Raw genomic sequence first — 72,089 nt, 5'->3', positions numbered from 1 at the left:
GCTGTTAGGTCCTTTCATTTCCCTGAGCCCCAGTCTTCTCTTGCATGGAATGCAAATAATCTAGCACAACTATGAGGAGAAAGTCCATGCATGATGCCCAGCCATATAAATGAATGAATGGATGAATGGATGAATATTATTTAACAAAACACTTAAAAGCAGTAGATTACTTTTTGTCACTTGAAAACTATACCAATCCCTGTGATAAAACAGCTAACCACAATGATAGTATGGCAAAACTTTCTTCAAGAGGAAACTGTGATTCACCAAGCTGAAGCAGTGAACATTGCCCTCGATTTCAAGGCAAGCTTTTGTTTTTATTATTATCTTAGTGTAGTTTTAGTTTTCAGAATACTCTTTCCTATATCAAAATTAAAACTACTTTTGTTGACAGCCCTACATTGTTTCAGAGTATGTGGCAAGCTACGGAAGTGGGGTAGCTTATTTTTGAGGATTTGTTTTGATGGGCTTGTTAAATTTAGTTTGTCCACCATCACTGTCCCTGGAGATAAAAGATCAAACCTTCACGGAGCCCCCAAACCCACCAGGAAGGCTCAGAGTCACCAAATGAGGACTATTTAACTCCCATCATATGAATTTAGCAACTGGAATTTATCAAAAGTTAAATAGGGCTTCCCTGGTGGCGCAGTGGTTGAAAATCCACCTGCCGATGCAGGGGACACGGGTTCGAGCCCCGGTCCGGGAAGATCCCACATGCCGCGGAGCGGCTGGGCCCGTGAGCCATGGCTGCTGAGCCTGCGCGTCCGGAGCCTGTGCTCCACAACGGAAGAGGCCACAACAGTGAGAGGCCCGCGTATCACCAAAAAAAAAAAAAAAAAAAAAAGTTAAATAACATGCTGTTATCACATAGCAGATACATGACTAAGAATTTATTCCCAGTTCTGAATCCGAAGCTTGTGTTTTTTAGTAGGTACTGAATGAAAATTTGGTTGAGTACATGACTACTCCACACTCAATCCTAAGCCCCACCACCCCCTTCTCCACTTACTATTCCTTCTAGAACACACTGCTTCACAAAAATTGCCAACCAAGGTCACCATACATCTTTTTTTTTTTTTTTTTTTTTGTGGTACGCGGGCCTCTCACTGCTGTGGCCAATCCCGTTGCGGAGCACAGGCTCTGGACGCGCAAGCTCAGCTGCCATGGCTCACGGACCCAGCCGCTCCGCGGCATGTGGAATCTTCCCGGACCGGGGCACAAACCCGTGTCTCCTGCATTGGCAGGCGGACTCTCAACCACTGCGCCACCAGGGAAGCCCCACCATACATCTTAAAGAGCCACTTTTTTAGGAAGAAGTTTCATCTCTGTCACTAATAACACTTTTATATCTAGGGCACTGAGGTCATCCCTGACCTCTGTGCTTTGGGATCAAACATAGCAGGAAAAACCAGACACATTTAACCCTGAGCATTTCATTTCCTTAACTCTACCGGGAAGCTTATCAAGAAGGAAGCTTTCATGCCCTTTTCAGCAGGTTAAGTCATCTTACTTGAGAAAGGTGATTTGAAAAATCTGGAGAGATTCGGCTTTGTCTTAGGCCAGTGCTAAGGTTTTATATCTTTCCATGTGGCACTAAACTTCATAAATATTGAAGACTCCTCCCCCGGCTTTCAGTTGGCTGTAGGACATTGAGTATTGGAAGGACATTTTCTTACGGAATCCTTGAAGATTCCTTGTGGGTGAGGCTAGGGCAGAGCCTCAGGAATTTGAAGAGAAACTCAAGCAGGGCAATGATGGGCAAACCCACTTCATTCCAACCAGAGAAGCTTTGTTTTAATTGTGTAAATACCAGCGTTTCTCTTAGGATTTCTTGAAGAAAGCAAAGTGGGGAAACGAAAAGAGCTTTACATTAAATTTGAAATCCATGAACTAAATGAACTTACTCTATAATTGTCTGGATTTCTAAGAACCTGAAATGAGCTCTCCATTTCCAGAGAAGAGTCTTAGCAAAACTTCACCATAAGCAGTTTGTCATCTTTGCACTTGTACAAACAATGGCTTAGCATCACTCCAGATTCCCATTCAGTGATGGGTAAACAGCAGCCACCCAAAAAATAGACTTTCTTTACCTACTGATAACTAATGGATGCAGAGAGATACAAAGCACAATCCATTCTCCTAGTTTTTACACACATACACACGTAGGCACAGGATAACATAGAAGAAAATGTTGCACATATTCATGACTCCTGCTTTAAAATGAAAAACATAATATCACATCTGGAACAAGAGGTAAAGTAAATGAAAAGTAACATACATGTATTCGCAGTGTTTCGAGCTCAATTTCTCTCAACACTTCCTTGCATTATAGTTTGGGAGGAAAAAAAAGCCACAGAAACATAAACAATGATCTCTGGAGGATACGCCAGCTACATCTAACTCCCAACCTTCATTTTACAAGTGAAGAGATACATACTGCTTTCCAGAGCCCTTTATCAGCTCTTGGACTTACTACTGTTCATCTTTAAAGACATTATGTTCTCTATGACACTCTGAATAATAATGACGTTGACTTTTGTTCTTGAGCTCTGACTGACACTGTGTTCAGGGCCTCCATGGTTTCTCATGCACCTGGACCTGGAGCTTCTTTGGACGACAAGGCAGCAGCAGATAGATTTTTGCAGGGTGGCCCCATCCTTAAAGGATTTTGCCCAGCTTACCTCAGGAATTCTAAACATCTCTAGATATATATATATTTTTTTTTTTCTACTTTAGGAAATCTAGGAGTAGTAATACTATTTTTTTATCATACACAAACAGAAATATTACTAAAATATAATCCCAAGTGTCACAATAAGAAAAACTATTATAAAATCAATTTTATGCCTGAACTGTGAGAGCTAAATCTCTCCAAACCCTCATGTTTCTCTAGCTGTGTTTGAAGGCACTCTTTTCCCCAGTTCTATCCTTATCAGTTATTACTGCATTAAGGTAGAGATTTTACTTTCTCTTATATAGGGATGAACAGAAACAGCTTTGATTCGAAATCAGGAAATCTGAGTTTGAATGCCAACCCTTTCAGTCCCCCGTTTTTATGACTTTATGACTACATGTTGGCAGTGGCATACTTAGTGAATGTGACACCAGTAGCAGATAATTTTTAACACCAATATGAGAAAATAATATTCAATAATAATCATAAACTAAAACAATAACTTTGATCCTTCTGTGAGTCTGATATAATAACTATGTATGTAAACTACTGTCAAGTAACTAATAAACTTTAATAAAACTGAAATGTCTGCAAAAGAAACAGAACTACTAAATTATACAATTCATGGGATATTTTATTTTCTTGATTCATTCTTTAGTTTTAAAATGATGAATAAATAATAAATTTCATGTTAATTATCCAAATCCAATAAAACCATTCATGTGTGAACCAAATTTGCACTTATTGAACAAAAAAAATTACATTTCGCTGTTTCCCTATTTAAAATTTTATACATGTCACATATAATGTCAGAACTGAAGTAACTCTAGTTCTTTTTCTAAATCACTACAACCACTGGGTTACAGTTTATATTGAATCTACTCTTTTTTTTTAAAGTTTTTTTTTTTAAATTAATTTGGTTGCACTGGGTCTTAGTTGCGGCAGGCGGGCTCCTTAGTTGTGGCATGCAAACTCTTAGTTGCTGCATGTAAACTCTTAGTTGCACCATGCGTGTGGGATCTAGTTCCCTGACCAGGGATTGAACCCAGGCCCCCTGCATTGGGAGCATGGAGTCTTAACCACTGTGCCACACCAAGGAAGTCCCTGAATCTACTCTTAAAATGCAGGAATATATAGGGGTTGGAGACACAAAGTGCATTCCAAGTGAGTAAGAAAGATTCTGAACTCTTAGGAATTTACTCTCTAAATGAATGCATGTAACTGATTCTGTGTGTGTGTGTGTGTGTGTGTGTGTGTGTGTGTGTGTGTGTGTGTGTGTGTGAAAGAGAGAGAGAGAGAGAGAGAGAGATTGACTTGGGGGGCAACACTGAAAGTTCTTTAAATTATCTTCCACATAGAAAAAAAATAATAAAAGAAAATGAAAATGTGCTCATTGGAGGCTTACCTCTGTATTATTAAAGTTCAAACAGTAATCACAGGAATTTTTTAGAATTTAGATCAACAATAGATTTCTTTTCAGAGACAAATATTTTATTACTAAGTCCATGGTGATGATAAAAAGCAGACAGGCGTTTAGTCCAGCATTATCATTTTTTAAAAATCTCTGAAGACGTTGTACTGCTTATTTTTCACTCTTGGGGCAAACCCTGCCCGTTGCCTAAATATAACACTGCCACTGCATATAGATCACAGAACCTCCTTTCTTCTACTCCTGTATTTTGATTTAATATTATTTCACTAGTAAGTTTGCAGATTTTCCCATCCAGTTATGTTGGGATGGAAAGACTGTAAACCCTGAACCTATAACCTCAGAAATCTGGGTCAATATTGAGGCTGGCTTGGGAAGTCCATAGGCTTGCACAGGGTTTCTCTCTGAAACATGGACATCAGTGGTCAGAGAATGCTTACACAAGGTGACTGTGTTCACAAGCCCTCCCCTTCAAGTTCTTTTGATTTGGTAAAAATTACCTGGTGCCCCGTATTACCTCCCTGTCCCTCTCCCAAGTAAGTTGAATTCCGGTTATTCAGTTGTACTCGCTTTTCCATGGACCTAGCAGGCTTTCAAAATAAGCTCAAAGTCACAAGAGTTTTTAGAAGTAAGACATGGGCCTAAGGATGATCCAACAGGCACACAAATCAGCTTTAACACTCATGGTTCCAAGCCTGGGGCAGGTTGTCCAACAAACCAGCCTTAAGATTAGGCTTGTGCACTAACCAACCTCAGTGATCACTGGGTAATACCTAGGTGAACCCTTACTTTTCTCTCAGTAAGGTAGCACTAGTCCATTACATAGCATTTTGGGTGCCCACAGTCAGGGCTGAACTATGTCAAAGCATATTTCACCCCATGAAGAAACTACTTGCAGTGCTGCATTCTGGATGTCTTTAAAGAAATAATTATAATGTGATTTTCTCCGAAAAAAGAATTCTGTGACTGGACCTTCCAGAATTCTGTGACTGGGTCTTCTAGTTTCTAACAGAAAAACAGTCATAGTAAAAACCAATGGTTTGGGTTTGATATGGTTACTTGTGTTGTATGCTTTTTGCTCTTAAAAACAAACAAACAAACAAAAACTAAAGCTGGTTAGGATAAAAATTAAAATAGACAATAATAACAATAGTAACAATAATAATAATTTTGAGTATTTATTGTATACCAGGCACTGTTCTAAGTAGTTTAAACTTACTCCTAGAAAAAATTCCTGAGGCTGATACTATTTACCAGGTTGTAGAACTTGAATCTACCACCTCTGGAGCAACTAGCCTGGGAGGTCAAACCACAGCCTCTGCTGCAATCAGCCCAGAAAGAACAGGATTTACTTGGTTAGTGGCTGCCAGCTTCCCTATTTTTCTTTTTTTCCTCTCTCTTTTTTTTTTTTTTTTTTTTTTGCACCCTTCCAACTCAGGATCTACCAGAGAGCCCTAAACCATTATATAAGAAGCCCCTCTTGATAGCCCACCTGTAGCTTTCCCATGCTAGTAGCTTCCAATCAGAGCATACATGAAACCCCTCCTTTCTTCACTGTTGTCAAACAAAAATTGTACTAGACCGAGTTAAAGAGGCAAGTTAGACTTTATTCAAGTCTATTGCAATAGGGGAGAGAGAATGAACTCAACTCCTTTGAAACAAAAGGTGGGACAGCTTTTAAGCACAGAGGTGAGCTAGTGGAGAAGTACTAGGGGACCTTAGAGGGGAGGTTGGTCAAAGCCATTAAGCCATCTGTGGTTGCTAACTAAGGCTTATGAAGTTGGGCTCTGTCCCCCCTTGCAGAGACTGGGAGTCAGGGGCCCCCATCTTTCTAGATTACATTTCAAAGGGATGGCTTCCAGATCCTTGAGAAAGAAGGTCCTGTTCCTGGGTTGTAAAACTGGCAAGACATTGGGAGATTTATATCTCAAAGGGGCAGAGAAAGAAATTTACAATTGCAAGTTTTCTCAAGTAACTCTCTAAGGAGCTCAGGAGCTATAGTCAGGAAGAAACCTAAGGTTCAGTTGAGCTGAGAATAAAGTTAAGATCACCATGGTCACTGTGAAACTTTCCCACTGCCCCGCCTGCCTTTGCTCCCTGGCCCAGTGCAAGTGATGCTGGTTGACTCCCTTTCTATAACCAAGCTCTGAATAAACAGCCTCTGTTTGTCCTCTTTTTGTGAAGCCTGCAGTCTCCTAAAAGTAGTCATTCTATCTTATACTTAGAAATCTGAGTTTGAATATAAATTTATTCCTTGCTTTAAAGCTAACCAAGTCTATGTTCTGTTAACTATTAGCTACATTGTGCCTAATAAATGATTATAATTCCTTATTCTTTCCAAAGTAAATTAGACTGTTTCTTATCTTCATCTACAGAAGAAAAGTTACAAAGATTTGCCCTCCCTAATGAAAGAGCAAAGTACTGACCAGAGTTATAAGGATGTCAGGGTGTTCAAGAGTCACAGCCTGCTTTCTTATCTGAATCAGTTGATTCAAATTCAGGCTCTACCTTTCTCCCCACCCCCTTGGCAATTCCTTACAAGTGGCTGCGGAGTCTTGACTCAGCCTCCAAGTGTTGTAATCTGGCTTTCTTTAATGACTTCCTGCCCTCTTCCCTTAAGGGGATTTTAAAGTAAGTATTGTTTCACATTCTTAGACAATAAAAGAACCACATTTCTGAAATAGTTTGAACTCCAATAACCAATCAATCTTTCATTAGGAAAACTCTAGAATAATAAGTCTCTTTAAAAAAACACTGCAAAGCTTTTTAGAGATCTCTTTGCCAATTCACAAATCAATCCATGTTTCACTCTTTTGTGATCTCTAAATGTTTTCATAATTCTACAAAGTGTTATTACCATGGCATTGTTTTCCATATAGAAAAAGAAAAACTTTTAAGTTTTTGTAAGTGACAAAATAGGATACAGAACTAAATGTAGCATATGTGTCAATGCTTCTCAAACTTTAATGTGAATCACCCAGGGATCTGGTCAAAATGTGAATTCCGATTCAACAGATTTAGAGTGGGGCTTGGAATTCTGCATTTCTTAAAAAACCATTCTTGGAGATGCCTAAGCTTCTGGTTCACAGACCCCACCTTGAATAGCATCAGTATACATTAGTTTACATAATGACAATACTCAGATTTTATATACAGTTTATGATCAGAAAAGAGTATGTATATACACATTAAAAATCAAATAAATAAAACCAGACTGGAAACATACCAATTACTAAAAGAGATTTGGGGTCACGGGTGAGTTTTTGTTTTCTTTTACTCCATTTTTCTTTTTCCTCATAAAATAACATTTCCTCAAACTTTTTTGCAATGAATATAACTTTTTCTGTTAACAGAAAGCCTTTTCTCTTTCTCCTTTTTTCATTCTTTCTTTTTTGTTTTTAAGCAGAAAGGCACATCAAGTGCTGGTGATGACCAACAAGAATAAGATCAGCGAGTCAAATGTAATGACTCTCAAAGGTGATGGAAGCTGTGGACAAAGGTTAAGAGAGGTTGACACTTGCTTGGTCCATGGCAGTTATGTGACTATAATATGTGTCTATGGTCACTTGGGTGGTCAGCTGGCTTCCAAAGTCCTTGCTATGATTCATCCACATAAAACAATTGAAGATGATCACACTTTTGCTGAGGTGAAGGTAAGACCAAAGAGCCAAGACCCAGTCATTTCTCAGAGACTTCTTGGTATTGAGAATGCCCAGGCTTCCCTTCAGATTCACTCCCAGGACACTGTTTGGTTTCTTTTTTCTTTTTTTAAATAATTAATTAATTAATTAATTAATTAATTTAGGCTGCATTGGGTCTTCGTTGCTGTGCGTGGGCTTTCTCTAGTTGCGGTGAGCGGGGGCTACTCTTCGGTGCAGTGTGTGGGCTTCTCATTGTGGTGGCTTCTCTTGTTGAGGAGCGCGGGCTCTAGGCTCGCAGGCTTCAGTAGTTGTGGCACACGGGCTCAGTAGTTGTGGCTCGTGGGCTCTACAGCACAGGCTCAGTAGCTGCGGCGCATGGGCTTAGTTGCTCCGCAGCATGTGGGATCTTGCCGGACCAGGGCTCGAACCCGTGTCCCCTACATTGGCAGGTGGATTCTTAACCACAGCACCACCAGGGAAGCCCCCAGGACACTGTTAATTGGGAAAAGATTCCTCAGCTTCCTCCCACGGCAGGGTTCTGCTTGGATTGGGAAAATCTGTGAAGCAAATTCAGTAGACTTCAACTTTTATTTTTTGCATCGGGGAGACATCTGTTTATAGAAGAGGTATAAGCACATTATCGGCAGTTAGCAGGGGGGTTAAGTGCTTTAAAAATAATTTTTACTTAAAGGAAAGAAAATTAACCCAAACGTATTTGGATTAAAGGAGTCCAGCTGACTTGAATACTTTTTTGACAGAAAGGAGATGAAATGAAAATTAATTGTGCCTATTCTGCTTTTCTGAGATGACAAGGGCAGCAGATTTAAAATCCCAGAGGGCAAACAAACTAACCTGACAGGTCCTAAAGAAAGTACTCCAAGCTCCTACCTGCCAAGGGGAACTAAGCAGTCTGAGAGACCTCTTCAAAGACTGTCAAACACTGTGTACCTTATGCCTCTTAAACTTAGGATGAATCTTATCACAAGCTGTGTGTGTGTGGGGGGGTGTCATTACTAAGGAATCTAAGGAATTTAAATTTACTGATCCATTAAATGTTGGGAAAAGCTAGAAATAAGACTTTCAGGAATGCAGAAAAAAGTCCATAAAAACCACTGGTTTGGGTTCTATAATATTTCGTGTGTTGTATGCCTTCTCCTGCTTTTTATTAAATAAAGCCCTAAAGCCTGGTTAGGATGAAAGTACACTAAACAATAACGATAATACTACTAATAATATTCACTCACTTTGAGCATTTATTATATGCCAAGCACTGATCTAAATATCTTTCATCTAACTTAATCCTAGGAAAAACCCTATAAGATTGATACTATTTATTATCCCTATTTAACAAATAAGGACCCAGAGGCACAGAGAGGTGAAACACTTGCCCAGCGTCACACAGTCAGTAAGAGGTAGAGTGGCCGTGAACCCAAGTAGCTCAAGTCCTGAGTTTGCTCCATAGGGAAGGCAACAGAATGCCGCTCCTGTTTTTGGTCAACTTTAAAGAGGCTTTTCTTGTCTCTATTCAAAGCTCTATCACATGGGGCATATGCTGACTCACAACAACCGAACTTATTGAGTCAGGTCTGAAATTCGTCTGCCAAGAAGTTTAACCTCACACTGGAGCCAGGCAGGGTTCTTGGATGAAAAGATCATTCATTTCATGGAGTCTGTATTACCTTTTCTACCTACCAAGCAGTTTTGAGCACAGATGAGCTCAGGTGCTGAATTCCTCTCTCAACTGAGGATTCACACTGGCCTGAGAACTGCTAGTGATATATCTCAAGCCCACAGGCCTGGCCAGACTCAGGGACATCAAGGTGATCTTAGTACTCATAACTGACTGAGTCAGAAAACCTAGGCTGCCCTCACTCATCTTTTGACTCCCTAGAAGTAAGTCCTAAAGGCATCCCCAAACTTTTAGGAGGAAGATGATCATATTCTTATCTACTTAGTAAGCATATGCAGTAACTAGCTTCGTGACCTACATAAGCCACATGGCTTCTAGGCCTAGGTTGGCTCAACTGTAAAATAGGGACATATCTTACCTATCTTGTCTGCCAAGAGGCAAGAGGTGGATCAGATGATATTTGAGGGACTGTCAAGCTCTAAACTGAAAATAAGGGGCAAAGGAGGAAGAGTAAGGGAGGGGGCCCTGTTCAGTAGTTTACTCCTCAAAAGCCAGAGTCCCATTTGTTTTGTTAATTCCTGCAGTAACCAGATAACTCCTTCAGTTCATCTCTAGAGGGGGTGCTTTGCTCCTATCACACCTCCAAACCAGGCCTCACTACTAGAGTTTATAAAGATGGAGTTTAATAAAAAATAAACAAAATAAAAATGAGTTGTTTCAATAGCATCAGAAGAAACTTTTTTTTCAACAGTATCAGGAGATTTTTTTTTCAATCCAGTCTCGACTACAAATCTTATTAGTAAGAAACTTTGAATAAGATAGACAGTCATTTTATAGCAAACTATATATTTCTATCTACCTTTGGAGCAGAAGGTTTACCTGCAGTGTTTCAAACATTAAGATAACTAAAAATTTCATATTAATAGCATTTTTACTAAACTAAATTAGATACTTGGGGTAAAGCCCTTTGAAATAGCATTTCACCTTCAAAATTCAGTCTTCTGTTTCCTCCCCTTCTTTTCCTAGCTCCTCTCTTTTCTTCCTAACACTTAAAGGTAATAAAAAAATTTTAAAAAAAAGAAAGAAAAAGATGTGCACACCAGAAGAGAGTAACAAAAAAAGATTCTGTTTACTGGCTGTTTTGTTTTACATTTTATTTTCCCACTTTTTACTTTCTTTTTCAGTTTCAAAACAAGCCTCTCTCCCCATATATTCCCACCCCCACCCTTTTGCAGAGAGCAGACTTCAAACTTCACTTCTGCTTTCAGGTCTTAAAGAGAAGGGGAGGGCGGGGAGGCAGAAAAGTGACCAACTGAGAGTTATCTCAAAATAAAAATTAACAACAGATTTTCTTATTTCAAAATTCCCACGTTCTGCCAATTTGAAAATACCTTTCCTCCCTTCTTCTGAAGTCCCCAGACCGTCAGAGTATTTAAGCCACAGTATAAAGGAGGTATCGTGCTGCTTACAGTTCTACAGTCTTCACTGGGTGCCGTGTGCCTCCCTGAAGCCTCTTAAAAGGTTTTTGCTGTCGGTTAATTTCAGGCTGGAGTTTCCGGAAGAGCATTTTCTTTTCTTAAGGATGAGCGCTCCTTCACCAACTCCTGAACGTTCCTCGGGCTCCTCTTCCCCACTGAATCTCCTCGGGGAGTCAGATCCTGAGGGACCGTGAAACTCTCCCTCCGCGGCGTGAACACGGAGGTCTCTCTCTTTGTGCCGAGGGCTCGGGGTTCTCCAGTGGTCCCGGCGCCCCGCAACCGGTCTCACTCCGTGTTGGCGGCGAAAGTGACCGCGGTCATGGAGCGCTCCTCGGTCAGCGTGGTCATGCAGCCCTTCGCCCACGCGACCTGCAGGACTTCTTGTGTCACCTCATAATCCACGACCCGCACAAGGAGAGGTTTGGGTGGGTCCCCCGGAGCTCGGGAGGGAGCGTCTACACGGCTGCCAGAAATTCGCTTTTCCCGTGGAAAGAGAGGCGAAGGGCACTCGGGTTCCCGGTTCGGTCCTCCCGCTTTGAAAAGGTCCTCCTCATCGGCCACTTCTTCCCGTACGGAGTCCCCTTGAGTCCCCAACCACCTCTCCGGGTGCAGAAGAAAGAGCACTTTCTCTCGGACCCAGGAGTCACAGTCCACATTCTCTCCGGCCTCGCGGTGCTCGTGGGCGCCGCCCCGGCTGCTGCTGGCCCCCGTCGCCGAGGGGTTCGGCGTGCCCAGGGCCAGGGGAGCCCCGCGCCCCGACTCGCGCACAAACGGCCGGGCGCGCCGCACGCCGTGGGAAGAGGCCGTGAGATTCGGAGCCCCGCGGGGACCCGGGGCCCCCATCCCGGGAGGAGGGCCATTCATCCGGTGGATCTTCCGCCGGTTCTCGCAGCAAACGCCAACGGAGCTCTGGAAAGCGCAGGACGGCCGGTCGGCCGTAGGCGTGGCCTCAGCGCGCCCCGCCTCCCGGGCCTGGGACTGTCCCCGCCCCCTCCCGTCCTCACCTCCCTCCCTCTCTCGCAGCTTTCGGGACTTTTAAAGGCGAAAAGCCTCACACTTCCCCTGCAACCCCACGATCGCCCCTCCTCTTCTTACCTGTGATCCTAGACCTGCGGCCGTGGTCTCATTTCTGAGTCTCTCCCCTCTCTCTTCTCAGTTCTATCCTAGTTTCCAGCCCACCACCGTTTGTCTCTAAACAACAGGAGACACCCTTGCACTGCACATACACCCGCACTCCACCACGAAATGCCCAACACAGTGTATGTCTTCTTTCCAAGGACTCTCCTTGGAGTGAAGGAACAAGTTAAACAAACAAAAAAAAGTCTGACTTAATCAAGTTCTTCTGATAAAAGTTTCCGTGTCCACTCCGAATCCACCCTCACCATCCTACCAAGATTATCGAATGTAGATCAAAAGCATCTGATTGGGAAAGTTGAGCCCTTTGAGAAAACGTCTTTGTATTGTTTGTTGTTCTTCGTTGGAATGCGGGAATCAGTAAGACAATGGTCACACCGGTCTTCATTTTGGTTTGGGTCATGCTTGTCCAAAGGAGCATTAGTGTCTTTGATCAAACGGAAATAAACAAAACCAAACCGCTATAAGAACTTAAGGATTTAAAATTTTGTGTTCGTTTTTAAAATTTCCCCTTTCACTATTCCCGTACCTCCCTCACCCCCTCACCCACCCCCACCCCTACACACACACACACACACACACACACACACACACACACACACACACACACATCTTTAACCCCAGAAGTTAAAAAAATATATATATGGATCTCTGGGTAGGCTTTCAGAATCTCTCGTTGCCAGGCCCTCCGACACACTTAACTTTACCTGAGGGTAATGTGGAAAGCTAGCTAACAGAATAAAGGGAGCTTAGCTTGTGATTTCCAGTTTGTCCTTGGTTACAGGTCCTTGCTTTATTAGAAAGTGTTCACTTTTCCTGTCTGCTTTAGAAAAAAAATGACTGCAATGGTGGAAATTTCTGCCCATACTTTGAAGGACCAAGTAGTATGGTGAAAGATATTTTGGAAAGAGAGGACCTTCTGATGTCTGACAAGTCATTAAAAAAAAAAAAAAAAAAGTGTACAAGGGGTGAGAAAACCTGGGTCATACCTGGCTGACTGGATGCCTGACCTTGGGCCAGTTACTGCCAAATTACAATTAACTAAATTTTTCGAGTGTATTAGGCAAGAATTGCTCTAAGTATTCTATATATTTAAACTCATTTATTCTTTTCTTTAAAATAAATTTCTTTATTTATTTTTGGCTGCGTTGGGCCCTCATTGCTGCGCGCAAGCTTTCTTTAGCTGCGGTGAGTGGGGACTACTCTTGCGGTGCGCGGGCTTCTCACTGCAGTGGCTTCTCTTGCTGCGGAGCACGGGCTCTAGGCGCGTGGGCTTCAGTAGTTGTGGCTCTTGGGCTCTAGAGCGCAGGCTCAATAGTTGTGGTGCACGAGCTTAGTTGCTCCGAGGCATGTGGGATCTTCCCCGACCAGGGCTTGAACCTGTGTCCCCTACATTGGCAGGCGGATTCTTAACCCCCACGCCACCAGGGAAGCCCAAACTCAATTATTCTTCACAGCAAACTAAGGAAGTAGCTCTACAGTCTCCTTGAGAACTCTGAAGAACAGGGAGGTTAAGATCAAATACCAATAAACAGCGGAGCCAGGATTCTCACAAGTTTAAATGTTTGGTCCTATTTTAAATGACCTTCCTATTTTTAAACCTATGACTTCATGTTCTTTTCTGTTCATTTACTTAACCAGGAATCACTGAGCGTGTGCTAAATGTCAGCTACTGTTCTAGGTGATGGAGGAAAGAAGCCGAATTGCTTGTCCTGTTGGAATTTTCATTCTTTACATCAGTTACATACATCAAATCCTCTGTTCAAACGTAGGAGATAATAAGTTAACTTTAACGCACATGAAAATCAACTGCAGGCTAGTGCCCTACCCTACTCTCAAGGATTCTGCTCTTATAGGTTTCGGGGAGGGCTTAGAATGTGGATTTTTAGCAAGACCCTCAGCAATTCTGATGCTAGTGATTCATGGACAACGTTATAAGAAACATTACCAAAGATAATACTCTAGACCACAGATTAAACTCTAGGCCTTTTTTTGCTGCTTTCATGTGGCAATAAGAACACTGTGTTTTCCTTCCTTGCAGGAATATTGGGAGAATTCCAATGAAGGTGCCTGTATTCTGAGGGAAGTGTAATGTAAACCACAAGAGTTATTGCTTTCAAATTTTCATGCCAATGGGGATTGGGTGAGGGATTAGAGTGAGCATATGGGGAATGGGGAAAACCTATTTGCTGAGGAGGGAGCCTGATTCATCCACCAAAGCACCTAATTTCTAGATGTCAAGAAGTTGTGTATTAATGCATAAAATAATATTAAGAGGAAATGCCAAATAAATTAAACCTCAAAGAGATAAAGTCTAAAAAGAACATAAAACAAAGAAATAGGCAGCTTGCTTTCAGGATAGTGGTGTCTGCTATGCTTTAATATCTCACAGTGTATAAAAGCCTGATAAAGGGTGCTGATAAAGTGAACCCATTTACTTCCCCTCTGAATTGCCTACTACCAACACTAATTTAAGGAAAAGAGGCTTTGTCATAAGGATATTAGGAGCTGACAGATTTGTTGGGAAAGTGGGAATACCAGACTTTAAAACAGGTAGAAATCAAAGCTGTTGCCGAGGGAATAAGGAGTTGGTACAACAGGAACAGATTTCTCCGCTGGATGGAATGCACTCCAACTCTCTCACCTGTCCCTGTAGCACTTACTCAGGAGTCAAATTCCACTCAGAAGTATCTATCCACCTGGCTCAGTTTATGCAACATACGTGCTCACCCCTTCACAATACAGGACAGTAAAAGAAAAGGTACAGTCAAAGAAGCCTTTGGGGGATCCCCTTTGCTTCTGTAATGGAAAAGCAAACAGCTGGACTTACCACCTAATAAAACTGTATGATAGGGAAAGGTAACATTCCAAAAAAGAAGTCAGGGTGTTGTTAAGAATTTTTTAAAAATTGCACTAGGGCTTCCCTGGTGGCGCAGTGGTTGAGAATCCGCCTGCCGATGCAGGGGACACGGGTTCGTGCCCCGGTCTGGGAAGATCCCACATGCCGCGGAGCGGCTGGGCCCGTGAGCGATGGCCGCTGAGCCTGCGCGTCCGGAGCCTGTGCTCCGCAATGGGAGAGCCCACAACAGTGAGAGGCCCGCGTACCGGAAAAAAAAAAAAAAAAAAAAAAAAAAAAATTGCACTAATGTCTATCACACTAACTATTATAAACAGAGTGTGTATATGGGAGTGACAGATAGGGTATTCTGGATAAGGCAACATTATGAGCAATGGTGCAATGGTGAATATGGAGGCACATGTAGAGAATAGTTTTGTCTTTGACATTTCTCTTCTCTCCTATCTAAAACACTCTCCGGGCTTCCCTGGTGGCACAGTGGTTGAGAATCCGCCTGCCGATGCAGGAGACACGGGTTCGTGCCCTGGTCCGGGAAGATCCCACATGCCGTGGAGCAACTAAGCCCGTGAGCCATGGCCGCTAGGCCTGCGCGTCCGGAGCCTGTGCTCCGCAATGGGAGAGGCCACAACAGTGAGAGGCCCGGATACCACAATAAATAAATAAATAAATAAAACACTCTCCATGATTTTATCCATCCCATGGCTTCAACTGCAACCTGTACTCTGATTCTCCAATTTATATCTCTATTATAGACCATGATGCTTATTTCCAGACTTGTGGTAGATTGTATTATTGTCTCAAATTATTTATTTCCTCATCCTGAAAGAAGATCGACTTCCTGGCTTGTATACCACATGACTTGCAATGCTCCTTATTCCCATACACGTCTCTTTCCCACTGATGTTGACTTTGGCCATGTGACTTGCTTCAGCTTAAACAGGTGTGACGTTGGATGCATCTGAGCCAAAAGGAAGAGTCATTGCAAGGGTGGCCCTGGGCAGGCCCCAATCAGAGCTGCCATCTTTGCTGTGATCTGGGAATGAAGACTGTACATGGGACAGAGCTGACTGGAATCCAACAAAGTTACAGCAGCTGATACATGTTCTAAGCAAGAAACAAACTTCTGTTATAGTAAAACAATGAAATTTGAGGGTTGCTTCCTACCACAGTCTAACCTAGTGAAAAATGTTTCTGTTCAATTTTCTATTGGACACTTTTTTTTTTTTTTTTTGTGGTACGCGGGCCTCTCACTGCTGTGGCCTCTCCCGTTGCGGAGCACAGGCTCGGGATGTGCAAGCTCAGTGGCCATGGCTCATGGGCCCAGCCGCTCCGCGGCATGTGGGATCTTCCCACACCGGGGCACGAACCTGTGTCCCCTGCATCGGCAGGCGGACTCTCAACCACTGCGCCTCCAGGGAAGCCCTGGACACCTCTTTTGAATGTCACTTGAGAACTAAAATGTTGCCTGCCATATCAGTAAACAAAGGATGTTGCAGCCATCAAGCCATTACATGACAGCTGCCCAGACTGTGGGCCCTGAGGGAACTCAGGATGGAGGCAAAGGGGCTGCCCACTCCAAGCCCATCTAGCCGTCAGCCCTGGCAGTCACGCCCGACGGTGCACTTAAGGAAACTCAGGATGAGAAAGCATAGGATAACTGCCCCAGATGGCTAACTGGCCCCAGATAGCTGGGGTGCATAGCACAGGGATGATTTCAGTGAGCCCAGACTCCTGCATCTTCCCAAACATAGAGAAGCGCTAAACTTAACTTGAGATACCCGATTTTCTTTTATTAACAATAATCTTTTGATATTTCAACTACCCGGTTTTGTTGCAAAAACTCCTATATATCCTGGCTTCCCCCCTCCCACCCCCCGCCCTCTTCGGAGCAGTCTCTCAGTGTTATTTGAGATGCTGTCTCCCAGGCTTGAAGTCCTAAGAATGTCCGCCGAATAAAACATAACTCAACTTTTATGTTGTGCTTTTTTATTCAGTCAACACACTCTAAACCTAAAATACCTAAAACTGAACTCATTATTTATTCTCTTGTCAGTCCCCTCTTTCAAGTGTTCCTTATCCCAAGGATTAGCTTGACTAGCAATTCTATTGTCTTCCCTTTCCCTCAGCCGCTAGACCCACCCCACATATCTAATATTTAACCGAGTGTTGATGTGTGTGTATGTGTGTATTTCCCCTCTGCCCCTACCTCTCCAATCCCCACAGCTACAAAAATAAAGTCAGACTCTTAGGCATGACATAAAATATCTTCATAATCCTACCCCAGCCTATCACTGTTTATAGTTTAATGAATAAATGAAAAAAGAAACAAACAAGCCACCGAAATGAAAACGAAGTGCAAGTTTGAGACTAGGGTGAGGTTATTGTGTATAAATAAAATCCAGCCTGATTATGGATAGACCTTGAAAACTACAAGCCTTTTAGAAGAGATTCTAATCATATTTCCTTTGACAACTAAGGTTCTCAGTACCTGAAGAACTCAGACTGTGCAAAGAAAATCTACACTGGACTGAGAGTCAGGTGACTTTGATGGGTTGTGTTATCTTGGGCAAGTCTCCCAATGCCTCCAAATCTATGTTCTCATCTGCAAGGTATAAATATACCTGTCCTGTATGCTTCCCAGGGTTTTTGTGGAGGTCAAATGAAACAATTCTTCTGGTAACACTTTGAAACTATGAAACTTGCAAAATATTTTAATTTTTTTTTTTTTTTTTTAAGTTCATTATTGTGTTTTTAGAACTGGGAACCCAAACCACAGTTTTTAATGAAATCCTTAGGGAAAGATGCAGAAGTCAAGGGCTGGAGCTAGACAATAAGCACCAGACTCATAATCTTAGAATAGAGGAGCTAATGTTACCAGTTATAAATTGGAGAAAAAAAGAGGAAGAGAGGGAATGTGCCAGTTCTGGGGATATCAAGCAGCTTAGCCCAGTGGTCTGAGATAAAATGGAAACTGAGGCAAATTTTTTAAAAAGGAGTCTTTGTTTTAAATTTTGTATTACCAAAGGGTGTGTTCCTGGGAGAAGAAAAAAGAGGCTTAGTTTACCTAATATGTGGCCCTGAGACTAACGTGCTATATATGTATGATATTTTTTGAATGAAACATTTAAGCACATTGCCTTTTCACTCCACAGAGAGATAGCGACCCTTAAAAGATGTCGGCCAGGTACTCTGAAAGGACAAAGAATGCTAGGTGTGCCGGTTAGCTGCAAGAGATGATACATGTAGCACTCTGAATAGTAGCTGCATAAAGGGGATTTTTAAACTATAATTCATTGTCAGCTGCCTGCATTATCCAACATTTTAAAGTATATTCATCCTCCTCCTCTCCTGTCAGAGATTAGGATTTAAGACCAGGCTCTTATTAAACAGGAAAGTTTGTCATTAGTAATTAAGTTGGCATTTTATGATGATAATAAAGAACCAATGTTCTTTACCCTACATTCATCTTCAGCATAAACAAAATTTGACTTGTTCAACAGCAGCCCGTAGTACTATTCCAGAGATAATTCAATCTTTGACTCAATATGGGTGAATTAATACTTATGAAATACTTCATATAAAATAATCACTCAGGTTAGTAAAATAAAGGTCATGATCTTAAAATAACCAATCTTGATTAGTTGATAATGAAACATTTTTAATGGGGCAAGGCAATTTTTCTTCCCATTACATTATTTTATTAACCAATGTGCATGTGATCACGTATGGGGTATAACAGCTGTGGAAATCCTCAGTGATATTTTACATCTAGAGAGATTTCATTCCCCAAATACCTAGCTGTTATAATTGGCTACGTTTTATCAACAAGCAAAGAGTGGCTGGAAAATACTGAGTCTCTCATTTAGCAAGTCTGCAAACGAGCTGACCTGGAATGTCTACGAACTCAAAGAAACTGTTAGTAATAATCCCTTGTTATCTCTTATTCATACTTCAGAATTCATCCCTCCAGGGCAAGGCTTGGACAGAATGTTGTAGTAGGTTAAACTGATTATTAGTAACCCCATTGCTTATCTCTACTCCCCCTTCTTTCTCAACTCTTTTACTGAGGACAATATTATTTTCAAAGCCATAAATTCATTACGAAAGGCATGGAATTTAGCCTTCTTCAGTTTAATACTCCTGATAGGTACCCTTTCCTCCTTTCGTCTGACCATGCTTTGTGTCTCTTTTACCTCTTCTCTGCACCTTCTCCTCCTATTTTTTTTTTCTGGTCTTTTATGCAGTTCCTTCCTTCCTTTCTATTGTGATATAGTGCAGAATTTGAGAGCGTGAGTGATGGAGCCAAACTCCCTGGATTTAATATCTAACTTTGCCATATATTAGCTGAACGACTTTAGGCGGCCTACTTAACCTTTTTCTTACCTTAGTTTACCCATCTGAAAACGGGGGTAAGAATAGTACAAATCCCATAGGGTTGTTGTTGGGAGCAAATGATTTAATATATGTAAAGCCTCTAGAGCAGTGCCTGCCACATAGTAGATGCCATTTCCTCTAGAATGAATGAAGGCAGGGATTTTTAAGACTTCTGTTCACCACAAAGTAACTATCACTGTTGTATCTCCAGTACCTAGACCACCGCCTGATACCACTGTTGAATTAATTAATTTTCTATTTCTACTGTGTTTATCTTTCAGTGTTTTTCTTCGGAGCTCTGCTTCTTCTTTCTTTCCTCCTTTAAGACCTCTCTGTTTCTACTTCTGCATTCTTTGCCTCTCAGGTTTCCATCATCTATTGCTCACCTAAACTGTCTCCTATGTCTCTGGGTCTAAGGTTTTTGAGTAGAGTCAAACATCACAAATTCAACATTTATCAGTAATTTTATTAGTCATGGAGTTTCCAATGAAAAGAGAAAGAAGAACTCTTGAGTCAAGGAAAAATAAGAATAAAATAATACTTTAAATACAATATTTTACATTAAATTTGTGGTGACCTGTGTTTGTCATTTATACATAGGTTAAGCTCCCTGTAAAAATGTGCCACTTTCTACTATTAGTTTTATTTTGATTCAAACGTAAAAATAGTTAAGAGTGTAATAACCAGCTGTTCACCTGGATTCACTGATATTTTATCATATTTGATCTCTCTCTGTCTTTACACACACACACACACACACACTATACAGACATTCCTTTACTAGGAATTATTTGAAATTAAGTTACAGATATCATACTTTACTGCTAAATACTTCAGCATGAATCTTAACAAAATAAATGCCACCACATTGCCAATATTGTACTTAAGAAAATTAACATTATTTCGATAGTATCATAATAAAATTTTCCCAATGGTCTACAAAATGTGTTTTAGAGTTTGTTCCTCTGATCCAGAATTCAATAAAGGTTCATGAGTCGCAGGTGATTAAGTTTCTTAGTCTCCTAAACTCTAGAATGAAGTACTCACATCTTTTCTTCCCACCCCTGATACTGACTTTTTTGAAGAGTTCAGGCCAATTACCTGACAGAATGTTCCATCCACAATTTGGATTATTCTGATTCTTCCCTTATGATTAGATTCCGGTTACGCAGTTTGGGCCAGAAATCTATGTGGTGATATATTGCACTTCTCACTGCACTGTATCAGAAGGCACACAATGTTGGGTTCTTCCACTGTGGCTCATGCTAACTTTGATCACTTGGTAAAGATGGTGACCACCGGTCATCTCCATTATACAGGTCCATTTTACCCTTTACAATTTGTAAGTAGTAATAATATTAAATAAGTTTTATTTAATATTATTTAATAATAATCCTTGTTTGAGTTAATTCTTAAATTGGAGATTGCAAAATGTCACCTTTCTAATTTGTCATTCCTTCTACATTCCTTAGTAGGTATTCTTCTGTAAAGAAGAGCTTTTGTTTGCCAGACCACCTTGTTTTCATATCATCGTGGAGTCAAGGATTTTTTTTAAAAATTCATGTGTTATAATCCACTACATTATTGTTATTTTCGATGCTGTTATATATGGTATCAAATTTGCCAAGTAGGAAGTTCGTTGTACCAGTTCTGTTTTCTTTTGACATGACCAATTTTTATTTGTTTTTAATTGAACCCAGGTCCTTGGCAGTGAAAGCGTGAAGTCCTGAGCACTAGACCGCCAGGGAATTCCCAACATGACCACATTTAGTCTTGAGCATTTCCTTACTTTCTTGACCAAGGTGTTCTTTCCTATTCCTGTTCTTCAGTCTTTTCTCCAAGAGTTCTATTTTCCCTGAAAGGTATTTACAAAGATCTATCAAGGATGATCATTGAGTGTTGTTACTTGTAGCCCTTTTCAGTCAACAGAGCCAAAGAATAGATGTTATCTTTAATCCCAGGTTCCTACATTGTTCAAAAGTCAAAACAATATAAAAGGGATATATATTCGGTGAAGTCCTTATTCCCATCCCTAACTCCACTACTTATAGGTAACTTAAACAATAGTTTCTCGTTTAATCTTCCTGTGTTTCTGTTTGCAAAAGTAAGAAAAGTTAGCAGAGATCTATTAGATATACACTAATTTTCTCATCCTTTCTTACATACTCTTGTACATGTAGCTTTTTTTTCCACTTAAAAACATATCATGGAAATTACCTCAAATTACAACACAGAGAACTTCCTTGTTGCTGTAAGTGCTTCATCGTGTAGATGTGTCGTAATTCATTCACCTGGACTTTGAAGGATGGAAATTTAGGTTGTTTCTAAAAGTTTCATATTACAAATAATATTGGAGTGAATAACTCAGTGCAAATATTGGTTTTATATTTGTGGAGGAATCCTCAGGGTAAATTTCTGGAAGTTGAATTGCTTGTGTAAATGCATATGTATTTTATTAGATGGTGCTGAATTCCCCTCACTGGAGCTGTAACTTTCCTACTCCTACTACCAGTATATGAGTATGCCTATTTCTACAGCTTCAAACTTGGGTTCTCAATATTTTTTAAAAGTATTGCATGACAGTTTAATCACACTTTTTTTGAGTGAAGTTAAGCATCTTTTCATATGTTTAAGGGTCATTTTATTTGTTTTTCTGTGAACTAACCATGTATGTCTCTTGCCCATTTTTCTACTGGATTTGAGTACATATATATTTTTTTCCTCTCAGTGTTAAGGGCTCTTTATATTTTATGGAAAATAGTTCTCTATTTGTGAAATAAATTGCAAATAGTTTCTCCTGGTGTGTAATTTATATTTTGATGCTAGATCTTTTGCCACTGAGAAATCACACACATGCACACATACGTATGTATTTTATTTATCAAACTTAATATTTTTCTTTTATTACTTCTGAATTTGGAAAGCCTTTCCTTATACCCACATTATAAAGGAACCAACCAATGTTTTCTTCTAGTACTTGTATGACTTCTTTTATTTTTAAAGGCTTTATTTATTTATTTATATCTTGGATCAATTTGGAGTTTATTCTTGTATAGGTATGAAATATGAGTTTAATTTTACTTTTTTTCAGATTGCTATCCATTTGTCTCACTGCCACTTATTTAAAATTCCATCTTTACCCCAGTGGCTTGAGATGCCACTTTGATCTTATTTTAAACTTTCCTGTGTACTTGTTATTTCTGGACCTTTTTTCCCCCTGACTTTGTTCTGTACAATCATGTACCATTACTACACTTTATATAAGTTTTATAGTATGTTTTAATGTTTGTGGGGTTAATCTCCCCTTTTAGCCTATTTTCTTTTCCTGAAATTTGTATTGTTATTTTTGCATATTTATTTTCCATGTTCTTAGTCTCAGGAATCCGATGAAAGGAAATAGTCAAATATGCAGCAGAGAGACTTCTTCCCTCGTGGTCCAGTGGTTAGGACTCGGCACTTTCAGTGCTGGGGCCTGGGTTCAATCCCTGGTCCGGAAACTAAGATGCCATAAGCTGCACAGCGCAGCCAAAAAAAAAAAAAAAAAGCAAAAATTCTAATGGGACAACTAGAAACATATCAAGTGCTCTCTTTGGGAAATAATCTAGAACTGAAATCTGACATCTCATGTTCACTGCAGTAACTGCATAGTACTAACTAAAGTCTGACAGTCTTACTGGATTATAAGCAATGTCGTTTAACAGTGTTTAAAACCTAGAGTATTATTTTGCCTTGGAAACACATAGATCTGTTAGAGGGAGAGAAAGCCGCACATCAATTAGGAAGAAGAATACCCGGATGTTAGCTATTTGTGTTTGTAACTTTTAAAACCACAAGAGCCAGAATAAGGGGGAGTGAACAAAAGTTCACTCAAGAAAATAAAGTTCACTCAAGAAGTGAACAGGGACTTCCCCGGTGGTGCAGTGGTAAACAATCCGCCTTACAATGCAGGGGACTTGGGTTTGATCCCTGGTCAGAGAACTAAGATCCCACATGCCACAGGGCAACTAAGCCCCGTGCGCCTCAACAAGAGCCCACGTGCCTGCAAACTACAGAGCCCACGCACCACAACTAGAGAGAGAAAACCCACACTCCTCAACGAAGATACCTTGTGCCTCAACGAAGACCTGACACAGTCAAATAAATAAATAATAATAATAAATAATTTTAAAAAGAAGTGAACAAAATTGGAACAGGGCTGGAACACACATGCCACCAGCACTGCTGAGGTTGGAGGGGGGTAAAGAAAAGGGGTGAGGCTGGGAGTGGCTTCTTTCTCTCACCTCATTGCTCAGGTACAGTAAGATCAGAAAAAGCAAAGGGCTGTCGGCAACTGGGTTTTATAGCTGAAGCCAAGATTTCTATCAGAGATTGAGAAACATGGGTGAATAGAAACTTAGGGAAAGAGAATTAGGCTGTTAATGTTACCTATACTGACACAACAATCCCCCAATCTGCATTTTTTAAAACTATTTTTATTTTCTCCAACTAAAATAATTTTAATGCTAACATCCCAGGTCAGAAGGGAGAAATCATCTTTGTAGTAGGTGCTGTGCTATTCCATTGGCTGTGTTTTACTTTCAGTTTTATTTTTTCCCTGTTCCTAGTGTTTACTGGGATTAGGGAAAATGGATACAAAACTTTAGGTATTATCACAGACAACTTAAAGAGATTCAATTTATAGTTCTTTCATGTTTTTCCTCAAAATTCATATCACCAAACAAAAATTCATGATGAAAAATGCAAAATGAGTAGAAACAAAACTTGTGTTATTAAATGAGATTCTATTCTAGAGGATGTCTAAATGTCCTCCGAAACTGCCCTGCCTCGTCCTGCTCCCAAAGTTTGAGCAGACTGAAATCTCCATACTTCCTCTGTATTTCCCCTCAGTGAATCTTAGGCAGAGTGAACATTCATGCTCACTAAATACACAGACAATTGCAAAACCCAGGCCACATCCACCCAGAGCAGACAAGTCCACTTCTCTGGAGAGTTGAGCATGTTGCCTGTACTGAGTCCTCAGAGAGTTCCTAGCTGCCTGAGAGGCCAATTAGCATAATAAGTCAAAGTACAAGCTTCAGAATCTGACAAACTCAGACTCTGATCATGACTTAAAATCTGCATAACCTTTGATGAGTCATAAAACCCCTGAGCCAGAATTCCCACAATAAGATAAATCACACACAAAATTTGGCACAATTATCAGCATGTAGTTAAATGTTAAGTAAACAGTAGGCACATTATTAGTAGTAAGACAATAAGGCACAGGGCTATAATAATGATGCCATGTACCAGCTGGGAGTAACCCTCAGTTATCAATGCTAAAGATAATGAGAATCCCTGGAGCAGAAACTAGACCACATTCTCCTGAGAGATTTATGGACTCCAGTTGCTTAGACCTCTTCCCTCAGGCACCAAGGGTAAGTCTCTAGGTAACAACTGACTCCTGGTGACCTAAGCATATTGTCACTCCCAAGGAATCATATCTTTTTATAAAAACAAAGCTCTCCTTCAGCCAGTTTGATTACTTTTCTAAAAACAAACACCTAAAATTTAGATATCCTCTAATCTTTGTAGTTGGGATTTTTGTGACCTCCATGGGGTAAGAAACCAATATTTTCTATATGGCTAAGTCAACTTTATCCAGACTAGATAAATCCAACCATTGTGTTTGTGTCTGCTTTTATTGCAGATAGAAGAACATAGCTTGTGATGTTTATCTCTCCCTTTATTGTCCTTGAAAGATATGCATACACAATCAATTGGAACTCAAATGGAAACAAAAATTCTGACAAGTATAAAAGACTAATAAGAGTAGTGATTCTAATCATTTAATCAATTTAATCATTTAAATTTCCTTTGTGAAAAAGATAAGTGATTTAGGGAAAAAAACAGGCTGAAATCAAAATAACACTGTTCCGGGCTTCCCTGGTGGCGCAGTGGTTGAGAGTCCGCCTGCCAATGCAGGGGACACGGGTTCGTGCCCCGGTCTGGGAAGATCCCACGTGCCGCGGAGCGGCTGGGCCCCTGAGCCGTGGCCGCTGGGCCTGTGCTCCGCAGAGGGAGAGGCCACAACGGTGAGAGGCCCGCGTACCACAAAAACAAAACAAAACAAAACAAACAAAAAAAAAAAAAACACTGTTCCGGCTCAGCCTCTAGCACTGACTATATGAACTCGAAGAAGTCATTTATTTTCTTTGGCCCGCAAATCTTCATATGTAATGAGAGAATGAAAGTTTATCTTATCAAAATTCTCTGAGTATGTACGTATGCATACAGAAACATGAAATAAATGCAAATATATGTGTATGTATGTTTACATGCACATTTGCATATCCAGATTCACACCTACATAAGCATCTTAGTTTCCCAGGAGAAAGGAGATTATAAACAAGGGGGCTGGAATAGGTGATTGGCAATGTACAGTCCTATGCCAACATCATCTGTTTTGAGCTTTAAAAATTTTATTTTGATTTATTTGTTTTTGTTGTTGTTTGTTTGTTTCTAGCTTTTAAAATGCCCATGTCTTCATTCCTCCATCCAAGGCCACTGAGAAATGGAAGCTTGTTAGCAGTACAAATTCTCAGGCCTGACCTCGGACTTACTGAATCAGGGGCTGTGGGGAGAGGCTCAGCCATCTGTGTTGCAACCTGCCCTCCGGGTGATTCTGAAGGGTGCTAAAAGGTGAGAACCACTGCATTCAAACATTCCCAGGGAAGAACTATATGCTAGCGTCCTAGGCAGAAGTGGAGAGACAGTAATTAAGGGGAAAAAAGCAGGATATTCTACACAGAACTTGAGTCACAGGTGGTAGGAAGGGAGTTTGGGGTAACAGCGGTGGCAGGCACAGGAGAGCATTATTTTGGGTCCTACGGAACTGGCGTGGTAGTGAGAAAACCAAGCAGAAGCCCAAGCAGCAATAAGGAAGCAGTAGCCACATGCTCCCGTGTTAAATCACTTGCTCTCACGCAGTCATTTCTGCTCCTTTGCGAAGGCCTGCTGACTTTAGAACCTTCTTCCTACAGTGGATCGCAAAGGAGGATAATTATCCTGTTTTTAGCCATAGCTGTCTCTGACCCCTCTAGTCATTACTTCAGAAACTTGAGACAGGGAGAGTTAGGCATTCCCAGCCTAACCCTGCTTGTCTTCTGGTCCTTTTCAAAAATTTAAGGTTCTCCTGATTCTAGTTTTAATTTTTCCCCTCATTGACAGCTAAGGAGCATGTGTATGTTCAGAAAAAGGAAGAAAATTCCTGGAGTTCTAATGGGCTAGGGGTGAACTTGCCCAGAGGAAGCTGCAGGGGTGAGAACAAGCCTATAGAATCGACAAGGCAAGAACTCGGCTTGGATGCTGTTTAGGAGGCTGATGGAGAACACACTGTCAACCGGGACATTGCCCTGAGAGGGGAATCCCTGGCTTTGCCACTTCCTGGCCAGCGTGAGGGCCACCAGCCGGCTGTAACCTTTCCTGCGATGCTCTGGCAGGGTGTAGCCATGGCACATGGTGGCAAACTGGTCTGTGACAGACCAAGACATGGGCTTCCCCTTGTCATCGTGGACACACACTCGGGAAGCAGGAGATGAGGCTGGCAATGTACCAACGACACTGTTCATTGCCGACCCAAGACCAAGCCCGGTTGAGTAGATAAGCATCAGCAACACTCAGGTAGGTTAGTCGTGGGGAAGAACTCATTCTCGAAGAAAACGACATGAGAAGAAATATGAACTCGGTATCACGGGACCACAAACAACTACTTCTCTTTTTATACCGACTCAAACTGAGAAATCATCCTTGAGATAGTGCCTTGCAAATACCAGAATATTTTCAATGAATTAGAATCTGTCACTCACCACTTATAAACATCTTTTAGGGTTTCATTTCTGATAGGACACAACACTCATTATATTAAATTTAAGTCTTTCCTTCGAATTTTATGCCCCTTTGTTATTATCCTCAGAATAGATGAAGGCAAGTATTTCATTTTTCTGTAAAACAGATCTCAGACGATCTTATTAACTCCTGAAACTGCTGACACCCTCTCTGAGGGCCTTAAACAAGTCCAGATTCTTGGGCCCCTAATCGTTTCCTTGGTAAAAATAAATGTTTTAGGATAGAATTTCTATCTTTATGCATCCATGACCAAAAAAAGAAATACAGATTTCTTAATACTCTAGGCATATGTAGATGCTCAAGAAATGCTAGCTCTTCCAGACCTTTCCCTAAAAGGTCTGGAAAAAGGTTTAAAAACCCATGACATTAAGATTAAAAAAAAAAAAGATAGAAATTGGTGCAATTTCTGAGAACTGAAATGGATTACTTAGTTGCAAGTCTCTGGGGCTGGTCATGCTTCCGAATTTGCTTTCATTCTTGAAATTATCAGTGTCCTAAGACCATCCCCACTTAAGAGACTGGTAATGTCATTCTCTCTATGTCCTTCTTTATAAAGAACACGTTTGTGTTTTCTTTTTATTAGCAGTTCTGCAGCGTTAGCTCATATTCCAGGCATTCTATGGGCTCTGGCACTGGGTCACTCATCTAACAACTAAGCAGGGGGAAAGAATAAATAAATAACAATAGCAATAGCTATAACGGGCTCAATAGGCTTTTTCATTTAATTCTTGAAAATAAACTTCAAAACAAACTCAAAGAATAATGTTGATATTCTATCTTTATCATAGGCTACATTTTTACAAAATATATTTTCCAAAATATTTATCTTTTAGAATTTAAAGTTTCTGGCATGAGCACTTATCAGTCACCGGAGAGAAGGTGTATGATAGTTGGCATGTATTGTGTATGTGAGAATTTAGATAGGTAAGGATACTACATAAGATGACCATCTGAATTACTGGGACCTTGTGCAGTTGAATTTCAATTTTATTTGGGTCTGTAATTAACTCTTGAATTCTTCACAAAGAGTATACCACAATTCAGCCTTTGAAGAAAATATTGTGTATGTTGCCTGCTACCTGCCAGAAGATACTGTACGTCTTTCAAAATTAGATCATCATTTTCAAAGCTACAAGAGGGTAGTATGACCAGTTTATGCATGGTAGAGAACTACCCCTCAGCAACAGTGGTTAAGTCGAAATTCCTGTTGACTTTCAGTCATCTGTTAAACAGATGTTCTGAGAGAAACAGCAGATAATCAATGTAACTCCTTCATCCCCACCAAAAGCTATTGTAAACGTCATGGTTAATGATAAAAGTGATTCGGGGCTCTACTTGCCACTCTAAAAACACAAGGGTTTTTAAGTTTTAAGACATTCTGTGAAATCTTTTTCCTTTAGTTGCTTTGCCTGGCACACAGCAGACAGTCCAACGTATATACTGTAATGTTCTCTTTAAATGTTGCACCATGGGTTTCTTTTCTCGAAGACTTTCTTTCCCTTAAGATCCATTAATGTCCTTTTTGACCATTATTTCCTAAGACCTTTTTTTTGACCCTTTTGCTGAGCTGCCCAGGGTTCCCCATGACGTGTGGTCTTCCTCACTACAGTGAGCACTAAACCCAACTTATTTAACTGAAGCTGTCTTCCTGTTGGTCTCAGCCTGGAGGGCATTAACAGAATTACAGCACCCTCTAAATTAACTGACAAAACGTTCTAGGTTAGACAGAAAAGTAATTAAATTACAGTTATGTTATTTTATTTTATAAACAGATAAAAGCAACCCAGTCATATACTGTGGTTGGTTAAAAATGAGTTTTAATATATTTAAGTGATAATTTCTTCACATGTATATGCTTATTATTGCAATGAAAAAGATTTACAAAGAAGGGATTTTTTTTTTTTTTTGGTTTGGTGTTTATTTTAAGAGAATAAATGAACTTGGGTTCGTTTTTAACAATTTTACGAAATAAAGGTATGCTCCGATGAGAGCAGAAAATAAATATTCAACATCTATTCACTAACCTAAGAAATAAAATGTTCATGTTACCTCTAAAGTTAAAGACACCTGGCAAATCTTAATTATGCCACAAAAAGTCTAGGGAGTTATGTAAAAGAGCAAAGGCATTTGGGGACTTCTAGAGTTCCACATGACCAGACAGAAAATGCAAGTCATCAGCTAAAAAACAATATTGATACCAAACACTTACCTTTTTATGTGCTAGGCACTATAAACACTTTACATATGTTAAGTCACAGTATCATATTTCCTCTTCACTAACCAATAAATGAACTCTACTCAGCCATTATAAGCCATCAGATTGTGGCTGTTCTCATTTTACGGTTTTGGGCAAATAACTGGAAATACAGCAACATAAATGTGAGTTCCTAGATGTGGGAAATGATAGAAACAGTTTTCAAGGACTATGTTAGATGTATAGAGGCTAATGGTAGATTTATAGAGGTTGATTTTAAAGTGCATATTAGGAGAATCCTGAAGAAGCCTCAGCCCCGGCAATATCACGTAGAAAAACATTTTTACAAATTCATAAACATTAAATTCATATGGAACAATCTACAAACAAAACAAAACAATAAACTCTTTAAGAGGCATCCAGTCTTTTATAGACTTCTTCAATGAAAGTTAACATGTCCTTCATCTGGGGTGAATTATGGAGAACATCTAAGTCCTTCAGAAGAGCGTTCTGGTTTGGAATTAGCATCAAAATTTCTTTCTGTGGGCATGACAGTAATTCATTTCTTAAATTTTATTATTTTTTGATACATAATTGATATTAACATTATATTGCTTCAGGCACACGGCATAATGATTTGACAATTGTATACACTGCAAAATGATCACCACAGTAAGTCTAGTTAACATCCATCACCAAACACAGTTATAAACTTTTTCTTGCTTGTGATGAGAACTTTTAGATCTACTCTCTTAGCAACTTCCAAAGATACAATACAGTATTAACTCTAGTCACCCTTCTGTACATTACATCCCCATGACTCATTTATAAATAACTGGAAGTGTGTACCTTTTGACCACCTTTATCCATATCATTAGTTTTTAACCTTTCATTCTGAAAAATGTTATATGTATGTTATTTAGAGAGAATGGTGTAATAAACCTCATATAATCTTCACTCCGCTTCAATGACCATCAACTCACTGCCATTCTGCTTTTTAATCTATGGTATCCTGTTTTCCCTCTGCCTGTTCCCATTCCTCTCACCCTAGGCAGATTTGAGACAGGAAAATTTTGTTACTTTCTGGGGAAACGTAAAGGCTTTCTATCACTGTAAACACTTACACTATAGTACCTATGGAAGTCCTTTGCAATGCTAAGTTAGCAGTGTGCTGTGTACACCCAAAAGGTACACAGCACTGTCTTAGGAAAAGTTGCACGCACCATTATCAGAAGCACAAACAAAAGCAGCTGTCACGATTTGCTTCCAGAAACCTGTCCTACAGCCATGACTGCACAAATGTGGACACAGAGCTGTCTTAGGAAAAGCTGCACACGCCATTATCAGAAGCACAAACAAAAGCAGCTGTCAGGATCTGCTTCCAGAAACCTGTCCTACAGCCATGACTGCACAAATGTGGACACAGAGCTGTCTTAGGAAAAGCTGCACACGCCATTATCAGAAGCACAAACAAAAGCAGCTGTCAGGATCTGCTTCCAGAAACCCGTCCTACAGCCATGACTGCACAAATGTGGACACAGAGCTGTCGTAGGAAAAGTTGCACGCGCCATTATCAGAAGCACAAACAAAAGCAGCTGTCACGATTTGCTTCCAGAAACCCGTCCTACAGCCATGACTGCACAAATGTGTAAAGATATATGCGCAAGGGTGTTCCTAGCATTATCTGTACTAGCAAAAATTATTTATTTCCATCATTTTCACAAATTATTACATTATGGCACATCCATACAATGGAATGCTATACAGCTATTGACAAGAATGAGATGTTCAAATTATACTGTCAAATGAGAAAAATAGTTTTGCCTTACAGTTTATTTCATGGATTTCATTTGTTAAAAAAAAAAAGGAATAGCATATAATGTTTTTACATATATACAATTTGTAACTGGTGATGCAGTTAATATGGTAAATTGGTACTTACCTGAAGGGTGGGTGCTTTGAGACTCTTCTGAGAAAGTTCGGGAAGACAGAGTACCTCACTATCTATTTGAAACATCTAAAGTAGAAAAAGAAAGCTAAAGATTATTTCATAAAGCTAGATTATTTCAAAAGGCTGACTTCTCTTATTACACTCAAAAGCTGTCTGGGGCTTCCCTGGTGGCACCGTGGTTGAGAGTCCGCCTGCCGATGCGGGGGACACGGGTTCATGCCCTGGTCCGGGAAGATCCCATATGCCGCGGAGTGGCTGGGCCTGTGAGCCATGGCCGCTGAGCCTGCGTGTCCGGAGCCTGTGCTCCGCAGCGGGAGAGGCCACAGCGGTGAGAGGCCGCAGCGGTGAGAGGCCCGTGTACCGCAAAAAAAAAAAAAAAAAAAAAAAAAACTGTCTGGGTAGAATCTAATGAAAAATTATATCCAAATTCTAACAATACTTTTTTTTTTAAACAATTACCTGTTTTACCTTCCTTTCCTCTTCTTCTACTTCACTTCTCAGAACATGAACTTTGTTCTTTAGGCTTTGAATATCCCCAGTCATTGACTCTATGGTCTCCACTATTTTATCTGTTTCTTCCTGCATCAGAGAGAGAAAGCTAATGTTTTAAATTAAATATACTATTAAATGAAACCCAAACAGCTATTAATATATACATACATATTTTAAAAACACCTTATATATTGAAACACTTCTGGAAGAAACTGATAATTTTCATTTTTCTTTCAGAAAACAGACTCCCTAGAAATTGATTTACCAATGGAACAAAGATGTATGTGAAGCTTTCCTCAAAAACTTACCAAAACTGTGGGCATCAGATATCCTGGAAGACCTGTGTGAATCTATCAGAGCCCAAGGACTGATGGCAGCAGGTACAGGAACATTCCTTAAGCGGTATGTAACAGCAGAGAAACTCTAACTTTAATTTAGGAACATCTGAGTGCTATTTTCATTTGCCAAAAGAAAAAAATGCTGAACATTAGGGCAGAGATAGTAATAGAAAATAGTGGCAGTTTTCCACCTAAAAAGAAGAAATATAACTTATGGGGGAAAACAAGAGAAAATAAGAAATGAATGAAATGAGTATAATGATATCAGGGGTGTACTGATTGCAGGCCACACAGAGTTAGCCAGCTTCCATGTTTCTAAATGGTACCATCTTCTCAGTACCTCTGAAAGAATTCGTTCACCACTGCCTTTCCCTAGCGCCAGCAGTGAGAGTTCAATGAATGTGTCCTTGTTGCATGAACACAACTTCTCTTACTGGTATAACTGATACAGGTTTTGGAAAGTCATCACCAGCAGTGACTCCAGGCTGCAGTGGGAAAAAGCCATTCTAAGTAAGGCATATTGGAGAAAACTAATAGACAACAGTTTGTAAAACCTACAAACTCCTAGTTCAAAGACTCTTATGCCAATGAAGAACTCTTATGCCCAAAAAGCCAACAGTGCTTCAACTGAGTAACTGACTGTCAAGCAAGCATTAGACTGTTGTGATGTTATAAGAAATATACATTTGATTTTCATCCCTGATTCCTGGCACAGAGCTTCCAAATCCTTGGTATTTTCTGAATGATTGAAGTGGGAGGAGAACTTTTCGTGATTCATAATAAGCCCCTTTCAACCATACCTGAATTTATGCTAATGAATAACTCACAGAGGATGGAGGCTGGTTGCCAGAGCAACCAAAATCCTGTGATCAGAGGGTTGGAACTTTCAGCCTGGATCCCTGATCTCTGAGAAGGGGAGAGGGCCTGGAGATTTAGTTAATAATAGATATGCCTACATGCTGAGGCTTCCATAAAAACTCTAAATTACTGGATTCAGACAGCTTCTAGGTTGGGGAACACATGGAGGTGCTTGAACAGGCACGGGAGTTCTGTGCCCCTTCCCATATACCTTGCCCTATGCATCTCTTCCCTCTGGCTATTCCTGAGTTGTATCCTTGATAATAAACCTGTTATAGTAAATAAAGTGCTTTCCTGAGTTCTGCGAGCTGTTCTAGCAAATTATCAAACCGGAGGAGGAGGTCATGGGAAGCCCTGATTTATACTTGGTTGGTCAGAAGTACAGGCGGCTTGGCCTTGCATTGGCATCTGAAGTGGGGGGCAGTTCTTTGGGACTAAGCCCTTAACCTGTGGGGTCTGTGCTAACTCCAGGTAGTTAGTGTTAGAACTGAATTAAATTGTAGGACACCCAGTTGGTTTCCACAGAGAAGTGGAGAACTGCTTGGTATGAATACCCCACAAATTTGGTGTCAGAAGTGTTGTGAGTATAGAAAAACAGTTTTTGCCATTTAAGTCTATTTACGCTTTTAGCACACGGAGATCCAGTTTTAGGTGTAAAAGAGAAATGCCTCCCAGTGTTACAAAAATCACACTATCATTTACTGTCTCTGATCAAAGACTATTTACTATGTCTGATTTAGTACTTTATGCAAATATTAAATGTTAAAATAACATTTACCATTATTATACTTTAAAACCTTTTAAAATAACCTTTAAAAAAAAGTCAAACTCATAGAACCAGAGAGTACAAAAGTGGTTGCCAGGTGCTGGGGGGGTGGGGGAAATAGGGAGAAGTTGGTAAAGGATACAAACTTGCAGCTAAAATGAATAAGGTTTGCAGATCTAATGTAAAACATGGTGACTATAACTGATATTACATAATTGAAATCTGTATTATATAACTGAAAGAGAGTAGAACTTAAATGGTCTTACCAAAAAAAAAAAAAAAAAAAAAGTGAGATGACAAGGGAAATTAACTAGATGGGGGGAATCCTTTCATGATGTATAGTTATATTAAATAACCATGATGTACACTTTAAATATCTTACTATTTGTCAATTCTATCTCAGACAAAGCTGAAATTTAAAAAATAACCTATATTAATGTTATCCAACTGTTCATTAAGTGGGGGAGTTAGTGTCAGTACTGAAAATATAACTCTTGCAAAGTAGTAACATTGGGGTGAAAGTTAAATACCATCTCATACAATGAAGAAAGTGAGGCAACCACTAAAAAATACCACTCTATAAATTTACAATATATATAGAGCTGTTGCTCACAAATAAATCCTTCCATTGTTATTCTCCATCATATGGAAAATCTGGAATGACCTATTTGTAAATGGTGAGTTATTAGAAATCGTTAGGGATGCATTCCTTGCTTAAACTACCACCACCTCATATTTACTAACAAAGGTTAACAAACTTATTGCTTTACAAAGTTGAATTGCTAACAAAGACCATATCTACAAACTACTTCAAAATGGCAAACGGATATATGGTCCAATCTGTTTTAGTTTTAATAATTATTTAATAAGCCCCCTGAGGTTGTTTTCCTTAATTGTTCAAGTATCCACTAATTAAAAGCCTGCAGTTTATCATGACAGCTAATATTATCTCCCACTATCTTCTACAGAATAATGATTAAGAATCACTTGCCCTGAAATCGGACTAATAGGTTTGCATCATAACTGTGAGCAGTTTGTCTAAGGTTCAGCTAGAAATGCCAATATGTCTCTTTTTTACACTTGTAAAACATGAAAAACAGCACAGGTCTCTTTAAGTCATTAAGGGCTATAACTGTAAAGTGCTTAGAACAGTGCCTAGAACATAGAAGGCCCTCATTACATATTATCTATAATGATTATAACAACAGTAATGATGATGATTGTGTTCTTGCCAATAAAGTAGCATATACAGGACAGAAAAACTAATATAATGTGTTTTGAAATGCTACAGCATTTAGTGATGAATTCCTATAATCTGATATTTAAAGTCTGATGAAAAAAATAAAACTGCTACTTAATTACAAATATATTAGAAATAGTCGTAACTTTAGAGACCCAAAGTTCAGGCAAAGTTTCTGTTTTGTTAAAAAAAAAAGTTAATGAAAAACCTGGTCCAAGATCTAGTATTTGTTATTAGAAGAATATCATGACAATTTAAAAACTTTTTGTTCTTTTCCCCCTTCCCCTCTAAAGATGAACTCCCTGTTCAAACTTCATACCTGCAATAATGCCAGACCCTCTTCATTAGCTCTGTGCTGTGCCCTTTCCATTTTCAGTAGGCTTGACACATGAGTTAAATCTTGCTTTTTGGGAGGGACTTTCAGGGTTTCACACAGTTGCAGCAATCTTACAGATAGAATAAAAACATACCTTTATTTTTGAGTACCATTAATATAATTTTTGTTTTTTGTTTTGAAATACTGTCATCCTCTTTTTTCTTCCCTCATTCTCCCAAGGGCTGTAATGTTCTTTTTTTTTAAAAAAAAGTTATTTATTTTATTTATTTATTTTTGGCTGCGTTGGGTGTTTGTTGCTGCGCGCCAGCTTTTTCTAGTTGTGGTGAGCAGGGGCTTCTTTTGTTGCGGAGCATGGGTTCTAGGCACATGGGATCTAGAGCGCAGGCTCACTAGTCGTGGCGCATGGGCTTAGTTGCTCCACATCATGTGGGATCTTCCCGGACCAGGGATTGAACCTGTGTCCCCTGCATTGGCAGGCGGATTCTTAACCACTGCGCCATCAGGAAAGCCCTGTAATGTTCTTTTATTAACAGTGGCTAATCTTAGCAATAAGTCGCCCCCACAAATCCCTGACAAATCATCATTTAACCTTTCAATTATATTTCAATCATTTTTAATTGCATAACTGTATTACCTTTTCTTTAGGAAGTTCAGATGATATTGAATTTTTTCACTTTCTCTACTGTTACTCAAAATTGCTCTAGAAGAGAAAAAATAGGGATTGAATAAATATTAGTTTGAAACATAACTAGTAGAACCTGTTTACTTTTTCTCTCTGATTTCTTTCAAGTACCCCTTTTTACTAGCCAGGCAGAATCACTTTTTCTTTTATGTTAAATGCATTTAAAGCAGAGGAATAATCTAAGTTCTTTTTATCACATTATATTGTTGTAATTAATTTATAGGCCTAACTCTTCTGATAGATTTCAGCTCCTTGATGGCAGAATCCTGTCTCTGTATTAGCATGTTAGCTTCCACATAAAGTGTCAATTTGAGCTAACTTCTTCCTAAAGTATCCCTCATCAGAAAAAGTTGTAGATAGCAGATCAAGCAAAGATTTCAATTTTATTCCACTGATGAAATTCCAAGTTTCTGAAATTAATAAAGAGATTTTTGCTGAATGCTAAGGCCATCAAAAGACATTAAATAAATCTTCTTGCAAAAAAGAAAAACACCCTATCACCATAAAGTAGATAATAAAATTTAAAAGGACACTGTCTATAAGAAACATATAAGCAGAAATAAAAAGAGTGAAATGGAAAAAAATTTCATACTCACATTATTACTGATTCCATCATAGTTTGCAAATGTTCTCTACTACTCTTCGAAAGAGGTTGCCAGGTTTTTCTCTTGTGGGTTGCGATCTTTACCTGTTTTAGATTAGTATGCTTTGCTTGTCCTGTCACTGGTGAAAGAAGAGACTGTTTTTTCTAGAAGTTTGTATGTTTTTACTTAAAAAGTGATTCAAATATAAATTTATCTAAAAGAGCTAATGGAATTATGAGAACCAATATTACGAAGCTATATAAACTATTTAATTTCCTTTTTATTGCACAGCCATAACAGGCCAGGTGTTGCATATGAATATGCTATTGTTACATTAACTAAAATACTATTAAGTGGTATTGCAGATACAAACTCAAGACAATCTTAAATAAAGAACAAAGCTACAATTATTAGGATTCAACATAAAAGTATCGTTCTCAGAAATGACCTGAATTAAAGGGCTTCACTGAGAAGACTAGAAAATGATTTCTGCCAAATGTTGGATGGCAACTGAAACAAAGGAGATTAACCAAACCACAAACAGATAATCGGTGTCTACTAGATGTTGATATTATTCTACTTATAAGAAATAAACAAAGGAGATACACTATTGGCTCACATGAAGATTAGTTTTGGAGAGAAGGGAGATTAAATAATTACATTTCAGGTATGCAAAGCATTACAAAAGAAAAAGTATAGTGCACTATAGAAGTACAACACCGGAGGACCTAACCTGGTCTTGGGTGAGGAGAGGTAGAAAATTCTTCCATGCCGAAGTGATATTTAAGTAAAGATGACTACTCCAAACTAATTTACTCCAGACAAACTTAGTGGTTCCAATCTAATCTAAATAGTGGTGGCAAAACAGAAGCACATCTGTCTCAAAGAGAAATCAGTAGGTGTGTCTGTATATCACAAATCAGTAATAATTCAGACTGTGGTGCACTTTGAATTTCTCTTGCTCCTTTCAACTTAGAACCCTACACAGTATTTTGCTACAAGTGGTAAGTAAAATTTCAGTTGACCAAAAGAACTGACCAACCAGTACTACTTATTCTTGCAAAAATAAGAATGTAACTGTTTATTACTGTCTTTTGCTTATGTAGAATTCATAAACAAGATGCTGAGAATTTTTTCATAAATATAGATAGCTTGGGAAAGATAGGTTAAACAAAACATCGAAAAGGAATACCTTCAGAAGACAGATGTTTTGGATGACTTTTATTTTTTTTCGTTGTGTTTCTAACCTAGAGGGAAAAACACATGTGCATGCACAAAGAATTAAACATTAGATAAAAAGATACTGCTATTGCAATAGATCTGTCATGCACGTTGGAGAGAATTCATATACCTTCTGGCAAGACAGAAAAAAGTATATTGCTACTTCTACAGGAAAAGGATGTGTATTGATCACAAGCAGAGGCTATACTAAAGCAACTCCTGAACAATGGTGATAAAGTATAATAGAATTTCATATGGTGTCAAAGCATGTTTTAAAGAAATCATACTCATCTTGCCTGTGCAATAGTTATAGACTTTTCCTGAAAAACAAACATAGGCATTGTCTAATACAGGGTAAATAGAGAAAAAATGTTGATTATTTCTTTTATGGTAGAAAGAAGCTAATTCCTCCCAAACTAATTTTTCTCTATGTCAATAAAAATCTCCTCCACCAATTGACAGATTCTCTTGTCTTTTAATATGAATGCCATAGAATCTGTATACTATATTCCCAGCCTTCCTATTTAAACACCTTAGCAATGCCCCATAGCACTTCTTTCCTAAAGAATTTTCTGATCAATATCTTTAGAAATTGAGGTAAACAAGTTTTATGTGAGAACTTTTACACACCATGTTGCAACAGCTCCCATATAACAATATATGTGGAATATGAATTACTATAATTTGTAGTAAAGCTGACCTTTAGTCTTCACATACTCCTTTACATAGAACAGATGATATTTCTAATCAGAGTCCTGAATGATAAACTTGATATTTCATTACCTCTTTCTCTGATAACTCTGCTTCTTCATTATCAATTTTTCTTTTTGGATTTCTTTTTAAATGTTGAGACCTTTTCTTAGAAGGATTTGCTTTGCTAGACATCTTGATGTAAACAGAACAACTATAACAGTCCTTCAAAATGTCTGTAAAGATGAAAAGAACACTAAAGACTTGTTTTATTAAAAACATTTTGTTAAAAAGACTACCTATAAGTGTTCCACATTTGTCTTTAAAAAAAATCATAAAGAAAGTTTTGGGATAGTATTGTGTTTTTAAAACATTTAAATATATTTTAAAACAAATAACATTGGTTCTCATTAGAGTAAAGATATCGAATTCAATTTCATTCCTAAAAATTTCTTCCATTTGTATGGCAATAAAAAAATCTTATATAAAAATACTTTTACACCTCTTACTTTATACTCCCCCATACAATAACGTTATCTCTATATTTAAATCCAAGAAAATGGAAATATATGGTGCTAAATTGTTTTACTCTGGTCACAGATAATGTCAACTCAAAGAATAACATTCAGGCCTTCTTATTTTAGGCTTAATGGATTTATCATTCAACTTAACGTCAAAGACGGGAGACGATAATTTTTAGGATTATACCATGAATCTACATTGTAGAAATTCATGTGGTAAATTCATTCATAAGGAATTAAGAATTAAAAAGTTTAAAAGTTAAGCTTTAACTTTTACTGGGTTACGTGCATTTTAACAAAAGCACAGAAGTATACTGATTACTCTGCCTTCTCACACATTACAAAACAGGCACCGGAGTGGGGATGAGAATGTCAATGACAAAATTTAGAATAATTCATTTTCCCCATTTAATAGTTCTTTATCACCGAACTCATTTCTGCTAAAAGAAACAGAGGGATAAAATATATATTCCTGCACTAGATCATAAAGAGCAGATAGCTAAGAAGTTACATACATGTTTGGTACAGTACACGTGAACAAAAACCCACATACACACACACACAAGTATGTGTGGTGTGTACATTATATATACATATTTTTCTAGACATATATAGTTAGATATATAGATAAACCAGTCACCATTCCTTTTCTAAAAATTCAGAGTTTATCACATTACTACAATTTAAATATACACGCAGATTTAGAGACAGACAATAAAGTGGATACTCTGGATAAATCTATTCCCTCAAATTTTAAAAGGAAAAAAGTTCAAGCTTTTCTTTTTCCCGTAAGACAAAAAGAGCGGGAAAGAAAGAATTAACTGAAAGATCACAAACCATAGTTGGAGACTACATGTCAGATCAGTTACAAAAAGCAGTGGAAGCTAAACTACACTTTACCCTGCTTTTTTTTTTTTTTTTTTTTTTTTGCAGTACACGGGCCTCTCACTGTTGTGGCCTCTCCCGTTGCAGAGCACAGGCTCCGGACATGCAGCCTCAGCGGGCATGGCTCACGGGCCTAGCTGCTTCTTGGCATGTGGGATCTTCCCGGACTGGGGCACGAACCCGTGTCCCCTTCATCGGCAGGCAGACTCTCAACCACTGCACCGCCAGGGAAGCCCATACCCTGCTTTTGAACAATGTGGCACCTTATTCTACACCCAGTCTCCTCTGTTGCATTCCTGAAATGTCAAATTCTCTCAACTTGACATCCATGCCATATACTTCCCCTACTTAAAAACCAATCCATATGAGAGTTTTGCTTGTGGACCTCTCCTGGAAGGACTGCCATGTACAGTACAGTTGTTCACTGAAGAAGAGTATCCAGGTGAGAGAACAACTGAAGGCTGAGATTTAGTCCTCATTCCATTTAGGAGACTAAAAATGGTGCAAATTCCTTCTCACTCTTGTTATTGAGAGGTGAAGTATATGTCCCCCTATCTTAAATTTTACAGACTGTGCAGCGGTTTGAGCAGTAGAATATGGTGGAAATGATTCCATACCAGTTTCCTGGCCCAAATATGAAGAGACTAGCAGCTGCAACTTCCCCTTGCTTGGAATATTTGCTCTTGAAACCCGGCTAGCACTCTGTGAGGAAGGCCAACACGGAAAGGAACTAAAGACCCAGGCAAAAGCCCCAGCTGAACTCCCAACCAATAGCTAACACCAACAATTGCCAGCCTCGCGCATGTACCTGAGCCAATACACTGCAGCTGACACTGCGTGGAAAAGTTATAAGTCAACCCTACCGAGTTGTTTCCAATCCCCAATTTTGGAACAAGATAGGTAATTTTTTTTAATTAAAAAAGAAAAATCCTTCTGTAATACCTACCTTATAACATCCAAACTCTTTACCATGACATTTATAGTCCTTAACAATCTAGACCTGCCAAGCTTTCCATACTTCTCTCCCACTACTCCTCAACTGCATCTCCCTCTCCAGATGGACTGGATTTCCAGAACACACTTTGAGTAGTGCACATACTCTACCCGAGCTGCTCTCTCCTGTCTGTGCCCAACCTCCTCTCAGATCATGAGCCACCTGCATCTGAAAGCCTTCCTAATTACTCCACCTCAACGCTCTCCAAAAGTCTGTGCGCTCTGACGGTCTCTTTCATTTGGCACTTACTTATAGTTTGGTTTTGTTCATCGTTTTTCTTGATATTCTTTATTCAGTGACATGTAATTCAGTGCTACTCCAAATGTGATTTACAAACTGTTTCTTACAGTCTTTTAAAGTATAGACATTAAAAGTATTCATTTAGAAACTTTTATGGCAATTTGACAACAATTTTATGTACGTTAGATCTGGCCAAAAAATAACTGGCTTTGTTTTTTCTTTTTGTTTAATTTTTCTAATAATTCATAAAAAAAAGACTTTCTTTTTTAGAGAAGTTTTACGTTTACAGAAAAATTCAGCAGAAAGTACAAAATTCGAGCATAGCCCCCCCTTCCCTACTATCAACATCCCATACCAGAGCAGTGCATTTGCCACAGTCCATGAACCGACACTGACACATCCTATCACCCAAAGTCTATGGTTTACATTAGGGCTCATTCTTGGTGTTGTACGTTCTATGGGTTTGGCTAGTATTCAGGTTTTTTTAAATTGTATTTTACAAAAGTATCAGTTGTGACTGATTAAAACTTTTCTAAACAACCAAAATTGGTCCTTTACCACAGACAGTCTGAAAAGCTTTGTTTCCATTGATACCTACTTGAGGCAATTAGCCATAGTGCAGAAAGTTCCTTCACCTCAGCACTATTAACATTTTGCATGGGATAGTTCTTTGTTATGGGGGCCGTCCTGGGCACTGTGGGATGTTCAGCTACATTCTTGCTCTCTACCCACTAGATGCCAGGAGCCCCTCCCACTCCTCCAAGTTGTGACAATCAAAATTGTCTCCAGACGTTATCAAATATCTGCTGGTGCAAAACTGCCCGAGGTTGAGAACCACTGCCAAGAGCCAGCCAGGGATGAGGACAAATTGCCCAGGTTCCAAATCCCAGCTCTGTCATTTAACTAGCTGTATAGCCTTGGGGAACTAAATTTGCTCACTTTCCCCACGGCTAAAAGTATCAACATCAAAGGCTTTTGTAAAGCTAAAATTTTGTACAGAATACATAAAGTGCCTAGAACTTGGGACATAGTAAGAACTCAATAAATAAAATAATCTACTGTTACTATTGGGCTAGTTGTAGCATATACAAAAAGGAAGAGTATCTTTGGCCTGTTTTGGATCCGCAGGAAACCACAGGCTAGTGGTACTAGCTAGAGACATATGAAAACAATTCCTATGTATATTCAATTATACACAATGCAACAAATGTTACGAGACAAATGAGTGAATATCTCAAATTGGTGTGGGTATGGGGGGTGGACATAGAGAATTCAGAGAAAAAAGTATATCTGAATTACATTTTGAAATATTTAGCTAGAAGGAAGGTGAGTAAAGCATTTGAGAGAAAAAAAGCCCGTTGGCAGGACTCTTCAAAAGAAACTGGTCTGTTCAGGGACAGAAAAAATTCAGAGAGGCTTTGACATGTAACGGAGGAATGGACAGAAACAAAGACTGGAACTGTAGTTTGCAGCCAGTCTATATAATGCAGTAAAGAATGTATTGTTTACTCTGTAGGAAACAGGGAAGTATTCAAACATGTTGTCTTGTTTTCTTTGCCAGCGTGCTGAAACTCGGGGAAGCCACCAAGCTAGACGTCTGTATGGGCACAACAGATGAGCACGACGTCTGGCAAAACTGCAAATACACAATGTTTACCTCTTGACAAATGAGGCCTCGGGGTAGCGACGCTGCCGACTGCAGCTTCCTTAAGGCTCAAAGGCACTCATCACTAAGGCTGCACTTCGCCCAACGACTGACTGCGGGAGAGGTTAATAAAGGAGAACAAGGATTATGATGATTCGGGGGAGAGGGAGGAGCCATGCGTGGCTTCACTCCCTCCTTGCGAATCAAATACCACTTTCTCTTTTCTTTTTTTTTTTTGGTACGCGGGCCTCCCACTGTTGTGGCCTCTCCCGTTGCGGAGCACAGGCTCCAGACGCGCAGGCTCAGCGGCCTTGGCTCACGGGGCCCAGCCGCTCTGCGGCATGTGGGTTCTTCACGGACCGGGGCACGAACCCGTGTCCCCTGCATCGGCAGGCGAACTCTCAACCACTGCGCCACCAGGGAAGCCCCAAATACCACTTTTTCAATCGCTGGCTCCGAAGGGCACACCTGTTCGGATCTCCCTGCTCTTTGAAAACCACCTCAAAGTCCTCAAACACGAGTAGCCCAGTTTGCTACCAACGCGCCGGACACAAAACTCATCCTCAAACTGGAGCCACCGTCAGGGAAAGCGCTTTCACTACTCACCAAAGACGCCGCTTGAATCCTTGCAGGTGCCGCGCTCAGAGTAATTCGCGCCCAAATCTTCCAAAGCCGCGGAGACCCGGAAGTAAAACCTGTAGAAACCGGAAACGCTTGTGGAGAGAGGCGGGCATCTAGCCACGCCCCCAACGTCATCGGGAGCGCTCCCGCGAGAGTGCAATGAGATTGGCTGGATAGAGGGTGGTGTCGGCCAACGCCCCCGTCCCGTCCCCCTGGCCTTCGCGTTTGCGTGGTCGCAGGCCCAGCTTTGGGGGCCTTTTACTTGTTGGGGTGGGGGCGCCGAGGTCCAGCTGTCCTCTCCCGCATCCGCGGTCCGAGATAAGACGACCCGTGAGTAAGACCATGCACCTTGAGGCACGTCAGCCTTTCAAATCCCTCCATTCTTCAGACTCTTCTCTCCCGCTATACCTGTCCTCTGAGCCTCCGTCTTTTCCCTGCTCCCAACCTCCCAACTTCCTCCTTCTTTACTTTACGACTGGGAAGGGATCCCACTCTCCTCTACTTGCTTCTTAGGTTTAAATTCTCCACCGACCGCTCTCTTTCAGCGAGGGGGAGTCCGGAGGTACTGCAGGATAGAAGGTGCCTTTAATGTCCCAGAGGCCATGTCGCCATCTTCCTTGGCCCCCCAGGCACCCCGAAGTTTCTCTAGGCCGAGGGCGGTTGTAGATTTCAGAGAGATGTGCTGGCTTCACAGCTGCCTCCTGTCTAGGCCGCGGTGATTGTGAGGGTTTTTTGTAAGAGGTGGCGGGAGTGGAAGTGTCTTTCTGTGTACAGATGAAGGAAGGTAAGGGTGAGAGGGGGAAAGACAGGTCTAAGTTGACATGAAGGTGTAAATTACTAACTTGTTCTCATTTTTATCTTGAAAGAGCAATCCTTCATAAGCTCGAAACTCTGAGTAATCTGTTTGTGTATGTGTGTCACATTTAAAATCATTTGATGATTTTCTCCCAATATTTTCTTATGGTTAATGATTTATTTATGCTAATAGTACATTTAATTGGCATGCTATATGTTGTCCTCTCCAAGCTAGCTTTTCTTGAAGTTTTAGTGCTGAGCCACATGTAAACAAACTTGAAAGTTATTTGATTCAGAGCTGTATGTAGGTGTTTTACCCATATTTTTTGAGGGTGTGGGGTCAGACTTGCTTCATCGTTGCTCTTTAATACATTCTAACCATCAATAACTTATTATATTTGCTTTACATGTTGCTTCTTTGGATGCTGAAGCCTCTCTTGATGGATATGAGAAGAATGCAGAAATCCTGTTGCCATCAACAGAAGTTGTGTTCTTATCTAAAAGTGATGTCTATTTCCAACCGTTACCGATTTGCCATGCAATTTTAGGAAGTCACTTATACAATATAAGGCTCTTTCCTGTCATTTATCCAGGTTTAGAAAAGCCCTACCTGTATTTTGTGTGAAACGAATTTGATATTATCTGTCTGCAATCTAGTCTCAGGCAGTTTTCAGATTACTTTTTATATCATTACTACCCTAATGGTTCAGTTATAAATTAATTATTTTTCTCACCCACCTTTTAAGCTGGTACCTGTAGTTTATGGCTCACAAGAACTTGGATGACAAGGACCCCATGGATTTAATAGAATAAAAATCATTATAGTTAAAAAAAAATAGGAATTGTTTTTGTTGTATTTCTGTTTCGACTTTGTTCTATGCACTTTTTTAACAGTTGAACACATTGCATTTAGTTTTTTATCTTTCACTTAATACTTTTTGAGCCTATCTCTTTTTTTAAGAAACCATGCATAACATATTTTAAATTTTAACTTATATATAATATACTTACAGATAAGTGCACATATAATAATTGTAAAATTTGAGGCATTTCCACAAACTGAACACATCTGTGTAATAGGAATTCAGATCAAGACCATCACCCCAAAGCTCCTTTCTTGCTCCCTTTCTCTCCTAGTCCATACGTAACCACTCTTCTGACTTCTGACATCAAAGATTAGTTTTGCTGAAGTCCTAAAAAAAAAAAAATATATATATATATATAGTGTGTGTGTGTGTGTGTGTGTGTGTGGTACTGCTGTGACCTCTCCGGTTGCGGAGCACAGGCTCCGGACGCGCAGGCTCAGCGGCCATGGCTCACGGGCCCAGCCGCTTCGCGGCATGTGGGATCTTCCCAGACCGGGGCACGAACCCGTGTCCCCTGCATCGGCAGGCGGACTCTCAACCACTGCGCCACCAGGGAAGCCCCCTAAATATATTTTAATAGCTATATAAAATTCTATAATTCGTATATACTGTAATTCACTTATTTCTTCATTGTTAGACATTGATGATGTTTCTAAGTTTTCTTTACTACAAGTAAAACTATAGGGGACGTGCATTTTATCTAGTAACTTTCCCAGGACTGATGGCCCTCAGTGGAATGGCATAATCGTTTCAGAGACTTTTTGTGCGTATTGCCCATTTGCTTTTGGAAATAGTTAAATCAGTTAATACTCCCACCGGTGGATTGTCTTTTGTTTCACAACTCCCTAACAAATGTTGGGTATTCTTATTTTCTTTTAAGCTCCACTAAATTGATAGGTAAGAAATAGTATGGAAAGTAGAATTTTAGGCTCACTTTGCTGTTGCCTTATCTACTACATGGCATGATGAATATATTGATAAAATTTGCAACTCAAAATCTTTTAAAATACTAGGTTCTACATATTGAGACTATATGACTCTGACAAGGATTTAGTAATTCAGGTGAACAGTTACTGCTTTTCTGTGTGGAATTTTGATCAAGCCACTTTATTTCTGTATTTCTCTGGACTTTTAATTTCTACATCTGTAAAATGATGAAATCAGACTTAGTTACCTAAAATGATGAAAAAGACTGCTAATTATCAGGAATATACAGCTCTGATGTTGGATCAGTTTATAGAATAGAGGAGAATACATACAGTATATGAAATTTTATATACATGTGTTTTGTATAAACATAAAAACATCTTATATAAAGAAATATATTTTATATGAACATAAAAAAACAACATTCTAATATATTGTGGTGTGGGAGATGATAGATGTATAAAGAGGGAAACAGAGCTCTGTGGTATGGATTACTGAAGAGGCTATTTACCTGAGCTTGTAGTTTCAGGGACAGGCTGTGAGTATATTAGTTAAATGCTTCCTAGGTTTAAATGCTAGCTCTTCCGTGCCTCAGTTTCCTCATCTGTAAAATGGGGATAATATTAGTACCTATTTCTTGGTGGTGTTACGAGGATTAAAATTGCTGCTCTACATAAAGTCCTTAAGGAGTGCCTGTCACATAGAAAGCCCCGCATACTGGAGGTGATGCCTTAGCTAAAGAAGAGTTATCTAGGTCGATGGAAGAGCAAGAGCATGTACCAGAACTTTGACATATGCAGGAAACTGTAGGTAATTCAGTATTTCTAGAACACAAAACGTGTAGAGGTCAAAGGCAGAGGTGATTCTGAGAGGTAAGCAGGGATCAGGTCATGGGGGCCTTGAATACCTGTTTCATTCACCACTTTTTTCTTCAGCATCCAACACTGCCTGTCATAAAGTAGGTGTTAAATAAAAATCTTTTGAATGAAAAAGTTAGGAGGCGATGCTCGATCCTCTACGTGATGCAGAGCCTTTGAACAATTTTAAGAGAAGTGTGATACATGATCATATTTTCATTGGTGTCAGTGTGTGGAGTGGATGAGAGGTGGTAAGACTGGTCAGTAAAACCAACGAAGAGTCTCTTGAGGAAGAGGACTAGAACTAGAACAATGATAGTAGTTGTGGAATAGAGGGACCAGAGTTATAAAATATCAGGTGGAGGGAGCAGCAAAGGAGAAGAGATGAAATCATACTAATATACCCTTTATTTCTCTTTTCCCTTTTCACCAAAAGCTCCTCTTTTGCTGTGCTCTTATAAATAAATATGCACTGTGTCTCTTTTTCTAGGTCAGTTCTTGTTCCTATTGGGTGTTTTCCATGCTCCATCATGTTGAGGGCTAAGAGTCGGCTTTTTTTGCTTTCACCTCATCACCTGAAGCAGCTGAAAGAGTCATCAGGCTCCAGGCTTATATGGCAGCGACTTCTGCATCAGCAACAACCCCTTCACCCAGAATGGGCTGCCCTGGCTAAAAAGCAGCTGAAAGGCAAAAACCCAGAAGAACTAATATGGCACACCCCAGAGGGGATCTCCATAAAGCCTCTATATTCCAGCAGGGATACCAAGGACTTACCTGAAGAACTTCCAGGAGTAAAGCCATTCACGCGTGGGCCGTATCCCACCATGTACACCTTTAGGCCCTGGACCATCCGCCAGTATGCTGGTTTTAGTACTGTGGAAGAGAGCAATAAGTTCTATAAGGACAATATTAAGGGTGAGATTTTAGTGAGACATAATATTTATGATCAAACATACACTTCCTCATCTTGGTTTTTTTGAAGGGAGGCAGTTTAATCTCTATAAAGGTAATAGTCACTTTATAATTTTGTAGTTAAGGCTATACTCTGAAAAAAAAAGAATGTTTTTCAACCTCCATGGTCAAAAAGATAGATGACCCAGAATAAAGTGCTAAATTCTTGAGAGTAAACAATACTTACATGCACATTGTGTAAAAGGAATTAGGTGAAGTGAAGCTGTATGAAGAAAAGAGACTTTGGCTTTGCCTTTGAGAAGCTTTTACTTAAAACCATCAGGATAGGAATTGGAGGGGAAAATGGTTTAAGTGATGGCCAAAGAAAGGAATAAACAAATGATCATGTACAAATTTTAGTTTTTTGCATGGTTTTCATAATTCTCTTTCCCATAATATTTGAATGGTCAAGACAAGAACAAAAATAAATAAGCGAGCATACAAATACTAAATTATGTTAACTATATACAAACAGCCATATCTTTTCATGAATCTTAAATATATTTCTATCAAAAATTGTTAAGATAGGGCTTCACTGGTAGCACAGTGGTTAAGAATTCACCTGCCATTGCAGGGGACACGGGTTCGAGCCCTGGTATGGGAAGATCCCACATACCACGCAGAGCACAACTAGGCCCGTGCACCACAACCACTGAGCCTGCGCTCTAGAGCCCTAGAGCCACAACTGCTGAGCCTGCGTGCCACAACTACTGAAGCCCACATGCCTAGAGCCTGTGCTCTGCAAAGGGAAGCCACCGCAATGAGAAGCACGCGCACCACAACGAAGAGTAGCCCCCGCTCGCGGCAACTAGAGAAAGCCCGCGGGCAGCAACGAAGACCCAATGCAGCCAGAAATAAATTAAAAATTTAAAAACAAATCGTTAAGATAAAAAAATCTTGAGATGGACGTGAGATGTATGACATGTTTGGTTCCATCCTTTATTATAGTGAAGAAAAATTCACTTTGTGCATTTTAGCACATGGGAAACAGCAAACTTTTAGTAGGAAATAAAGTATTTTATTTAAGTTTGTTTTGAGCATAAAAAATGTTTATTATAAAAGTATAATGTGGTGAGATGAATCAACACTAAGTAGTGTTAAAGAAAATCAGTTTACTTTGATGCCAGACTCTAATCCTACATTATTTTTCTTTATATATTTAGCTGGTCAGCAGGGATTATCGGTTGCCTTTGATCTGGCAACTCATCGTGGCTATGATTCAGACAACCCTCGAGTTCGTGGTGATGTTGGAATGGCTGGAGTTGCTATTGACACTGTGGAAGATACCAAAATTCTTTTCAATGGAATTCCTTTAGAAAAAATGTCAGTTTCCATGACCATGAATGGAGCAGTTATTCCAGTTCTTGCAACTTTTATAGTAACTGGGGAAGAACAAGGTGTACCTAAAGAGAAACTTACTGGTACAATCCAAAATGATATACTAAAGGAGTTTATGGTCAGAAATACTTACATTTTTCCTCCAGAACCATCCATGAAAATTATTGCTGACATCTTCCAATATACAGCAAAGGTATCCTTTGTGGTTATTATAGATTTTGCTGTAGTTCTTTGAATGTAGGAATTTTTATAAAATGCCATAGCCTAATTTGAATTTGGTAATTGAATCAGAGTGATAGTTGTAGTATAGAGTCAGGGTGTGGGTTTTGTGTTTATGTGTGTGTATTGTTAGTTTTTATTTTTTGGTCTTTAATGTACTAGTTTTATGGTCTGTCATTACCTGTGGGAATCTGGGCAGTAGACATTTATTGTATTTACTTTATTAAAATTTTTATTCTCTGATATTTGTTAGAATCAAGGAGGGCTCATAATTTACACTTGTTTTATTTCTCTCCGAAGTTCAGATCCAGTTGTGAATAGACACTGGTGGCAGACAGATGGGGATCAAAATATTAGCTTTATTTCTGCAAAAAACTGGATTAGAAGATAACACTTATATCTGCAACCACAATGAGGTCCCTAATATTTCATCCCTGAACTAGATTCATTTTCCCAAGATTGGTGGGAAAATAAGGTTCTTATAGTATTCCTATATTAGCAGCAATCCTTCTACAGGGAAACATAAAGCTGCTTCATTTCCTCTAAGTAATTCACTTATATTTTCCCCCATCATTCCCATTTTACTTTTTGCTGGCAATGCTCTCTTCCTACCTACCTTAAAATTAGACCATTATTTCATAGCAAAGGGTACATCTCTCCTCCATCATCAAAGCTTTTTTTAAATCTGTTTACCTCTTGTAATTGCGGTTATCTCCAGACTCTTGCTAGCATTCCCTGCTCTCGTTTGATAAACTTTATACTTTTCAATCTTATTGCTTTTCATAGATTCCATCTGCTCACATGAATTGTATAGAATACACACGTGTCACCTTTTTCAATTTCAAGAACACATGCACAGGAGGATTGATTTGAGCAGTATATGACAAACACACACACATACACAAATAGCAGTAGCTTTAACTAAATAGGAGTCAATTCTATTTCAACTGAAAAACGTTGGAAGGTAGACTCAGGGTCTTGGTTGTATGGAAACACCGCAATCGTGAGGATTCCAGCCTCCTTTCATTTAGCTTCTCTTAATTGTTTGTGTGCCAGCTCATGATTAAGGAAGTAGGTGGGCCGGCTGTGTTTGTGTGGGGAGAGGGGCCTAGCCCCTCTGATTAAAGGTGAACTTCCAGAAGGAACAAACCAAACTTCCACGTATATCTCAGTGGACACAAAGAGGGAAGATTGCAAATGTAGAACACTTTGGCACTGAATGTAGGGTTCAGGTACAAGAGGAGAGTGGAGAATGGCTATTGAAGTGGATAGTACCAGTCTGCTGTTATGTACTTGGGCATTTAACCTTGTGAAACACTAATGTCATCTACAAGTTCAAAATTGCTTTATATAATCTTTCATATAAGTGATAAAAGTGCCAGTTTCAGATGTTGATCAAGTATGTTATTTGAAGTAACTAAACTTTTATGTTGTTCCTCTAAAATATATTTAATTGTGACAAAATACACATAGCATAAAAATGACCATCTTAATCATTTCCAGGTATACAGTTCAGTGGCTTTAAGTACATTCACATTGTTGTGCAACCATCACCACCATCCATCTCCGGAATTCTTTACATCTTGCAAAACTGGAACTCTGTACCTATTAAATAATAACTTTCCATTCTCCCCTTCCTTCAGCCTTGTGTTTCTATGGATATGACTACTCTAAGTACCTCATATAAGTGGAATCATACAGTATTTGTCTTTTTGTGTCTGGCTTATTTCACTTAGCGTAATGCCCTTAAGTTTCATCCATATTATAGCCTGTTTCAGAATTTACTTCCTTTTTTTAAAAAAATTTATTTTATTTATTTTTGGCTGCCTTGGGTCTTCGTTGCTGTACGTGGGCTTTCTCTAGTTGCGGTGAGCAGGGGCTACTCTTCGTTGGGGTGCGCGGCCTTCTCATTGCAGTGGCTTCTCTTGTTGCTGAGCGCGGCCTCTAGGCATGCAGGCTTCAGTAGTTGTTTCTCGTGGGCTCTAGAGTGCAGGCTCGGTAGTTGTGGCTCATGGGCTTACTTGCTCCACGGCATGTGGGATCTTCCTGGACCAGGGCTTGAACCCGTGTCCCCTGCATTGGCAGGCAGATTCTTAACCACTGCACCACCAGGGAATCCCAGAATCTACTTCCTTTTAAAGGCTGAATGATATTCCAATGTTCCCAGTGTTTCTACTATTCTTAAAATAAATTCTGCTATTAAACTCCTCTCAGTAGAGAAGCACGTTTGTTTCCTTCTCATTTGTAGCTCCAAATATATTCAAGTAGTCTCTCAGTTCCATGTAATTCAATCACTTTATTGCTTTTGTGATGAACATTTTTCAAGAACTCTTGGTTAGTTATAAATAAAATATTTGCAAATGTAAAATACAGATAATCCATACCATATACTAACAACAGCTAACTTTTTTTGAATACTTACTGTGTACTGGCATAATACTGTACTAAGTTGTCCAGATGAATCATTTCTTTTAATACTACAACAATTCCGTGAGGAAGGTAGAGTTATTATCTCTATTTTATAGTTTAGGAAACCAAGGGATAACAAGGTTGAGAAACTTGCCTACAGTCTTCTGGCTACTTAAGTGACATGACTAGAATTTGAGCACTCTGACCTGAGTCCATGTTCTGAACCAACTGTAATGAGTGTCTGATTTAGTTTTTATTATTTTGTCTTTGGCTAATTCTTGGAAGGATAATCGTTTTTTTGTTCTGCAGGTTCTGTGTGGTATGTACCCCACCTAACGTGACATTTTAGGGGGATAGTGGATTAGTGGTTGTGGTAGAAGGAACCTGTCTGAATTATCCTTAGCATTAAATGTCACAATAAATCAAACTGAAATCTTTGATTTTTAAGCCATGCATTTTTTCCTGTTTTGATATACAGTACTAGCACTGAATCATTTTCTTTTTTTACCCACTGTGTACTTATTCATATTCAATGAGTTCATTCAAATAAGATAATTAATAACTAGTTAATAATAATTAAATTTATACATCTTCAGCAGATTCTCCCAAAGGTTTGAGGTCTTAGGATCTCTTATGAGGTCGAAGTCATGAGTTTGGAATTAAAGATGTCATCATTCAGTTCTTGGGTCAAAGGTTACATTCCTAACCTCAGCCAGCTAATTTCAGAGTTTAACTTTTGGTGCTAAATGATGGCTGGTGATTCTTTTTCACTAGAAAAATAAAACAGGTACAGTCCTTACAGTGGTTCATTGGATCAGCCATTTTAATTGGAAAGTGAATTGAATGTAACTAAACATTAAATATTTTCAGTTTATATTATGAACTAATTAGTATATCTGAATCAAATATCATTTTAAAGTAATATTGTCTTTTAGAAGATAGATTTAATAGAACCTTTCTTATATTTTTATTTACAGTTGTATTTTTAAATTTTTTTATATAGCACATGCCAAAATTTAATTCAATTTCAATTAGTGGATACCATATGCAGGAAGCAGGAGCTGATGCCATTCTGGAACTGGCCTATACTGTAGCAGATGGGTTGGAGTACTGTAGAACTGGACTCCAAGCTGGCCTGACAATTGATGAATTTGCACCAAGGTGAGTAAATTAAACTCAAATATTGCCTCAACATTAAGAAAGTTCACAGGACCATTTTATGAGTGTGTAGCAAAATATATTGATAAAAATGAATTTGTATATATAAATATACCAGATTTTTAAAAAATGTTTTATCTGACTGATAAAGAAGGAATAAGCCAATACTATTTATAATTAAAATTCAGAATTAAATTTGACTATACTTCTTGGTAAATTAGAGGAATTTTGGCCGCTGCTGTTCAGAGAACACAATTAACCGGCACATTTGACAAATAATATTAAAATGTAAATATGGTTTTCAAGACAGATTTGCTTTTGTTCTTTTAATATTTCCATTTTAAAATACAGAAGTCATCTATTATTACAGGTTTAAAGTTACTGAAGTACATATGCTTTGATTTTAATTAAACTACGTTGCTTGAAATTAAAATCTGAGCTGTGTGTGTGTGTGTGTGTGTGTGTGTGTGTGTGTGTGTGTGTGTGTGTGTGAGATACAATTAATTTCCATTTTATAATCAAATTCTGGACTTTACTATTTTAGGTTGTCTTTCTTCTGGGGAATTGGGATGAACTTTTATATGGAAATAGCAAAAATGAGAGCTGGGAGAAGACTCTGGGCTCACTTAATAGAGAAAATGTTTAAGCCTAAAAACTCTAAATCTCTTCTTCTAAGAGCACATTGCCAGACATCAGGATGGTCACTTACTGAGCAAGTATGTATAACATTTAAAGTGTAGAATTTTAGTAAAGTCATATATTTTCTTCTAAGCAACTTGGCATAGTCACGAAACAGATTTAAGAACTTATCTGCTAATATTTGAAAATCATAATTATTCTGAAGCGTAATGCATACTTATATTTGTTTTTACACAAATTATAATAAATAAATAAAATTGGCCCCCTCTAGTGGTTAACAATATAAAATCATTTAAATCTTAGCTTACATGTAGGGCTGTGTATTTAACTTTTTTAAAAGTAAAAAAATGTGATGATGAGGAAGAAGTACAAATTATAATTTAAGTAATATTGTCTTAAATAATTTTAATGGTTAAAATTCTTAACACAAAACTTCCTCATTAAAATTTGATTTTATACATACACATTTTTTTATTATAGTTGTGTTTAAATAAGCATGCATGCAAACAACCATTTAAAAACTATTATCACTTGGTTAATCTATTTAAATTTCATTTCATTAAAAAATTATGTGGTGGTGATCTTTTTTAACATGCATTTTCTTTACATGTTAAATTATTTTGATACATAAAATAATTTATAACTTTAAAGTTACATTGCTTTTATAAATTTAAAACAAATAAAAAGTAGTCTCCATATTAAATATGATTTCAGGTACTTATAAATGGAGAAATATAGATTTCAGAGTTGGAAAGAACTTTAGTAATTGTTTCTGACTTAGCCTCCTCATTTTTACAGCTAAGGAAGCTGAAGTTCAGGAAGGTCCAATGGCTTGCCCATATCACAGTTAGGAACAGAATGAACTAGAAGTCATATTTCTTGTCTTATAGTCCATTGTTCATCTGTTTTATTAATCATTTATTAATAAATCATTGCCAGTTTTGTGTACCTCATTAGGGTAGATACTTCAAGTTATACAATAATTAGGAGATAGTGAATTATGAAATGAAGTATATTCATAATCTAAGTAGACAAAGTATACATTCATGATGCACTTATAGAAGACTATTTAGGCAATACAAAAATAAGCACAACAAATACTTCATATTTCAGATGATTATAAGAGGCAATGTTTTAGTGCCTAAGCACAGACTAGATCCTTTGGCTCTTAATCCTAAGTCTGGTTTGTTTACTAATTTGTCTAAATTTATTAGATATTCTGAAGACTAATACAGACTTTGGCAAAGAAAGTATGCATCAGCCACTGCTTAATCATTGTCATCTTTTACGGCTGCAATATATCAATTGTTGCCTTGTTTTGTTTTGGTTTTTTGCCTTTTACTAAATGTTTTAGGATCCTTACAATAACATCATTCGTACCACAGTAGAAGCAATGGCAGCAGTGTTTGGAGGGACTCAGTCTTTGCACACAAATTCTTTTGATGAAGCCCTGGGTTTGCCAACTGTGAAAAGTGCTCGAATTGCCAGGAACACGCAAATCATTATTCAAGAAGAATCTGGGATTCCTAAAGTGGCTGATCCTTGGGGAGGTTCATACATGATGGAATCTCTCACAAATGATGTTTATGACGCTGCCTTGAAGGTCAGTTTCTCCTCTTTGAAACTTTGTTTATAAGATTTACAGATTTACAAAGATTTATAGATTTTTGATTTATAAATCAAATCATTTATAGATTTATATCAAGATTTATAAAGTGTTTCCGAGAAAAGGGAATTTTAGATTTGACTTTATAGTATTTAAAGCTGAAACTTAAAATTTAAAAATACATTTGTATTTGTATTAAAGTATTTTATTTCAAAGAGTTAAAAAGACAACTAATGTTAAAAGACTATAACAAAAAAGCAGTCCTTTCTCCTCCACTTGCTTGTTTTCCCGCTTCCTTGAGTCAGCTACATCTTTTTGTTTGTTTTTATCTCCATGTTTCAAAATACAGGTATATACTGTTTGTTCTAATTCAATCAATTTTAGACCTTATCTACTGCTTTGCTAGTATGGTAGCTTTGTATTTTAGCTGGATCTTGTCCCTTCTTTCCTTTGTCCCATATTACCAATATAATTATATCTCAGTGTAAATCCTTCCTGAAGTCCTCTATATTCTCATTTAATTTAGACTGGTTTCTCTCTAGACCGTTGCTGTCCTTGGCTTTCCCTTTGTCATTATTGTCAGAATCCTTTTCACCTCTGCTATGTTGAATCTGTGTCCTGAATCCTGTCTCTTTGTTGATTATCCCTTGTTATTTTGAAGCACATCTTATGGGAACCTCCTAAAAATGGTGCATGGGAGATGAATTAGTTGAAACTTTGGATGTTTGAAAATATCTTTATTCTACTTTCATATTTAATTGATAATCTGGGTTTGAAATTTTTCATTTGGGAGTTTGTAAGCAAATTTGTAAGCATTCACCTACTTTTTATTCTAGCTTTCAATATTTCTGTTCAGAAATCTGATGCTATTGTCATTCAGGATGTTTCTTTCTGAAAGTTTCAGGATCTCTTCTTTATTTTTGTGTTCATGTACCTTTGTGTGTGTATTTTTTCCTGCACTGTCCCCTTTGGTGGACATTTTTCACCTGGCCCCTTTTTCATGTTCTCATAGCTCTGGGAAATTTGTCGTGTATTATTTCTTTGATAATTTCTCTCCACTCATTTTCCTTTGGTTTGTCTTTTTAGAACTTATGGTTATCAGGTAAGGACCTCCTTAAATGATTTCTGACATTTTTATCTGTTCTATAATGCATCTTTGAGTTTTTGTTCTGGTTTTTTGGAGAGTCATCACCTTTATCTTTCTACTTAAATACTTTAAAATTTATATATCGTATTTTTAATTTCTGAGAGCTCATTTTTTTCTAATTTTTCCTGTTGCATTAATACTAGTTGTTTCATTATTACAGAATCTCTTCTTTTTCTGAGGATCATTATATTTTTTGAAGTTTTCTTTTATATCCTGTATTGTCACTGTTTCCTCTGTGTGCCTTTTTATTTGCAGTCTTATCATTCAGAATGTAGGTTTTTGTTTCAGTAAGACATCGTATCCTTGCCTCTTCCTGTACTTGATGTTTCATAGTCCATTGCTTCTCTAGTTCACTAAATTTTGGTTTTCCTGACAGAATGGGAGAGAGGTAGTTGCAAATTCTCAAGTAGTCCCCTTCTTTTTAGCTTCCTAGAAGATTCTTGGCTTCTATTGAATCCAGTACAGGTTCTTCTTTCTTGAATCCATCAGCAGAAAACCAGTATGACCTTGCTCCTGTCTGCAAAATCGTATTCCATTCCACCATCCATTTTCCACTGTGTCATGTATATATGAGGCTGTGATTGAAGGTTTAGGTGTTTCTTGATGTCAATAATGCTAGAGTTATATCATTACTCTGCTGATCATATCGAAAAATAAAATGGCATTTTGAAATATACTTTTTAGAGTATTTATGTAACCATGAAAACTTTATTTATGTAATTAAAAATAAAAATTACAGAATTAGTGTTATCTTTAGTTGGCTTCTAAGACTTGAGCGAGAGATTTTTGTGTTTTCTAAAATATACTTGTTAGTTTTTCTGTTGTCTTTTAAAATAATTTTAAACACAATGTCTTTTTTCTTATTGATGTAATTGGCATATTAACATTGTATGAGTTTGTGTACAACGTAAGGATTTAATATATGTATATATTGTGAAAGGATTATCAGAATAAGTTTAGTTAACATCTATTACTATACACAGTTACAGATATTTTTTCTTGTGATGAGAACTTTTAAGATTATCTCTTAGCAACTTTCAAATATATAATACAGCATTATTAACTCTGCAGAATTTCTAATTAATGCTCTGTTGTTAATTCGTTTCTTATGAAACATTAAATTTACCACTAAAATAGTTTATAATTTTATTAACATTAGTAATTATATAACATAACACATTTGTATTGTTTATTAAAATATTTTCATCTTCTCTTCTAGTTTTATTAATCTGTTTTTCCTTGTTAGCTCATTAATGAAATTGAAGAGATGGGTGGAATGGCCAAAGCTGTAGCAGAGGGAATACCTAAACTTCGAATCGAAGAATGTGCTGCGCGAAGACAAGCTAGAATTGATTCTGGTAAGATAAAGTAGAAAAGTTTATATGTGAAATCCAGTATTTAAAAAGAAATATTGATTTCTGTTTGAAGATAACATAAAGTTAGTAAAACAAAAATTATAGAAAAATGAAACTTGGATAAAAAGTTTCTCATGAATCTATATGTATCTATTTCTGTGTTTGTATTTTTGCATGCCTGGATGCACATAAGCAAACATATGTACAAAGTATGTGTGGAGGTTTGCCCATTTATTATGTGTATATATGTGGGTAGATATCTCCACCATTTGAAGATGACATTATTATTGGTCATTGTGCTCTGCATTGGACTATTCATTTATTTGTTCATTCAATCAGCCAATACTTTTTTAGTCTTTAGTATTTGAGACGCTGTGCTATATCTGGGCATACAACTGTGTATGGGACAGACATGGTCTCTACACCCATAGAGCTTACATTTTGGTAAGAGAGAGAGAGAAAATGAACAAGTAAGCAAGTAAATAGACAAAATAATAACGGATTATGGTAAGTTTTATGAAGAAAATAAGGAAAGAGGTATATCCTGAGGTAGGATATACCTCTTTTCTTGGCGAGATGTCTTTAGCTAGAGTAATAATCTGGTAGTTTGAGGCAAAATATATTTATAGTGTTAAGGAAGTATAATTTGTAATTCTGGTTTATCACTTATAGATTTTAAAGGTATTTTTTGTTTAAAAGTGATTGGCTGTAAGAGGATTCAAGAAAATATTAGAAAAGCCATTGCATGTTTGTCTTCTACCTTATAAATCTTAGTTGGTGGCTGCTACTACAATTTTAATTTTGTAGTGTTTTTCAGAAACTCTGGAAAAGCATATAGTTTGGGTGAAAAATCAAAGCCCTCCCTTACAGAGATTCTGATATATACCTGTCTCTTCCCCTCCTGTCCCCATTCCATATTGGTATTCACTGATCTATATTGAAACTTCATTAAGAGTAAGAATACTACTTAAAAATATCAAGCTTATAAGGAAAGCACGTGTGGTGATCAGAGCATTACTGTTAGACAGTTATTTGTGAATAGGATCTACATATTATTTTCCTCTGGGAGATTAACAGGTTCTGAAGTAATTGTTGGAGTAAATAAGTACCAGTTGGAAAAAGAAGAATCTGTGGATGTTCTGGCAATTGATAATACTTCAGTGCGTAACAAGCAGATTGAAAAACTTAAGAAGGTAATAACAGGTGTCATATTTTGAGCGTTTTCTGTGTGCTGGGCACTGTCCAAGCCCTCACGCTGTCCTGCTGCATTGTTAGAAACACCATATGAAGTGTGTATTATTTCCCAACATTTTAAAGGTAAGGAAACTAAAGATAAGGGAGATGGAGAAAACTTGCCCAGGATAAATAATTAAGCATCCAAGACTCAAATCTCTAAGTCTGTTGATGCCAAATACTCATGTTTTTAATCATGGTATCTGCCTCTGTGAAACTTATACGTTCTTATTAAAAACCACACCATAATAATAATGCCTCCTATAATTTACACATTTGAAGTAAGGCTTAGATGATTATCTAACTCACTCAAAGTTAAAAACAAAATTAAGTTCAGAGTCCATATTTGAACCCAGGTCTTCTCACTGTAATTTATTTCCATGTTCCTGATACTACTATGAAAGAAACATAGTAGTATGATTTTAATTTTTTTCAATTAAAAAAAATTTCAAATATATTTGAATAGTGCTTTAGTAAGATACAGTTTAGAATGAAAGATATTTAAGTAGAAACTAGAGAACTGTTTTAACTTTTAATTTCCAGTTTCTCACTGAGATGAACCAAACTATGTAAAATACTAAAATAGATAAAACTTATTAATTCTTACTGCTGTAACCTATATATTTCTGTTGTTTGAAGCTACATTGGTCTCTTAATCTCTGGCTTTAGTAGTTACTGCTATTTCTAAAGCAGGAAAGTTGAAATTCCTTAATGGTTTTCTCTGTTAACTTCCCCTATGATTGTTTAAAATAGGACTTTTTTCTCCTCAGTTCAGATGTTCTTTAAGAATCCAGTAGACTTTGTCCAGTTAGACTGTATGTAACTTTCAACTTCTATTTGTTTTTTTATTAGAGTTAATGGCAGATGTTTAATGATATTATTTCCTTTTTCACCCTCATTCAGGAGATAATGACTCCCCTCCCACATTTTTGTCATTTTTTAAAGGTCCTATTTAGGATGTAGCATTATATTTCCAGTGGTCACAACAGTCTCAATATTTATTATATTTGGAAAACTGCTTTTTTCCTCTCTTGTACTTAAACTCTCTTAAAGTCACAGCTTGAGGGCATCCACTTACCATAAATGATGATCTACCTTATTCTGGGTAAGAGTGAGAAATTCAATAATGATAATGGATTTGGGTTCCCCTTTGCCTATAATATAAATTTTCCTAACCCACCTCTGCTTATAGATATGATATAATTTTAGTGGCATCTTAGGCAGTATCATATTTTAGACTTTGTTACAGGTGGTGAAAACTTGTAAAAATTTGGATTTTAGGTAACTTTGTTTAGGCAGGTTGTTGGCAGAGCAGAATAGAGCTAAGACCCAAGGGAAAATGTTTTTGACTACACTTTTCATTGTCTTTCTCTCTCTTTTGCAGTATTTCTCATTGTCTCTGTCTCTCTTTTTATCTCGCGATTATTTTTAAGTAGAATAGTGATATACATACATATTATTACCGATAGACTATTAATTAGCTAAAGGAAACTTAAAATATAACTAAAATATTCCCTAAGTTGTAATCTATTAAGTTGCATGTACTACTTGGGAGAGTCAGCACTATTTATTATTGCCCTGCTTGTTTCTGAATTAGTGTTATACAGAATTTAGTATTATTTTAGGAAGTCCTTAAATGTTGAGGGAATGAATAAATGTGATGAATATCAGTGCTAGGATACATCTTATTCTCTTCTATTTTTTTCTTTTGTTTTTAAAGTTAGGATTATGGAACAATTTCCATATGATATACATTAGAGTATAATCTGATCTCTGTTTTATTCTCTAATCACATATGTGGTCCTTTTCCTTACCCTTTTCTGTAAGGTCAAATCCAGCAGGGATCAAGCTTTGGCTGAGCGGTGTCTCACTGCCCTGACTGCATGTGCTGCCAGTGGAGATGGGAATATTCTCGCTCTTGCAGTAGATGCAACTCGTGCAAGGTAAGGATATGTAAGTTTGGAGATTTCCAAATCCTAAAAGTTGACCAGTTTAGTTTTTCAGTGTGTACTTAAATAAAAGGCTGATTCTATAAACCATGTGAGTCTAAAAGAAAATATTGGAAACCAAAAAAAAAAAAAAATTCTTGTTTCTCTTAAACATCTGTGCATTTAAAACATTCATACATTTTGAATGGAGTGTATTAATATTCGTGTATTTCCCTGTGGCTCAGGACATTTGAAGCTATTATAATAAGCCTGTGCCACTGATTTGCAGGTTGAAGTTTGATGTACTTTCAAGGATAGGGAGACATTATTAGGTTGGACAGTAAGCAAACCTGCCCTTTTTCCAAGCTGGACAGTATCTCTGTCTTCCAAGGCTGTGTACTATGTAGACATCTCTGAAAGATAGTCCAGCATAAAGGCAGTCAGTGCTTTACCTTACAGAACATGCAGAAAAGCAAGTGACACAAAAACTTTTCTCCCAATATATGATAATGTCACTAAATAAATTATTTTTGCTTTTATTGTTTATTGCTTAATATAATGGACTTTTAAGTTGTTTCAAGTGCTTAAGGGATGGAGTGAATAGTATATCAGTTGTTTTTTTGTTTGTTTTTCAGTTTTAATTTCTTCTTTTTTAGTTTTAATTTCTTAAAAGAAATAAGATGACTTCTCTGCTTAAAATCCTTCATTAGCCTCCCAGTCCTTTTAAATTAAAACCTATTCTTACCATGGCCTGCAAGACTGCTGGATATGATCCTTGCCTACCTCTCTGACCTTGTCTTATCCTACTTCCTTTGTTATGCTGTGTACCAATGTCCTTCTTTCTATTTTTAGAACATAAAACATGTTTTCCTACTTCTCAGAGCCTCTGCATTTAGCATTTCCTTTTCAGACACTTTTCCCTCTTAAGTTCCCTTGCATGTCTCTTTCTCATCATTTAGGTCTTAGTTCAGAAGCTGTATCTTCAGATCTTCAATATCCCTAAAACATTTTTCCCAAACACCTCATTCCATTTTGCCTATTTTAGTGTCTTTATAGTACTTATTACCATATGAAATTATCTTACTAATTTATTTGTTTGTTAGTGCATTATCTGTATTCCCTGACTAGATGATAAATTCTGCAAGAGCAGGTACTTTTTTTTTTTTTTGTCTTATTTATCACTGTATCTCTAGCACTTAGCAGTGCTTGGCCCATATTAGGCACTCAAGACATTCTGAATGAATTAATAACCAAATGGAATATGCTAAAAGATTTACTTTGTATCAAAAAATATCAGTAGGAATATTGCTCTTTGCCCATTTGTATTGTTAAGCAATGAATTATTCAGTAACCTTTAGATGCTTGTATGCTAGTAGTTTTTAGGTCATTCGGTCATTTTTCAGTAAAGGCATTCAGAATCATTTTTTTCATAAGTATTCTGAGGAAAGATCTTATCATGAATGCAGTAGAAAGCATTCGGATTTAGATTTTTGACAGCCTGTTTTTGACCGAGGTAAGAAAATATGTCTAATTATATTGAATGTTAAGTTAAATAAATATTTTTATCCCAAATAATGATGTTAACAGAACTTCCATTTAATATTTTAGATGTACAGTTGGAGAAATCACAGATGCCATGAAAAAGGTATTTGGTGAGCATAAAGCTAGTGATCGTATGGTGAGTGGAGCCTATCGCCAGGAATTTGGAGAAAGTAAAGAGATATCATTTGCAATCAAGAGGTAATATGTGAGATTTCTTAAACCAGAATGTCATCTTTTCTGTTAACACAATCCCCATGAATCTACGGTGGGCTTAATTTTTTCACATACCACTGGAAAATATTTGACTTGTACTTTCCTCTTAATCTGTAGCTTTACTAAAATAATATTTTAAACTTTCACCACAGTCCCCTTTAGGAGTTTCTCATTTCAAGCAAATGTTTGTTTAACTAACATTGATATTGCTTCATATCCTCCAGGTACTTAGATTTCAATCTCCTTATGACGGTACATTTTCATATTTTCTTAAGTTTTACTTACATTGTTTAATTGCTCAAATAACTCGTCACTGGACTGACAGTGAATAACTGTCAAACATGATTTGGAAATATGAATTAATTTAAATTGATCATGCTTCTGAAGTGTGAGTAGTAGTTTCCTGATGATTAGTTTTCTCAACCACTGTAATAAATTTTCCATGAAAAATACTATGTCACTACTCATATATGAGATAAATATCAAAACAGCCAAGGTGAAAGTCATCAAAATGGAACATTTTTCTTCTTTTAACAAAAATAAATTTGTTTCTTCATGCTTTTTCATCTGAGGCGTAAATTTATTGATTTAAGCAAGCAAGTATTTTGATTATACATTAAGATACCACATTGAGGTCACCTTGGGGGAGTTCACACTTGTGAAGGGTAAGTGAGATATGGACAGTTCAAAACAGCTAGTGAGTCACATATATGTACAAACACTTCTGAAGGCATTTTTTGGTTTATATGTAACTGTTCCTGCATATTGTACTCTGAGGACTGTCTTGAATTGTAAAGTTGTTATTTCCTTATCTTGCTTCACTGTGATGTTCTCAGTGTTACAGGCTTATAGTCTGTGCCATCTTTCAAATTTTTTTCTAAGGGGGGAGATGGTAAACATACTCAGGCTTTAATGGAGTTCTTAATGTGAAACAGAGATATTAACAAAATATGAGTAAATATTATATGTTTTAAATAAACTTGAAAGATTTACTGCAAATAAATTAGAGTCTTATATCTTACCTGTAGACAATTAATATATAACTGTTATATTTTAAAATGTTCCTTAGGGTTCAGAAATTCATGGAATGTGAGGGTCGTAGACCTCGTCTTCTTGTGGCAAAAATGGGACAAGATGGACATGACAGAGGAGCAAAAGTTATTGCTACAGGATTTGCTGATCTTGGTTTTGATGTGGATATTGGTCCTCTTTTTCAGGTATTGAAAATTGTTGGGAGGAATTTCAAGCACTATTGCTACATACTGCAGATAGGTCAAGTGGAATGAAGACTAAAGAGTATTCATTGTATTTTCACCAGGAAAGAAGTAAATCTTCCTGAAGAGGCCCAGCCTTTATAGAGTCTCCCATAAGAGTTTTCCCATTTGGGATTTTAAAATATTACTCTAGAGAGGCTAGAAGAAATTGTTACTATAAAGAGTTAGCACAGACTTCTGGAGATATGTCCTGAACTGTGTTGGTAGATAAATATGTAAATGTGTTTAGAGTCTTAGTCATTTAAGGTGGGTTTTGTTAAGACTCTCAAATATGTTTCAGATTAAACAAATAGTATACACTATATTTAGATTGCTTTCAGTCTTCCTCTAAGTTGAATACTTTCCCATTCTACTTTTTTACTTACATTTTGCTGTCCTTTTGCTTTAGTTCGTTTGTTTTAAATAGTGATCAAATATAATGCATTTTCAATATTTAGTGGTTAGCTTTTGGGAAGTAATTTTTCATAAAATAAAAGAATTTTTAAAAATTGTTGTCAGCCATTGGCATCTAAAGGAATTTCTCAAATGACCAAAAGTTCATTTCCCCATTATATACCATCTGCAAAAATATAATTTGTCTTTTAGTACCACCAACTTTGTTAACCATAATTCTGCATCATTAAAAAAAAAACTTATCTGTGGCTGAAGGTACAATAATGCAGTTCTCTGATGACTGATTTAATTAAAATTAGATTTGATGTTTTTAAAATGGCAACATTTGATCATTTAAAATACAGTTTAATTTATATAAACATAAGGCATAGAAATGAATTGTTTAAATGGAATTTTTAATATAAATTTACTTATTAATTTATTTATTTATGGCTACTTTGGGTCTTTGTTGCTGCACGTGGGCTTTCTCTAGTTGTGGCGAGTGGGGGCTACTCTTCGTTGTGGTGCACAAGCTTCTCACTGCAGTGGCTTCTCTTGTTGCAGAGCACGGGCTCTAAGTGTGCAGGCTTCAGTAGTTGTGGCACGCGAGCTCAGTAGTTGTGGATCTTGGGCTGTAGAACGCAAGTTCAGTAGTTGTGGCGTACCGGCTTAGCTGTTCCTTGGCATGTGAGATCTTCCCGGACCAGGGATCGAACCTGTGTCCCCTGCATTGGCAGGCAGATTCTAAACCACTGTGCCATCAGGGAAGTCCCTAAATGGAATTTTAATCTAATCAATTTTGGTAGCATGGATGATATGAATAACAAATCATGCTTAAATTAAATGTCTTACCTCTAAGAAATCAATAGCAGGAATATGCACATTTTTAAAGGTTTTAATTTCGTGTGTTAATATTTTTCACAGACTCAAGGTTTTACCAATATGTTGTATGACTTACCTAGAGATCTTCTTGAATGTGGATCCATTACTGAGTATAGAATCTTTTGATTCTGCACTAAAATTATGAGCCTTAAAATCTAGGGCTTCCCTGGTGGCGCAGTGGTTGAGAGTCCGCCTGCTGAAGGGGATACGGGTTCGTGCTCCGGTCCGGGAAGATCCCACATGCTGCGGAGCGGCTGGGCCCGTGAGCCATGGCCGCTGAGCCTGAGCGTCCGGAGCCTGTGCTCCGCAACGGGAGAGGCCACAACAGCGAGAGGCCCGCGTACCGCAAAAAAAAAAAAAAAAAAAAAATCTTGCCAACTCAGAAAATAAACAGATTTTGATAGTATTTTTAGTGCTTATAATTGTGCAGTGATTTTTCAGGTCGCCTTATCCTTCCCAGTTGTCTCAGTTTACATTATATTTACAATGAGAAACTTATAGGTACTTTTTATATGAAATGATTTAAATAGATGTGTACAGTATCAAAGCAATGTCACGGACTCATTACAGAGCAGATATGATCTTATGTAATTCAATTCATAATCGAATGTTTGAAAACATCCTTTATGATTCTATATCCCAATGGTTAAATCAGTTAATAAACGAGAGGCATGCCCTCCTTGGCACCATCCTTTCTCTTCTCTTGTTTATGCACTTTCCTGGGTGCTGTAGCCCCTTAACTAGTTTCTATAGTTCTCACCTTTTTTAGCTCCATATATTACTGTTAATTCTGTGTTTCCATGGGAGAATGAGGTCCTGGCGCTTCCTAGTCCACCATCTTGTTCGTTCCCATTCTATCTTAAAACCTAAGGCTCACTTTTTCATGTTGCATTTTATGTTCAGTCTCTTACGTCTTTATAAACCCTATCCCATGTTGCCTCTCAGTAAGTGTTGATAGTGAAGACAACAGATGTATTTTTTAAAAATTATAATGAAGAGATAATATATATTTTGCCTATATTCCTACTTTATCTTGAACATTTTGGGGGGAACTATATTTTGGTGTAACTTAAATCTAATTGCTAGCTTGTAGTGCTAGAAGCAGATATAGCCCTGGTGTTTATTATAATAATTGGATGAGTTGGTATTTGATGATGAAATATGAAGTTATATTCACTTCAAGATTTTTAATGAGGAAAATCTTGGAATGTTGATTGAAGTAGTATAACACTTTAGAAACACTTTTTGGAATAAATACTAATCTGTCTCTTTACTTTTGAATTGCTCAGACTCCCTGGGAAGTGGCCCAGCAGGCTGTGGATGCAGATGTTCATGCTGTGGGTGTGAGCACACTCGCTGCTGGGCATAAGACCCTAGTTCCTGAGCTCATCAAGGAACTCAAAGCCCTTGGACGGCCAGATATTCTCGTCATGTGTGGCGGGGTGATACCACCACAGGTATTGTTCATCTCCTACATTTTCTGGTACCATGATGGGAAACCTGAGTAGCTGATTCGTAGTTCTTTAATTTTCTATATACTTTCTCTAAAGATTTGTTGCAGATTTAGAGCCACATCATTTCCTGGGTCATTTACTAAGTAAATTCTATAAAAGTAGTCCATGTTATTTTCTATTTAGACTATATTATAATTCAGTATGCATAATTTGATTTAATAATATATAATGCTTGTATGAGAGAGTTGCCTCCCTACAAACTAGTCACCTAGATAGAGATCTGTCTTCTTTATATTCAATAAGCAATGACGGAGAAGGAACAGGATAAAAGTAATAAAATCTCACAACTGGAGTACCGAAAAATGGTGAACACACGGTGACTATATCAGCCCCTCCCTAGAGATAGAGTGAGCACCCCTTGTCCTAGCAGTGGAGCCAGTCCTTTAGTCAGTCAGTCGGTAGCACTTACTTCTGTTGTTTTAGAGTCACTGCCTTGTCCATTTCCTGCCTGTTCCCATCCCTAAATGTTGTCTTAACTCAGCACTGTATAAATTACATGGTCCTGTAAGAGCCCCTTTTTCATGAAGCTAATTTGATTGGGGTATAATTTTCTTAGAGCCAAAAATACCTAATTCAGACATAAATGGAGTCAGCCTGTCCTAAAAATTATTGGCTGAATGGGGCAGAGGTGGATTCTTGAACAAAAAGGTAGATCCTCTTAGGAAAGGAGAAATGGATGCTAGGTAACAATAATGTCAATTAATTTATTAAGGGGGCAGGGACACCTTCCTGATAAGTTAAAATATTTAAGATATAAATTGGGTCTATTTCCAATTTAATTTTTAATTATATCAAATTTTCTTTTTTTTTACTAAGAATGGAAAAAGTATTGAATTACAAGAACTTTACCTGAAACTGCTCCTAAGTAAATGATTCATACATGCTATAAAGGCCTCACCACTACATAGCAGGAATCTGTCAGTGACATGTGACCTTGTGCCCATGTCTACAGTTGTTTTCCCTCCATTACAACTCAGAATATAAAATAATGAATTTATACACTACTTAGGAAATGAGAAAATACACATATGTATGAGGTTGTGAAATTGGTGACAGTGTGGGGCTGGCGAGCAAGCTGTGTATTACTTATTCTTTCTAACAACACAAAATGTGGTACAGTCAACACAAAACTGCTTTTGTTAGCACATTTGCTCTTATCTTCATAAATATAGTTTACTATCTGGGAATATAAAGGGCTTTTAGTCTTTACTGCTGTCTGTGTGGAATACTTCTATCTATATTGCAGTTTTATAGTCTACGTTCCCTAAGCTCTTGGGCATGATATTAAAATTTAAGAACCAAAATAATTAGGCAGCACAAAATACTGGCATTGAAATATGAATTGAGAAGAAATGCAGGCCTGTTATATAAGTGAGCTGACATTTTTAAGAAATATATTTCGTATAAGTCTCTGGATATTTAAATTACCTAGAACATCTGTAGGTGTTTGCCATACTTTTTTCCCCATGAGTTTAAAGACTAAGGATCATATTCTATAATGACACACTTGTGTGTTAACATGGGTATCCTTTATAATATAATTATGGGTATCCTTTATAATATAATTATATATCAGTTAACACCCATGCCTTTTTCTCATTATTTGTTTTCAGTAAATATATAAAATGTTGTGATTATTCAACTGAAAGTCTCTTAGATTTAGATTAGAAAGCACTAATATATGGCGGTTAATCAAAATGATTGAGCCATTGCCATTGTGGAGCTTATAGCAATAACACATGTTAAGTGCCATTACAGAATTATGGTATTATAAGAATATTATAATTAAATAATAGAGATAGAAAAGAAGTAGCTGGGGGATAATTAGCATGACCGTGTAATTAATCATCCAATGTGATCACTCTTAAGAATGAAAATGAGTACTACTAAAAAGGGTGCTGCAAAAATAATGCAGTTAAAAGATGGACAGAGGATCTAAATAGACAGATGTTGACAGGTACATGAAAAGATGCTCAACATCACTAATTATCAAGGAAGTGCAAATCAAAACCATGAGATATCACCTCATATCTATTAGAATGGCTTTCATCAAGAAGATAAGAAATAACAAGCGTAGTCAAGGATGTGCAGAAAAGGGAACCCTTGTGCACTGTTGGTAGGAATGTAAATTGGTGCAGCCACTATGGAAAACAACATAGAGACTTTTCAAAAAGTTAAAAATAGAAGTACAGATGATCCAGCAATTCCAATACTGGATATTTATCTGAAGAAAACAAAAACAGTGGCTTGAAAAATATATGCACCCCCATGTTCATAGCAGCATTATTTACAATAACCAAGACATGGAAATAACCTAAGCGTCCATCAATGGATGAATGGATAAAGAAAATGTGATACACACACACACACACACACACACACACACACACAGAGGAATATTATTCAGCCATAAAAAAATGAAATCTTTCCGTATACGACAACATGGGTGTATCATGAGGGCATTATGCTACGTGAAATAAGTCAGACAGAGAAACAATAAAATACCACATGATCTTACTTATATGGAGAAGAACAGATTGGTGGTTTGCCAGAGGCAGTGGTCGAGTGTGGGTGAAATGGGTGAAGGTGGCCAAAAGGTACAAACTGTCAGTTATAAAATAAATAAGTCCTGGGAATATGTGTACAGCATGGTGACCATAGTTAATAGTACCGTACTGCATATTTGAAAGTTACTACGAGAGTAGTATGTAAGTAAGTAAGTAGTACCTTAGAGACTAAGGACTAAGGACATAGTATAGTACTAAGTAACTAAGAGAGTTACCAAGAGCTCAGTGTGTTACAGAGTTTTAAGTATAAATCTTTAAAGTTCTAAACTCACAAGTGCACACACACAAAATTGTGTAACTAGGGTGACAGATGTTAACTAGACCTACTGTGGTGATCATCTTGCAGTATATACACATATTGAATCATTAAGTTGTATACCTGAAACTAATATTTTGTGTCAATTACACCTCGATAATTAAAAAAAAAGAATCATGGGGGAAAAAAAAAAAAAGCTGTTGCAACAATAAGCACAAACCAGAATGTCCTGGAAATATGATCACCCTAGTGGATGAGGATCAGGACTTTAAAGCACGTCCTAAACTTGATACAGCTACAAATATTCTGATGTTAAAACAATCTAAAGCCTGGAGCAGTATTTGTGCCCTTTTTTTGGGGAATCTTTTCACTCAAACTTTGTGTAAAACTAATAAACAGCAGCAGCAACAACAGAGAATTTTTTAAAATGAGTTAATTTTCATTTCTAGAAAATCTAATTCCATCATGAAGCCAAATTCAAAGTACTACACCATTCACTAGCTGTAGACAAAATTACCTTGGAGGAAATAAATAGCCTTGTAAATTTAAAGCTATAATGTGTTGCTAAAGTTAACACAAATAATGGCAAGTAGTAAAAATTTAGGTGAGAGAAAATTATGGTTTAGGGCTCAGAAGTTCTCAATTGGTGGACCATACAGCTTCCCACCACAAACAACACACTGGGGTGTTTGGAAAATGGGCAGGATGTCTTTTTTTCTTTAAATGTCTTGGAGTACTAACGGTGGTGCTAGTGGCAGTCCCAATCAAGGAAGAATTTTTCAGCCCCAAATGCCAAGAGTGTACTGGATGAGAAAGTTTGGGGCGTTGGGGATAAAGAAGAAAGGACAGCATTCATTGTCCTTTTGTTTTATTTTCTTGAAATTAGAAATATTGTCTGTTCTACTAATTAAATTCTTTCAACAGGATTATGAATTTCTGTTTAAAGTTGGTGTTTCCAATGTATTTGGTCCTGGGACTCGAATTCCAAAGGCTGTCCTTCAAGTGCTTGATGATATTGAGAAGTGTTTGGCAAAGAAGCAACAATCTATATAACATCCTGTTTTTGTTTTAGTTTTCTAAACTATTCTTTCACTAATGATCAAAGAAGCCACATCTTCAAATTATTCAACACCTAATACATGCTTTCCTGAAAGCTTTAGATTCAAGCACCTGACTTATAAGAATGTTGTTATGCCATAAGTGTGTATGTATACTTTCACTTTAATTTTAATTAAAAAAATTTTAAAAAATCCTTAAAAACTCTCTATAAAATTATCCTTTAAAACTCTCTATAACATATGCTAAATACTTTGTCAGAAACTCTAGACAAAGGTATTATTTTTTTAAATTGTGATATTTATTTGAAAGATTTCTTATAAACCTGTTTACTTTCTATTTTAAGAATTAAACAATGCCAAAAAAAAATCTGACTAGTCCCATTCTTTAATTTAGTTTTATATTGACTGGAACACCAGAAGATGTAATCCATTTATATAAAATAATTATACCTATCTTGGAAAACATAATGGGAGTGTTTGTGTAGGGACTATATTGTGATTGTAGTCCTCAGCCAAATTCTACCAGAATTACTTCTATAAGTGTATTAAATCAGACCCAAAGTTGGAATGGGGAGGTGGGGGGGAAATGGCAGAATATTCCTTCAGGTCTGACTTTACTTTCTTCCTGAACGTGAACACGTGACCGTGTTATTGCTAGGCTTGGCTTAAGACTCAGAGAGTGGATCTTTATGAATAGTCCCTAAAATGAAAGTGCTCAGGCTGTTACCATGGCTTCCTCCAGAATGAGGATGTGAACCGGGAGTATAAAAGGGCTGTGGTGTCTGTATATGAAAAGACCGTGGTGTGATTCAGTCTGAGTCTGAAGGCCTGAGAACCAGGGGAGCCTATGGTGTAAATCCCAGTCCAAGGGCCAGAGAAGAGATGAGATGTCCTAGCTCAGTTAGTGAGATGGAAGAAAGTGGTGAATTCCTTCTTCCTCCAATTTCCTTCCTCCTCCAGGCCCTCAACAGACTGGATGGTGCCCACTCACATTGGGGAGGGCAGTTTACTTTGCCAAGTCCACTGACTCAAATGCTCATCTCAGCCAGAAACACCTTCACAGACACACCTAGAAATAATGTTTAATCTGGATACCCCATGGCCAGTCAAGTCAACATATAAAATTAACACAGAGCCCTTTGACATTGCTGATGGGAATGTACAATTATACAGCTGCTATGGAAGGTGATATTATTCCTCAAAAAAATCAAACAATTACCATATGGCCCAGCAATTTCACTTCTGGGTATACATGCACAAGAATTGAAAGCAGGGAGTTACACAGATATTTGTACACTAACCTATGTATATTAATGTTAGTGGCAGCATCATTTACAATAGCCAAAAGGTAGAAGCAACCCAGGTGTCTACTGACAGATGAATGGATAAACAAAATGAGGTATATACATACAACAGAACGCTATTCAGCTTATTTCTAAAAAGGAAGGAAATTCTGACACACATAATAATGGATGAATCTTGAAGACATTATGCTAAGTGAAATATGCCAGTTACAAAAGGACAAATATTGAATGATTCCACTTATATAAGGTGCCTAGAAGAGTCAAGTTCATAGAGTCAGAAAGTAGAATGGTGCCTGCCAGGGCCTGGGGAGCGCAA

General features: G+C 37.8%; 3 protein-coding genes across 6 annotated transcripts; 1 reads left to right on the top strand and 2 right to left on the bottom strand.

Annotated features, from left to right (window-relative positions):
• Positions 1-10,479: 10,479 nt before the first annotated feature.
• C10H6orf141 (chromosome 10 C6orf141 homolog) lies at positions 10,480-11,789 on the bottom strand. Its single transcript, XM_059076590.2, has one exon. The coding sequence runs from the start codon at positions 11,714-11,716 to the stop codon at positions 11,138-11,140; it is 579 nt and encodes a 192-aa protein (XP_058932573.1). The 5' UTR covers positions 11,717-11,789; the 3' UTR covers positions 10,480-11,137.
• Positions 11,790-27,803: 16,014 nt separating this feature from the next.
• CENPQ (centromere protein Q) lies at positions 27,804-43,467 on the bottom strand. Of its 3 annotated transcripts, XM_067006372.1 has the most exons (10): positions 43,349-43,467; positions 42,755-42,855; positions 38,551-38,693; positions 37,739-37,793; positions 36,559-36,685; positions 35,915-35,980; positions 35,263-35,389; positions 31,709-31,828; positions 31,241-31,315; positions 28,657-29,838 (listed from the first exon to the last, which is right to left on the bottom strand). In XM_067006372.1, the coding sequence occupies exons 3-10, from the start codon at positions 38,650-38,652 to the stop codon at positions 29,707-29,709; spliced, it is 804 nt and encodes a 267-aa protein (XP_066862473.1). In that variant the 5' UTR covers positions 38,653-38,693; positions 42,755-42,855; positions 43,349-43,467; the 3' UTR covers positions 28,657-29,706. The 3 variants fall into 3 exon arrangements, with proteins under 3 accessions (XP_066862475.1, XP_066862473.1, XP_066862474.1); XM_067006373.1 differs by lacking the exon at positions 42,755-42,855 and having other exon boundaries at positions 28,839-29,838; positions 43,349-43,420; XM_067006374.1 differs by lacking the exons at positions 38,551-38,693; positions 42,755-42,855 and having other exon boundaries at positions 27,804-29,838; positions 43,349-43,417.
• MMUT (methylmalonyl-CoA mutase) lies at positions 43,037-70,829 on the top strand. 2 transcript variants are annotated; one of them, XM_059076539.2, is made up of 13 exons: positions 43,037-43,693; positions 47,299-47,723; positions 48,923-49,290; positions 52,729-52,886; positions 53,428-53,599; positions 54,877-55,125; positions 57,522-57,633; positions 58,708-58,823; positions 60,691-60,806; positions 62,400-62,531; positions 63,616-63,763; positions 66,364-66,531; positions 70,336-70,828. In XM_059076539.2, exons 2-13 carry the CDS (start codon positions 47,339-47,341, stop codon positions 70,462-70,464), a joined length of 2,253 nt encoding a protein of 750 aa, XP_058932522.1. In that variant the 5' UTR covers positions 43,037-43,693; positions 47,299-47,338; the 3' UTR covers positions 70,465-70,828. The 2 variants fall into 2 exon arrangements, with proteins under 2 accessions (XP_058932522.1, XP_066862472.1); XM_067006371.1 differs by having other exon boundaries at positions 43,514-43,717; positions 70,336-70,829.
• The last annotated feature ends 1,260 nt before the right edge of the window (positions 70,830-72,089 follow it).

This window comes from Kogia breviceps, chromosome 10 (assembly GCF_026419965.1).
Source record: "Kogia breviceps isolate mKogBre1 chromosome 10, mKogBre1 haplotype 1, whole genome shotgun sequence".
Lineage (NCBI taxonomy): Eukaryota > Metazoa > Chordata > Mammalia > Artiodactyla > Physeteridae > Kogia > Kogia breviceps.
The sequence above is the reverse complement of the archived record's forward strand: the minus strand, read 5'-3'. Positions and strand labels throughout refer to the sequence as shown.

Bases quoted from the DNA above. Each gene is read 5' to 3' on its own strand.
- C10H6orf141 (XM_059076590.2), bottom strand. From the start codon at position 11,716: ATGAATGGCCCTCCTCCCGGGATGGGGGCCCCGGGTCCCCGCGGGGCT.
- CENPQ (XM_067006372.1), bottom strand. From the start codon at position 38,652: ATGTCTAGCAAAGCAAATCCTTCTAAGAAAAGGTCTCAACATTTAAAA. The intron at 36,686-37,738 runs GTATTCCTTTTC...TTCTTTCACCAG, and splicing joins AAAACATCTGTCTTCTGAAG to TGACAGGACAAGCAAAGCAT. The intron at 31,316-31,708 runs GTAATTGTTTAA...TTTCTACTTTAG, and splicing joins AGGAAAGGAAGGTAAAACAG to ATGTTTCAAATAGATAGTGA.
- MMUT (XM_067006371.1), top strand. From the start codon at position 47,339: ATGTTGAGGGCTAAGAGTCGGCTTTTTTTGCTTTCACCTCATCACCTG. The intron at 55,126-57,521 runs GTCAGTTTCTCC...TTTCCTTGTTAG, and splicing joins TTTATGACGCTGCCTTGAAG to CTCATTAATGAAATTGAAGA. The intron at 58,824-60,690 runs GTAATAACAGGT...CTTTTCTGTAAG, and splicing joins AGATTGAAAAACTTAAGAAG to GTCAAATCCAGCAGGGATCA.